Genomic DNA, 66,741 nt, shown 5'->3' on the forward strand with positions numbered 1-66,741 from the left:
ACCGATGGTAAGATGTCATTGTAACCCCATGCGCAGACCCGACAAAAGACGTGGGTAATTCGTGCCCTGTTCTTTATGATGATAAAGTATCATGGCCGTGCGCGAGTCCACCATTAAGCACATGGTCAGCGTGCGGGTCCACCCACCATCGAGCATCGTGTTTGCGGTTGTCAAAGGCGGTGGGATGCACGGTGACAGCCCTAATCTGTGTCAGGGAATTAAGGGAAAATTTTGGATATAATTATGTATGTCAGGTTGAGTTGAAGAAGAAGATAGATATGATTATTAAATGGAGAGATGGGTTGAAAAGAACACGCCTCGTGCGGCCTGTACAGTGGGTGGAGGTTGTTTATTGTTTGCTGCATCGGTTGCCCTTCGTAAAGACGTATACATTGTGTGTGGCTGCAGTTTTTACAGGTGGCTGTCTGAGTGCAGTGCCTGCTTTGATTTTTTCAGGAAGAAGATGAAAAGAGTAGGAATGAAGACAAATATAAGACCTAACTGTGAGATCCACACGACCCACTGTCCCGTTGCATCAAACGTTTTTGAATCAAACCTTGTGTTTTTATACAAGAGTCTACAGGCTCATGGAGGAGTTAAACAACAAAAGGCAGCCAGCTTACAAACCACCAAAGGGTATGGTGGTGGTTGTGGGTGTAGACATACAAAAGGAGGAATCACACAAAAAGCCAGGTGTGTCCTTGATCTGCCCCCACACCGCATCAGTATTTCACATGTTGATTGAACACATGAACATAGTCCATAACGGGCAATAACGAGAACTATACTGGGAAGAACGTATACCTCCACCAGGCTGAACAGTTGATATTTTGTATCCCACTGATAGGATGGATCTGGATCAGGACCTGAACCTGAACGAAATTACCATCGGCTTCTTCTTGTCATCTCACCAACTCATCAACCTCGTTTTGTCATAAGTCATCCACAACTTTTTGAAATATCGTGCCACATATTGTTTTTCATCCTATCTCTAAATGGTGAAGAATCACTTTAAAATTCTTGTATTTTTCAGCAAAATCTAACGATTTCGTCCTTGGTACACACCCAACTTCTCCACTAAATTTTGTCCGAATCCATCTTCAACTTTTTGAGATATCGTGGTCACAGACAACCAGACACACAGGCGTGAAAACATAACCTCCGTCGACCTTCAGTGGCAGGTAAGGAAAGGAAACCCAACTGCCCCAGACCACGTCAGGTCCAACTCATGCACGAGAGGCTCGCCCAGGTGTAAGGCACCACCAGGAAGCAGTCAGCACCCTGGGATCCCTCCAGGGCCCAGGCTCTCTTTCTCTCTTGGGAGAACTATTCACACAAGTACTTCAGCTTGCAGCATTGAGGCCAAGAGGACCCGAAGGTCTTCAACATAAGCTACTGAGCTACACTTTCTCCATCACACCATTTACGAACCTCTTGCACTGCACACTCCAACTGACTCGTTCTGTACATGTACCTTGATTGAAATACTGTTCCGAATCTGGAAACCATGCGCACTCAACATTCAGGTCCCAAAGTTAGTTATTTCGATAGTATGTCTTTATAGTTGGAATCCTTCCTTCTGTCTAATGGGAATTACATGTGTGCGCTTCAAGTTATTTTTTCGCTAGGTTTTTCCTTGTCAACTACTACGACATCCACTACAACAACGCCACCGTCCCGCACTCGACCGGTCGCCATTGCCCACGTGTTTTCGGCTGAAGGCTTGGGCGGAGCCTCAAACGCCTCAGATCGAGGATCCGTCCCAAGGAAGAGCATGGACCGTTTCCACAAATTATCGCTTGCATTGAAGTAACAACTGCTGTGATACTTACACACACAGAGTTAATTAAAATCATTTACCTCCCTGTCTTTGCTTGCCATGACATTCGCTGCCGTTGACCATTGCCACTCCTACGCCACGGTAACTAAGGCACCGATCCCCTAAGGTAACTAAGGCACCGATCGTAACCTGCACGGCACATGACGTCATTATCGGCCGGCCGCGCACTGGCCTACACAGCCACGCCTGCGCAGCAACGTGTCCTTTCATTGGTTGGTAAATTAATGGCCATAACTTGGGAAGCACTTATCCGATTAATATCAAACTTTGAAAAGGCACGTCAACAGGGCCCCAGCAACATACCTGGCACGTTTCAATTAGATCGGACCAGTGGTTGTTGAGAAACAGCGGTCTCACACACACACGCACACGCACACGCACACGCACACGCACACACACACACACACACACACACACACACACACACACACACACACACACACACACACACACATTGCTGGAATTATAGATAGATAAATAAACCCCTGTTAAATGTTCCAGTTCGTTGTTCGTGCTTTCGTTGGCCGAGCATGGTGCGGGTTTGAGAATTAGTAAGGCCGTTCGGGCCGGTAAGTTGCCACTTGGACCGACGGATCTTGGTAATCCCTGCTCAGTTTACACCCGGATCTGGCTTAGTAAACGGTCCGTTCCGCCCGAGGTCCGTCGAGGGTGTGGTTTTCCCCCGTCGTTAGACGACGTGGGTATTTAGGTATATTGAAATTAGGCAACTAACCCTACCCCACGCCGTCAAAATATTGGCGACCACGTTCCGCCAAGGGATCCATGAACTCTCGGACTTATCCGAGAGTCACGACCTAAATTCCGGGTGTTCGGTGAGAGACGACTCCACTGCTCCACCAAGTGGTCGTTTATCGCCACCGACCACCCCCCCCCCCCGGCCCGCAACAATACATCATTTCACCCCCACCTTGGCGTTTGTGTCTATTTGCAATGGGCATGATGTTACACAATCAAGCTTCATGAAGAAGTTGTTACAAGGTCAGGTCAGGAATGGGAGCATGTGCCAGAACAGCGCGTCGCTGCGTCCACTTTCCGCCGGTACTCCAGGGGCCTCCGTCTGGCCATCCCCCAGGCAGATGCCAGGCCCATCCCCATCTCCTTGAGATGGTGGTCAACCTGCTGCAACCATGAGGCACGTGGTCGGCCCACTGGCCTCCTCCACTCATGAGACTCCCTCGCTGAGAGAATCTGGTGAGCAGGATCAGCGTCAGGAAAACGAGCCACATGTCCATACAGCCGCAGCTGACGCTCACGGACTATGCAGGTAACAAATCTCATCCGAGTCTCTCTCAGCAACCGCTCGTTGGACACAAAATCCGACCAGCGATAGCCAAGGATTCTCCGAAGAGACCTGGTACCAAAGGAATTAAGTCTCCGTCTCAGATCCTTGGTCAAAGTCCAAGTCTCGCACCCATAGAGCAAGACTGGAAGTACCAAGGACCTGAAGACTCGGACTTTCGTCCTCCCGCACAGGTACCGGCAGCGCCACACCCCATGATCCAGTGAATCCATGACTCCCCAGGCCCGACCCAGACGTCTATTGACCTCCGGCTCACAACCTGCGGAGACATGAATATCACTGCCAAGGTAAGTGAATCTATCCACGACCTCAACATCCTCACCACAAACAGACACAGACAGGACAGCAGCATCCAAGATGTCACCGAAAGCCTGGATCTTAGTTTTGACCCAAGAAATCCGTAATCCCAACGGCTCCGACTCCTCATTCAGCACCTCGAGGGCCCCCAAGAGGATGTCTAAAGTCTCCGCAAAGATGACTGCATCATCTGCAAAATCAAGGTCCGAGATCTTGACATTGCCAAACGATGCACCGCAACTTGATCTCTCCGACATCCTCCCAAAAATCCAGTCCATACAAGTGCTGAAAAGTGTGGGGGCAAGTACACATCCCTGACGAACTCCAGTTCTGGACGAACAACTGGAAATAAGTCAGAGATGGTACCACCACACTTCACAGCACTCTCAGTACCAGAGTAGAGTTCAGACATCAGATCGATCAGTTTCGGTGGCACCCCAGGAAGACCAAGAATCCTCCAGAGGACATCCTGATTCACTGAATCGAAAGCTTTACAGAGATCAACATAGGCTGCAAGCAGCCCCTGCCGAAACTCTCGTCTGCGTTCGGTGAGGACACGAAGTGCAAGGATACGGTCAATCGTTGACCTCTTTGGTGTAAAGCCTGACTGCTCTGGACGCTGGTGCTCAAGCAGATGGTGGTGAACCCTATCAAGAATTATCCAAGCAAAGACCTTGCCCGGCACTGAGAGCAGCGTCACCCCTCGGTAGTTGTTGCAGTCTTGGCAATCACCCTTCCCTTTCCAGAGAGGGACAACAAGGCCCCTCTTCCAGTCAGTTGGGATGATGCCTGTGTTCCAGGCAGAGCACAAAACTGCATGCAACGACACGAGTGCAGCATTTCCACCAGCCTTGAGAAGTTCGGCATGGATGCCACAGATCCCTGGAGCTTTGCCCCGTTTCAACTGGTTCACCGCAGCCCGTGTTTCCACAAGCGATGGTGGACCACAATTGATTCGAGGGTCAGCAACAGGGATTGTAACACCCTTGACGTCCAACTCGACAGCTGGGGGATCAGCCTGGTACAACCGCTCAAAGTAACCGGCCCAGCGGGCCTTCACTTCAGACTCCTCTGTCAAGAGCCTACCACTCTCTGCTCGAACTGCAGTGCTCCGAGGGATGGGCTTGGATGAACGTAATGCGTGAATTCCCCTGTAAGCGGGACGAGAATCACCTGTCCACAGGCGATGCTCTACCCCCTCACAGATTCCTCGCCTCCTTGTCCACCCTCAGTGCACGTACAGTTTTAAGCCTCAGCTCCCTGAACAGCTCAGCTCTGCCATTCAACCTGGCCCTGCGACTCTGGTCAATGGTATCCAGTGTCCCTTGAGAGACAAAATTCTTCTTTGCCCTGCGGTGAACTCCAAGGCATCCATCGGCAACATCAAGGACGGTGGTCTTGAAGGTGCTCCACAACTCTTCAGGACCCCCCAAAGCACCCAGACCCCCCAAGTGTCCACTCAGCCTGTTCGCAAACTCCTCAGCTACTCTCTCATCCCTGAGCTTGGCAACATCCAGCCTAGGCTGGGATGGTACCATTCTCCAGGATTTAAGGTGCAGCTTTAGAGTTGCTACAACAAGCCTGTGGTCAGTATTGAGGAACTGAGCACTCCGGTAGACTCTGCAGTTCTGGATCATCCTCCAACGACCGTCAATGAGGACATGGTCAATCTCCTTTGCCACACCGCCAGCGTTGGAATACCAAGTCCAGCGATGAGCTTGCGGGCGCTGAAACCATGAACCAGCCACCCTAAGTCCATGACTTCTTGCAAAGTCAAGGAACTTAGTGCTATTCTGGTTCATAGTTCCTGACCCATGGGGACCAACACACACCTCATAACCATCCCTATCAGTTCCAGTCGATGCATTGAAATCCCCCAAGACTAGAAGTGTATCTCGTCTGGGGCACTGATCAACCACAGACTCGAGTGTGGCGTAGAATGTGTCCTTCACGGTGAGATCACTCGCCTCAGTCGGAGCATAAATAGAGACCAGGGAAATGACACCGAAGGAGTGGCGAATCCTTCATCTCATAATACGCTCGTTGACCGGTGTTACCTCAATTATCATTGGGGTCAGCTTATTGGACACAGCTACAGCAACTCCTTGGGTATGGTAACCATCAGAGCGACCAGACCAATAGTAGGTGTAACCACCCACCATTATCTCGCCGCAATCCGGTCTCCGAACCTCAGAGAGAGCTGCAATCCCGATGTCCAAACGCTTGAGCTCAGATGATATCAGAGACAGGTGATCATCCTCTCTTAGGGATAGGACATTCCAGGCACCCACCCGAAGGGACCGCCTCAGGTTAACCCAAGGAGACCGCCGTCTGGTGGACGACACCTCAGCACCACTCCGACACACTCTCCCGCAATCTGACCCAGGGAGGTTACCCCGTGGTTTCCCTCCTATCAAATATTGGGGGTCCCGAAGGCTTTGCCCCAATCCCGTCATCCGGTGAGCTTCCCTGCGAAGGGAAGCTGCACAGGAGGTACTCCCACGGAGTGGGTTTTCAGATTTTTTTGCGTTTTTGCGTTTTGCGGAATGAAGCGTTTTACGGTGGCCGGAGTGCAAATCCTGCCACCAACCTCCTAATAAGAAGTAACCCAACTGCAGGAGGACGTCCGCAGACACAGTTGGGCACTAGATATGGATGGCCGTTGGCTCACAAGGAGCTCCTCCGCCCTTTGACAGGTTTTGTTTTTAATCCTGCTGGGTGTCCATATCCAAACACCTTCCTCACCAGAAAACCTGGTGGGGGAGACGGTTTAGTCGCCGACAACCCGACCATGGAACAGGTTAGTACAGGTTTACATGGTACCTGTAGCAGGTCACAGATGGAACCTGACCTGACAGATCCACACGTTGGATTGCAAGGAATCCATCCAAAGACAGGGAGATCCACACGTTGGATTTTGTGTTGCAAGGAAGCACAAAAATTAAGAAAACTGTCTACAAATTGTGTGCACATCAACATTGAGGCAGAATGAAGACAAAAAGTGGATATCTTGATCTTGTTACCTGTATCATTTCCACAACCAGGAGAATGTCTTGGAACCCACCTTCAGGCGAAGCAGAACTTTGTCTCCCAAATGACACTTAATTCCATTGATGAGAGTCGCAGGCCAGACTTCATGGCAGAGCTGAGCTGTTCAGCAAGTTGAGGCTTAAAACTGTACGCGCTGCAATGAGGGCGGACAAGGAGTCGTGTGTGCGAGGAATCTGTGGTCAAGTGATTCTTGTCCTGCTTATAGAGGAATTAGTGCATTGCGTTCCTCCAAGCCTATCCATCGGTGCACTGCAGTTAGAGCGGAGTGTGGTGGGCTTTTGACAGAGGAGTCCGAAGTTAAGGCCCGCCGGGCTGGTTACTTTAAGCGGTTCTACCAGGCTGACCATCAGGCTGTTGAGTTGGATATCAGGGGTGAACTATCACTATTGCTGGCGCTCCAATCAACTGTGAACCACCATCATTTGTCGAAACGCAGGCAACAGTGAACCGGTTGAAATGAGGTAAAGCTCATGTGATTTGTAGCATCCATGCTGAACTTCTTAAGGCTGTTGAAAACGCTGCACTCGTGTCGTTGTATACATTACTATTCTATGTCTGGATCACAGGCATCATCCCAACTGACTGGAAGAGGGGCCTTGTTGTCCCTCTCTCAAAAAGGAAGGGTGATCGTCAGGACTGCAACATCCACTGAGGGGTGACATTGCTCTCAGTGCCAGGCAAGGTCTTTCCTCGGATAATTCTTGATGGAGCTCGCCACCATCTGCCTCAGCACCAGTACCCAGAGCAGTGAAACACCAAAGAGGTCAATGAATGACCGTTTTGTTGCTCTTTGGGTCCTCACGGAATGAAGATGAGAGTTTCAGCAGGGGATGCTCACAGCCTATGTTGAACACTGCAAAGGATTCGATTCCGTGAATCTGGATGCCCTCTTGAAGATTCTCAGTCTTCATGGATGCCACCAAACCTGATCAATCTGAATTCTGAACTATACTCTGGAACTAAGCGTGTTGTGAGGTGTGGTCGTTCCATCTCTGACATTTCCAGTTGTTACTGGAGTTCTTCAGAGGTGTGTCCTGGCCCCCACATTTTTCAGCACTTTTATGGACTGGATTCTGGGGAGGAAGTCGGAGAGATCAAGTTGCGGTGCATTGTTTAGGAATATCACGATCTCTGACCTTGATTAAACAGATGATTCAGTCATCTTTGCGCAGATGCTGGATATCCTTCTGGGGCTGCTCGACGCATTGAATGAGGAGTTGGAGCCATTGGGATTACCGGTTTCCTGCATAAAAACGAAGATCCAGGCTTTCAATGACATCTTGGATGCTGTTATCTTGTCTATACCTGTTTGTGGCAAGGATGTTGAACTCACACAGAGATTCACTTATCTTGGCAGTGATACTCATGCATCTGCATGTTGTGAACCAGAGGCCAATAGACGTCTGAGTCAGACCTGGGGAGTCATGGATTCACTTGATCATGGGATGTGGCGCTGTCGGTACCTATTTAGGAGGACCAAAGTCCGAGTCTTTAAGTCCTTGGTGCTTCCAGTCTTGCTCTACGGATGTGACACTTGGACTCTGACCAGAGATCTGAGATGAAGACTTAACTCTTTCAGTACCATGTCTCTGGAGAATTGTTGGCCATTGCTTGTCAGACTTTATGTACAATGAGCGGTTGCTGAGAGAGATTCAGATGAGATTTGTTTCCTGAAAAGTCCGTGAGCGTCACCTGCTGCTGGATGGACATGTGGCTCATTTTCCCGACACTGATCCTGCTCACCACTTTGGACTCGTGAGTAGAGGAGGCCAAAAGGCTGATCACGTGCCTCGTGGTTGCACCAGGTTGATAGGCATCTCAAGGAAATGGGGACGTGCCAGGCGTCTGCTGGGGGGGGGGGGGGGGTAGCCAGACGGAGCTGAAAGTGGACACTGACATGCTGCTCCGGCGCATGCTCCCATAACTGGCCTGACCTGACGTTAACTTTTGCAGAGAAATCTGTCAACACGGCTGGTGTATCAGTTTACCACATCAGAAATACCTTTTGGCTCACTGAGAATGTCCATCAATGTTTAAAACCTGTGAATGAATCAGGAGGCAGAAAACATTTCACAACTATTCTTCTCAACAAATGACAACAAAGAACATTCCATGAACTTCGTATTTATTAAAACAACACAATGGTCATATCAGCACAGAGTAAGAAGTGGAGAAAAGAGGAAATTCACACCAGAATAATTTTAATAAAGAAAGACAACTTTGTGAATCCGTTAACACGAAACCATTGACTTTTGGTCGTAACCACTCAAGAGAAATGTTTCACACAAAAAGATATAAAATAAAACAATGTACGAAAACACTTATCAAGGTAACACTGAATTGGGGGGAAAACAGACAAAACTGGAGAATTTTAAACACATGAACACATAGATCATCTCAACACCGATTAGAACTCAAGAACCAATCAAATAACGAGATGTCTCCGACTCAAGTTTCATCTCAACACACTGGAGTGTTCATAAATGTACAAAGATGAGTTTCATTCCTTCTTTCATTTCAATGTGAAACACAGAAGAAAAAACGAGGAGATGACATCTTCAGCATCACAAAGAGTAAGAGCGACAACTTCACACCTGCAGTACACCTGAATTACATTTTTTGAGGAGACACCATCTCCTTACTGGATGGTCATTGGTTCCTGAAGGAAGCTCATCCGCCCTTTGTCAGGTGCTGTTTTTAGTCTTGACAGGATGACACAGTCACCCTCCACACAAACAAGGCCAGCGAGGGGGGGTCGGTGTTGTCGCTGACATTCCGACCATGCTGCAGGTCGCACTGAGTTACATGTTCACATTGACGGTCCCAAAAGACAGACCTGACGTCGTGTTGCAATAACCAGAAGAGAATTTTCATTCCAGTCGAGTAGTCATGTCAAACATGTCAGGAGATTCACACAGGAGTGTTACAGCCTTGAAAATAAACATCTCTTGGCTTCAATCCTGGGATGGAGACATTGTGGTTCGGTCGAGTCTTCTCAGGGATCGCAGATCTATAAAAAAAATTTTTTTTATATAAATGTCATTTATCCTGAAAAGAACATTGTTTTCAGCGCATGGAGAAATGAATATCCTGCATGTGAAACACCAGGGTGACAGTTTATAGCCGTGTCGGGATTCAAACCCAGGTGATGTCATGATCTACCTGTGTATCACAGCAATGGTTGATGGGACGCTTAATATTTCAAAGCTGCGAACCAAGTGGTGCGTCATAAACAGGGTCCAGGGAGTTTGGGAATGAATAAAGGGGAGAACACAGCTCCAGAAGGGGAGAACACAGCTCCAGAAGGGGAGAACACAGCTTCAAAAGGGGCGAACACAGCTTCAGAAGGGGCGAACACAGCTTGAGAAGGGGCGAACACAGCTTGAGAAGGGGAGAACACAGCTTCAGAAGGGGAGAACACAGCCCCAGCAGGGGAGAACACAGCTCGAGAAGGGGAGAACACAGCTCCAGAAGGGAGAACACAGCTTCTATAAGGGGTGAGCAAGTGGAGCATTGTAAGAGAAGCGAGTGAAGCATTCCATGAGGAGTGAGTGGAGCATTCTTCGAGGAGTGAGTGGTGCGCCCCTTTGGTTCGTTCCAGCGAGGAATGTGCAAGGGCAAGGATATTACAAAACGTGCAAGAAGAGAAATATTTTACCAGGATGAACTCCATTCGTCTTTCAAATGTTGAACGGCAGACATCTTGTCTCTCCATCCAGATGGAATGAGATATAGAAGACACTGGACACAGCATATTCCACTGGATGGTGCAAGAACAAAGAATAAGTTCCAATAAAAAATGATTCAAGAAGCATTTACTCTTCTGACATGATCAGATATCCTGAAGGAAGAAAGATTCCAGACCAATCACAGTTCATCTTAGCTTTGCGTATCATAATACTAAAACCACAAGAATCTCATCTGTGAGAGTGATTTGAAATCGATGCTAATCGACATTTACGGATAAAAATCAAATCCTACCAAGGTAATTTATAAATAAATAATAATCCCACTGAGAAAAGTACATAAATAAATAAAGAAGAGCGACACACGGTCGGCCCTTTGCTGTTTCAAACCGTACCTGGGTTCCTCTGCAGGTGCCGATCCAGGTACGTTCAATCAGAACACAGCACAAGATGAAAAAGGAATGGACAACCCCAATTTACAGGAGAAGTCACATGGGTTTTCAGCACAAACACAGGACACGTGAATGAAGAAAAGGGAGCGAGATGACAATCCTGGTGTTTATACCATGTTTATAACATCCTCCTGCTGGAATCCCTGTACTCCTTCCTCCATGACGTGACCTTCCAGGCGGTTCACCTGCAACAATAGAATTACACAAACACACGAGGATATGACAAGAAGGGGTACAAAAGGTGACATCTTGTGAGATCATTTCACTTCTGAAAAAACTTTGAAAAACAGGATTGTCACAAACATTCCAAGGGGAACTGTACGATCACTTGGAAAACATGGCAAGGAAGGTTCAGATGAAGGGACTCGCACAAGGTTGTAACAATTAGTGAGTGTTTTACCAAATGAGTGTTACAATAGCTCACGATGAAAACCTCTCGTGGAGAAAGATAAACACCATGATGATCCCCAGCAATCTGCATCCATCACAGACTCTTGGAAAATACAAAACAGGAGACAAAGACAAAATGAAGAACCAATTCCAAGAACACAAAAATCTCGTTTGGTGGAATAGAGATGATAATGGAGGTGTCCTGGTGTTTATAACATGGTGGAATTTCAATGTGCAGTTACAGGTGAAAGGAGAACAGCGTTTGCTCAGGTGAAGAAAAGCTCGCAGGTAGACAGGCAGGTAGGCCTCTGATATTCGTGGACCAGAGTGAAAAGGTGTGAATGTGAACAACGATGGGATCATGAGGGTAGTGTGGGAGGGGGCAAGGTAGTGTGATTGAGCAAGATGTGGGGACGGAGGTGCAGGCTTGATTGGGGTGAGAGGCAAGAGGAAGCCCAACGGTGTTGAGAGGGAAATGTGGAGCAGTTTGTGTGTGTTTCGTACAAAACGATTTATGTTTGTAAACCGTGAGTGTTCTTGGAAAAGTGTTCACACCTGTCACGACTGGGGTGAAGAGCTGGGTTACTGAATGCTTCGAAGGAGGTCGTACTAAACCTTCATGGCAGAATAAGCTGAGAGGGCTTACGTATTGGCCAGGAAGGTAAAAGTGAAAAAGTGAGTGTGCCTGAAGGAAGATTAGTGTTTGAGACAGATGGAGAAGAAGAAGCGATGGACAACTCCGATTTACAGGAGAAGTCACCGGGGTTTTCAGCACAAACACAGGACACATGAATGAAGAAAAGGGAGCGAGATGACAACCTCCACGTGGTGCTCCTGTTAAATGATATTCAACCATTTTACACTCTGAAGTTATCAGGACTGATGTCATTAACTGACCAATACCACCGACGCACTCGGGACAAACCCCAGCAATGGGGCTCTAGATTACGTAGCACTAAATGAAGTCCTTTTCAAGGTCAAAAGCCATGGACCACAACAAGACCAGTAGGTCCCTCCTCCACATCCCCCAACTCATTGTTGAGGGGCTGACATTTCCTAATTGTGAGATCCTCGCCAACATCCTGAAGGACTACAACATTGACGCAGCCATACTCCGGGAAACTCATCACGAGGATGACAAAAAGTCTGCAAAGAGAAAGATTGCAGATTAGCTCTCCACCAACTCACACCTGAGGCAGCGACATGGCTGCAGAACCTGGACATGAAACTTTAGCGCAATCCATATTGGTCGTTCACAAGAAGAAAGATGTGAAGAAAAAAAACATTAAAATAATTGTTGATGGATGTGCAGGCTTAAACATTTCAAAAAACAATTGAAATTTAAAAAGTGACGTCATGTCCTGTGAACCAATCCATGAGGATACAGTCTTGGTGGAGGAGGCATTGATGGCTTTGTCGAGCATCTCCACTGTATCCCGACAGGAAAAAAGCTCTGTTATAAAACAGCCTCAATCTGCCACCACGCCAAGGTAGAAATGCCAGGTCAGGTGAGCTGCAATGAGGTGAGGCAACCACAGCCATCAATACAAGGCTCAAAACCATGTGATTATCTGTCAGAGCCCAGACTGATGGAATGATACCCGGAAAGGTATGATGGACAATGAGAACGAATACTGCTTGATCGAAGCTCGCTACGGAGGGAAATTTCATTCCGATCGGCTGAACTATCGTCGAGTTATGTAAAAAAATTACCACCATTAGGTCATGACCTTAAAAATTAGGTCAACATCAAAAGACATTATATCAACCCCACCGACTTTCCATTCACATTATTGATGTAAAATTTAATTGCGAAAGTTCCAGCGGGCTCCGATATCCAGCTCGGTAATTGATACGGTTCGGGAATTTCGAGTGTGAGGAGTGCAGGAAGAAAATAATGATCATAATAACTTTCTAAATGGGGGTTTACTACTCCGAGGGGTTGAAGAAACTTGTGGTTCCAATTAAAATAGGGGACGATAATTGCGGAAACAAACCCGACAACAGCAACAAGCCTTTTCCCAAGTAAGGGGGAGGCTCAACAAACGATATTTGATGAAGGAGCACACCTGGTGTTCGAGTTGTGCCGACAGGTGAAGGGGAACTCGGCACAACCTTCCATTCGTTCCTCGTTCTTCATCTTGACTGCATTCACCGGACCCATCGCCAGTGTGTGTGGTCCCTCTCAGTGTATTATTCTTCCTTTCTCTTTTCTTTGTACTCTTCTGCTCCCACAATTCCTCCTCGTCCTCATCCTCACACTCTCTCTTCCTTTTGCTGCCCTTCTCCCGCTGTGGCTCTTGGGGAGCGATTTCCAATGGAGACCTTGGTAGGAGGGAAACGGAATGTTGAAGGTCACTTCCATTTGTGATGAAATCATGACCCCCCTCGCCCCATGATGCCCCACATCTTAAAGTCCCAAGCGAGTCACACCTCGTCCAGCCATCTTCCCTCTACAAAGTCAAAATGTTCAGTGTCCCGGAGAGGAACGTGTCCGTCCTTAAGATGGTGTTGAAGTGTTGGGGAGGAGTAATAAAGTGAGTCATAAACAGCAGAGGTGGAGAGTAAGCGGAAACCGAATCTTCTGATCACCAGCAACCGCTGAAGAAGGTATTCATTAACCCCTTCGTTAGCATCAGTTGGTGGAGGTTAAAGATCCCACGGTGTCCACCACAAAGTGTCCGTGAGCTCTCACCGGTACACTGGACCATTGACAAGTTCCTGCTCGAACCAACAGCCATGCTTCGAGCAATGATGTAACCCAGCAGGCATGTACTGCATCCGAAACGAATGGACCCTTCATCAAGTTGTCATCCTTCCATGTTAATATGCAAATGTACATCCACAGATATATCAATATTTACGGGATTAACAAATACAAGGGAGTTCCTGCACTTCCTCCCATACATGCTCCGATATCATGATATTGCACAAAGTGATGGAGTTAGAAAGGGGACTCACAGCTCTTGGCAAGAAACGTCACCACGTCCCACATTGGCATCTCCACGACACAACCTCTTGGCCTCTCCTCCATCATGTGTCTCTTTTCTTTTCCTTTTGTTTTTACAAGTAGTGCTGGTGCCGTTCAGATCTTTCTGTACCCTTGGTATGGGGTTGGCATGGTGTTGGCACACACTTGGGAGTGTTGGTAAATGCTTTCTCCTGATCTTGATCTTGATGCGTGGAAGGGTCTTTGTTTGCTTGATACTGCTGAAAGACATATGAACCAAGGCAGGCTTACGGAAAAAGGAAACTGATACATGGAAACATCAGCTCACAGAGACGGGAATTAAAAACAAATAAAACTAGAACTGCCACTTTATAACTGCTGGCAGTGATGACCGGGTACCCAGTCCGTCCGCCTTTGACACAACTGATACAACATGAGACTTAAATCATAGTCGCAAAGTTTAGCATTTATCGGAGAAGCGGTGCCAAAGAAAACATTATTTAATGGTGATACAAACACAGGCCTGCTTCGAGACGGCGCGGAACAGACGAGTTACGAACCGGGCAGCACAAAGCGTTCAATTTCCTTATTACTGGCGAACAGATTCAAATAATTAAACAATTCTGGCTGCCAAACCGCGTGACCGATCAGGTTGAAATTTTAAACTTTTGTTTCGCATGTCGGCTAAATTACAAATGCGAAGTTTCGTATATATAGAAGCAGCGGTTCCAGAGTAAACATTAATTAATATTTATCCTTCAATCCAAGATGGCGGCCAAACCATGTGACTTGTGATGTCATAATTTTCACCACATGTGCAAATACGATCGAAGACGATAAGTGCAAATTTTCGCTTCGCTAGGTTAAGCAGTTCCAGAGAAAACATTATTTAATATTTTTCTTAAAACCAACATGGCTGCCAAACCCTGGACCCGATCCCGTTGAAATTTCAAACCCTCATTCCGCATGACTGTTCCACCATAAAGGTGATGTTTCACATTTATTGATGCAGTAGTTCCAGAGTAAACATTAATTAATATTTTTCCTTCAATCCACAATGGCTGCCAAACGTTGCATCGTACCTCAAAAGGGGGTGAGAACTTTTTATTCGTCATGGAGAGCCGGTCATAGTGGTGGAGTTTCGCCTGGATCTGTTTAGTGTTTTCAGAGAAAAAGACGTTTAAAGATATTATTTTTTAATCCAAGATGGCTGATGAACCATGTGACCTATGACATCAGAAATTTATATTCTGCTTCCAACTGGGTATTGGAACACGTTTGTGAAGTTTCGTGTTAATCGGTAAAGGTGCGTTTTTCTATCCAAGATGGCCACCAAACCATGTAACGTGTGATGTCATAATTTTTACCATGCGTGCATACACGATGGTAGATGATAATTACAAATTTTCGATTTGTTTGGTTCAGTGGTTCCATAGAAAACATTATTTAATATTTTTCTTAAATCCAAGATGGCGGCCAAACCGTTTAACGTATCAATTCGAAATTAACAAACTTATATCGCCTACGTGTCCCGAATATAGTTCTGAAATCTCCCCTTCATCCGACCAGCGCTTCTGGAGAAGAAGATGTTTGAAGGTTTTAGGGTTTTTTCAAGATGGCCGCCGAACCATGTGACCGATCAAGAACAAATTAACAAACTTGAGAAAGGACCTCATGGGGAATATATGTGTGAAGTTTCGTCTTCATCTGTCTTGCCCTTCTGGAGAAGAAGATTTTTAAAATTTATTCATTTTCAATCCAAGATGGCTGCCGAACCTTGTGACCTATGATATCATAAATTTAAATTCTGCTTTCCATCGTCGACCCGAACAAGTGTATCGATTTTCACGTAAATCGGATAAAGTCTATTTTTCTATCCAAGATGGCCGCCAAACCATGTGACTTCTGAGGTAAAAAATTTTTTACCGTGTATGCAGACTTAAGCGAGGAAGGCACTTGCAAATTTTCGCTTCGATGGCTTATGAAATACCAGAGAAAACATTATTTAATATTTTTCTTAAATCCAACATGGCGGCCAAACCATGTGACCTATCACTTCGAAATTAACAAACTTGCATCGCATACATGTCACGAATATAGTTCTGAAATCTCGCCTTCATTGGACCAGCGCTTCTGGAGAAGAAGATGTTTGAAGGTTTCAGGGTTTTTTCAAGATGGCCGCCAAACCATGTGACGTATCAACAACAAATTAACAAACTTGAAAGAGGACCTCAGGGGGAATGTAACTGTAAAGTTTCGCCTCAATCTGCACAGCCGTTCTGGAGAAGAAGATTTTTTTTAAAAAAACACTAAAAAACAAGATGGCGGCCGAAATACGTCATCGATGACGTCAAGAAAAACATTTTCGTCGGTGATTTTAGGCGTAGATGATGCTCAAAATTTTTCAGATTTTTCCTATACGGCGTTCTACTTGACGAATTTTCACCGGTATATCGCTTCACCTATGACGTCACGAAAAATCACACGTGTTCCACATAGCGAGCTTAGTAAAATGTATCAAACGAAAAAAATTTCCATTGCACGGTTTCCGAGATACAGATGTCCAAAGTTTATCGCTTTTTTCAAGATGGCGACCGTACCACGTGACCAATGACGTCATAATTATAACGTGATTGTGCTATCAAAAAAGATACATACTATGGTGAAAATTTCGTGTTGATCGGTCTTAGTGTCCCAGAGAAAATGATTTTTAAAGCGAAAAAGGGTGCAAAATGCCGGCGGAAAAATAATAATAATAATGCGTAATAATAATAAACAGAAGAAAAACAATAGGGTACCCTGTACTCACAGGGTACCCTAATAAATAAATTATTGTGAGAGATGATTTACACACTCACATACCTCGTTGGGAGCTTCACATCTTCTGAATTCTGCCCTTCTGTACCTGTATTCCCATCAAGACCGTCAGGTGACCGCACATAGAACAGGAGATAAGCCTGTTGGTGCATCACCTCGGTCACGTTCACCTTGTTCACGAAAGCATCATCCATTTTAAACCAGGTGCCGTGACTCACCTGTGGGGAAGTGCATCAAATATCATCCTTGCATTGTGACAAAAGCTCAACATATCGAAGAACAATTCACTCCTTTCATATTTGTAGTTTGTGGTGGTGGTGACAATGGCCTGGCAAAGATGATAAGTCTCAATGTCACTGCAGAGCAGAAACGTAAAGCTTATCTTTTACAAAGAGCAAGAGTGTGAGGCCTGTACCATTGTCAGGGATTTGGAACTTCATTACATTGGGCGAGTCATTGTGTCGATACTCAGTCTGAACTCCACATTTCCACACCGATTGGCAAGGGAAATTAAAACCACCCATTGTTTTACTTACACAAGAGATGATGTTTTGGCGGCACCTACCCTTCTGTGAAGGATCGTACGTAGGATGAGATCGCCTGGTTTCACGCCATTTTACGTCTATGATGGATAAAACCAAGAACGGACTGGACACTCAACAACTAATAATGTTCCTCATGACCTGATCAAATGTTGTCCATTGTTCACTCAATAGACTCATGAACTGAGGTTCCATCTGGATGGTCACAATGGATAATCAAAATGTGATTCAATCACGTAACCTGAAGAACATGTTCCCCTCGGCCTGGAGGGCTGCTGTACATCCTATTGGACACAACAAGGTCACGCAGCAGATAATGGTCTCACGTGGTTCACTCACCTTGACAAAACTGAAATAGTGACCTTTACAACTTCTTTTCCCATGATGGACGAGAACAGCATAAAGGAAGTAGTATATTGGAGGCCCGTCTGGTTGTGACATGTGGGGACGAAGATTCAGCTTTTCAACATATGGGAAGTTCTGTGGATAAATGATCACGTCATTGGAGGTCAAAAGTTCAAACACCAATTCAGTCCAAATCAGAAAGTCATTGCTGAATTCTAACCAGGTGTATCGAGCATTTTAGAGGTGAAATTGGTGACGTAGTGAGCACCTTGTGGAATGGTGCCTGATGAGGTCTTGGATCAGAAACAAAAATCACATCCGATCGTGTAAGTGTCCTGGTGCACAGGTGTTCCAGATAAGGACAAACGTACCTTTGAGATCTTTCCCCCAGTGACACAGGAAAACCTCTTCAGTGTGAAGGTGAGGACGTTTGGTGGGTCGTAAATTGTGGTAGCCATTGTGGCAGGTCTCTTTGAGTTGCACCTGGAAATCATCACCACAATCCCATCAAACGTGATCATGAGATATATAAACAACACTGGGGGTTCTGGTCACGTTGTATCAGTCACCAGAAAAGTTGTTTTTTAAGAGACAGATAACTTTGAGAAACGTTTCCATTGTTATAAAGATCTTTCCCTGCACAATGCAGATCAACATTTGGAACAACAGACGAAAGGTGCACCCACCGTTCACAGAAATAAGCATTGTCTCCAAACAGGTCGTCTCTCCTTGAAAAATGCTGAAGGGACTCCTCGATACCGGAAAAGTTCTGTGGAAGGACAGGGTAATAGGTCAAAGGTCATGGAATCAGCACACGATCATTATTGTGAAGTTCGAGCACACCCCCCACCACCAGATTTATTTAATTTATCACTTACATTTGTCTACCTGCACCAGGTCACGGCACGGCGAGTAAAACGAAACGGAAAAAATATTTTATAAAAAACTGAATCCCAACCTCAATATCGAGGAGAACGTCCCTCATCGGCTCGTTCCTGTTCGACTTGTGATGGCAAGTTAAACACTCAACTGATGGAGAAACGGACAATGGTTACCACAACACAGAGAATGTGATAACTGTTGTTTCACTCTTCCATGAGCCTACACTTGTGCATCAACACACTGGTTCGACCTCATAGTCAAGGAGTTTCAGTTTGTACCTTATGGGATTAAAAACCCATTTATCATTGTCAAAAGATACAAAATATATATTATAGGCATCAACTAGTCCTTAACTAACATGAGAACACACACACACACACGCACACGCACACACGCACACACACACACACACACACACACACACACACACACACACACACACACACACACACACACACACACACACACACACACGTGGAGTGGAATTCGAACCAAGAGATTGGCAGGTTCACTGAGAGTGATTCAAATGTGTTCAACGGATTAAAGCACAACCAAGATGGAGTTCATCAAAACTGAACAAATAAATAATGTGGCACACAATAAAACCTGTGTTATGTGATCCCCTTCCAATCAAATAAAAGCGGCCATACTGTACAGGTACCCAATGTGGTATTTACCATTACAGGGTGCTCATGTGTGCATCATCAGTTGGTCACAGAAGGCCGCACGACGTTTGATCCACTCATTGTGATGGACTCACCTTGTGTTTGGAGGTACCCTTCAAATGTCCGACTGATCACCTTGGACGAACAGCAATGCTGACAGAGGCTGTGAAGTACAAAAGATAAATGTACAAACAGTAAATCATGAACTCACTGAGTTTGGGGTCTGAGTGGAGCTGGTTACGTACTCACCAGTGAGTATTCGTGTTTATTGAGTTTTATCCCTGGGGATGGGGATGAAGTTAGCAATCAATCTCAAAAAGCAAACATTGTGCCACCACATCAGGATCCACCACGAGGTCAGGTCAGGTATGGGAGCATGTGCCAGAACAGCACGTCGCTGCGTCCACTTTCCGTCGGTACTCCAGGGGCCTCCGTCTGGCCAACCCCCAGGCAGATGCCAGGCCCATCCCCATCTCCTTGAGATGGTGGTCAACCTGCTGCAACCATGAGGCACGTGGTCGGCCCACTGGCCTCCTCCACTCATGAGACCCACTCGCTGAGAGAATCTGGTGAGCAGGATCAGCGTCAGAAAAACAAGCCAGATGTCCATACAGCCGCAACTGACGCTCACGGACTATGCAGGTAACAAATCTCATCCGAGTCTCTCTCAGCAACCGCTCGTTGGACACAAAATCCGACCAGCGATAGCCAAGGATTCTCCAAAGACACCTGGTACCAAAGGAATTAAGTCTCCGTCTCAGATCCTTGGTCAGAGTCCAAGTCTCGCACCCATAGAGCAAGACTGGAAGTACCAAGGACCTGAAGACTCGGACTTTCGTCCTCCCGCACAGGTACCGGCAGCGCCACACCCCATGATCCAGTGAATGCATGACTCCCCAGGCCCGACTCAGACGTCTATTGACCTCTGACTCGCAGCCAGCAGAGACATGAATGTCACTGCCAAGGTAAGTGAATCTCTCCACGACCTCAACATCCTCACCACAAACAGACACAGACAGGACAGCAGCATCCAAGATGTCACCGAAAGCCTGGATCTTAGTTTTGACTCAAGAAACCCGTAATCCCAGCGGCTCCGACTCTTCATTCAGCACCTCGAGGGCCCCCAAAAGGATGTCTAAAGTCTCCGCAAAGATGACTGCATCGTCTGCAAAATCAAGGTCCGAGATCTTGATATTCCCAAACGATGCAACGCAACTTGATCTCTCTGACATCCTCCCTAGAATCCAGTCCATACAAGTGCTGAAAAGTGTGGGGGCAAGTACACATCCCTGACGAACTCCAGTAACAACTGGAAATAAGTCAGAGGTGGTACCACCACACTTCACAGCACTCTCAGAACCAGAGTAGAGTTCAGACATCAGATCGATCAGTTTTGGTGGCACCCCACGAAGACCAAGAATCCTCCAGAGGACATCCCGATTCACTGAATCGAACACTTTACAGAGATCAACATAGGCTGCAAGCAGCCCCTGCCGAAACTCTCGTCTGCGTTCGTTGAGGACACGAAGGGCAAGGATACGGTCAATCGTTGACCTCTTTGGTGTAAAGCCTGACTGCTCTGGACGCTGGTGCTCAAGCAGATGGTGGCGAACCCTATCGAGAATTATCCGAGCAAAGACCTTGCCCGGCACTGAGAGCAGCGTCACCCCTCGGTAGTTGTTGCAGTCTTGGCGATCAGGTTCGATCAGGTTCGATCAGGTCAGGTTCGATCTGTGACCTGCTACAGGTACCATGTAAACCTGTACTAATCTGTTCCATGTTCGGGTTGTCGGCGACTAAACCGTCTCCCCCACCAGGTTTTCTGGTGAGGAGGGTGTTTGGATATGGACACCCAGCAGGATTCAAAACAAAACCTATCAAAGGGCGGAGGAGCTCCTTGTGAGCCCACGGCCATCCATATCTAGTGCCCAACTGTGTCTGCAGACGTCCTCCTGCAGTTGGGTTACTTCTTATTAGGAGGTTGGTGGCAGGATTTGCACTCCAGCCACCGTAAAACGCTTCATTCCGCAAAACGCAAAAACGCAAAAAAATCTGAAAACCCACTCCGTGGGAGTACCTCCTGTGCAGCTTCCCTTCGCAAGGCAGCTCACCGGATGACGGGATTGGGGCAAAGCCTTCGGGACCCCCAATCTTTGATAGGAGGGAAACCACGGGGTAACATCCCTGGGTCAGATTGCGGGAGAGTGTGTCGGAGTGGTGCTGAGGTGTCGTCCACCAGACGGCGGTCTCCTTGGGTTAACCTGAGGCGGTCCCTTCGGGTGGGTGCCTGGAATGTCCTATCCCTAAGAGAGGATGATCACCTGTCTCTGTTATCATCTGAGCTCAAGCGTTTGGACATCGGGATTGCAGCTCTCTCTGAGGTTCGGAGACCGGATTGCGGCGAGATAATGGTGGGTGGTTACACCTACTATTGGTCTGGTTGCTCTGATGGTTACCATACCCAAGGAGTTGCTGTAGCTGTGTCCAATAAGCTGACCCCAATGATAATTGAGGTAACACCGGTCAACGAGCGTATTTTGAAATTAAGGATTCGTCACTCCTTAGGTGTCATTTCCCTGGTCTCTGTTTATGCTCCGAGTAAGTGATCTCACCGTGAAGGATGCATTCTACGCCACGCTCGAGTCTGTGGTTGATCAGTGCCCCAGACGAGATACACTTCTAGTCTTGGGGGATTTCAATGCATCGACTGGAACTGATAGGGATGGTTATGAGGTGTGTGTTGGTCCCCATGGGTCAGGAACTATGAACCAGAATAACACTAAGTTCCTTGACTTTGCAAGAAGTCATGGACTTAGGGTGGTTGGTTCATGGTTTCAGCGCCCACAAGCTCATCGCTGGACTTGGTATTCCAACGCTGGCGGTGTGGCAAAGGAGATTGACCATGTCCTCATTGACGGTCGTTGGAGGATGATCCGGAACTGCAGGGTCTACCGGAGTGCTCAGTTCCTCAATACTGACCACAGGCTTGTTGTAGCAACTCTAAAGCTGCACCTTAAATCCTGGAGAATGGTACCATCCCAGCCTAGGCTGGATGTTGCCAAGCTCAGGGATGAGAGAGTAGCTGAGGAGTTTGCGAACAGGCTGAGTGGACAGTTGGGGGGTCTGGGTGCTTTGGGGGGTCCTGAAGAGTTGTGGAGCGCCTTTAAGACCACGGTCCTTGATGTTGCCGGTGGATGTCTTGGAACTCACCGCAGGGCAAAGAAGAATTTTGTCTCAAGGGACACTGGATACCATTGGCCAGAGTCGCAGGGCCAGGCTGAATGGCAGAGCTGAGCTGTTCAGGGAGCTGAGGCGTAAAACTGTACGTGCACTGAGGGTGGACAAGGAGGCCTATGTGCGAGGAATCTGTGAGGGGGTAGAGCATCACCTGTGGACAGGTGATTCTCGTAACGCTTACAGGGGAATTCGCGCATTACGTTCATCCAAGCCCATCCCTCAGAGCACTGCAGTTCGAGCAGAGAGTGGTAGGCTCTTGACAGAGGAGTCTGAAGTGAAGGCCCGCTGGGCCGGTTACTTTGAGCGGTTGTACCAGGCTGATCCCCCAGCTGTCGAGTTGGACGTCAAGGGTGTTACAATCCCTGTTGCTGACCCACGAATCAACTGTGGTCCACCTTCGCTTGTGGAAACACAGGCTGCGTGACCAGTTGAAACGGGGCAAAGCTCCAGCGATTTGTGGCATCCATGCCGAACTTCTCAAGGCTGGTGGAAATGCTGCACTCGTGTCGTTGCATGCAGTTTTGTGCTCTGCCGAGAACACAGGCATCATCACAACTGACTGGAAGAGGGGCCTTGTTGTCCCTCTCTGGAAAGGGAAGACCTGACAAAAAAATCCACCACGAGCTCAACCCTGACTGGTCACTCTGTCCTTCCCTCTCCACTCTCACATAGTCTATATCAGTATTAGTCTGTCTTTGTACTCCCTTCTCATTACTTATCATGTATGTGTGCACCCTGACCATCATATCCTCCCTCTCCACCCTCCAACCCACAACTACTCTAGTACTTTTAACATCTTAACTCCTCCACTATCGACAGTTCTCCGTCGATCATTCCCATATTGTCTTGTCTGATTCATTACTTGCAGGGCTACCCAGTATAGTTTTATGGGACCTAAAACACTTCCCAAAAAACAACAACAAACATTTCCTTCCCTTGATTGATTAAGGGTGGAAGATAAATATCTGGAGATAAAGAGCAAGTTACAAATTCAAGAAGAAATGGAGGTCTCGAATTGAACTAGAATGTGGTGAACAAATGAAACATGGATCGTGACACTCACGATCAAAAGGGAAGTGCTCCAGGAGCTGTTTCACACCTAAAGGTCCCAAAAAATGATCACACCCATGTTCATTAAGATTATATTAATTACTCACCATATTGGGAATTATCAATCATATCAATTCGTGGTAGTGTACCACAAGGCACTCTCATTATCCTACTAACTCGATGGCGGCTGTGGGGTTGTCAGGTGGCGTCGTTCACTGTCAGGATACGAAAGGTGTGTTATCACAGTGAAAATGGATTAAATCCAGGACAAAGTGGAATCAGCGAATCCTTTTGAGAAATTTGTGAGTTTTGCTTCATCAAGGTTCTGAAAGAGGTGTGATGATAAAACTATTGGTAGTCAAAGGATATGATGTATTTTACAAACATCTTTCACTCTCTGTTCGTTCAACCATGTCCTCAGACCTGTTTGGGGGTTCGTGTCATGAGGCACTTTCTACCCTAACCCCCACCCTTCCAAAAGGCAGGAGGGACAATTGACCCCACACTGCCCCCCCACCCCCACCCCTCCCACGTCCCCCATCTCTGGAAGTCACGAAAATATTTGTATCAAACTAAACATCGCTGTGCTGACTTTATTCATAAAGCAAAGGTGACAAAATGGTGGTGACCTCGCAGCGTGAATGATAAACACGAGATATGTCCATGAAAAGGAAGAGGAAAACACAATGGATCACATTGAGATCTCCCAGCTGTGGAATCATGAACCTGGCAAAGTTTAGGTTCATAGAAGTAGATAAAACATAAAACAGAATGGATAGAAAAGGAAGAGGATGTGAAGCTCTCACGTATCATCTCGCTGCATGGCATCCAAGAGAAACCCGAGGAACTCGTGCGCGTCTTCCTGATTACCTTGAACAAAATGTTGTGCAATACCTGCAACCATTCAAACAACAATCTCTCCAAACAACAATCGAAATTATCTTAAAATCCATTTATCATAAAATCAAAGTAATCTGTGAATTAAAACTGTGCAAGGAGAACACACACACACACACACACACACACACACACACACACACACACACACACACACACACACACACACACACACTTGTGACAACTCAATAAAAAAACCGCAAGCTCCCCCTGCCAACTCTGTCTCCTCTTCATTCACTGCCACCCCCCCCCCCCCCACCCCCCGATCCTCAACCTCCCCCTTCCAAAGCTGTTACATCTTTACTCTCACCCTCCTCTCATTCAGAAAAGCAAATGGGCATTCCCACGTCGAAACAGTGGAATGCGTAAGGCTCACTGTTGCCCAATCAAGTGATCACCGACTTCACAGAAACCCATCACAATTTTAAGAGAAACAAGGAGCTAATACTCTCGGTCCCCCATCTTTTGGGTGGTATGAGGAATCGATCATTATGGAATGAAAGCTAAATCTTGAACTGCTTTTGAAACATCACGTGCACAAGCCAAGTTACTGAGATGGTTTCCAGGGCAACAAAAATCAGCCAATCACAGCCATGATCTCATCACGTTGGGATAATGTCCTGAGGAACAGATATCTACAATATGGAAGTTCAACGGTTTTGTAAACATCACGGACACAAAACTTCATGGACGGATGATCGATGATGGATGATTGGTGGATAATTCTACAGGATTATAAAGTGTAACTTATAAAGGGTTCTAAAGTGTAAATTATAGAGGGTTCTGAAGTGTAAATTATAGAGGGTTCTAAAGTGTAAATTATAGAGGGTTCTAAAGTGTAAATTATAGAGGGTTCTAAAGTGTAAATTATAGAGGGTTCTCAAGTGTAAATTATAGAGGGTTCTAAAGTGTAAATTTTAAAGGGTTCTAAAGTGTAAATTATAGAGGGTTCTAAAGTGTAAATTATAGAGGGATCTAAAGTGTAAATTATAGAGGGTTCTAAAGTGTAAATTATAGATGGTTCTCAAGTGTAAATTATAAAGTGTAAATTATAGAGGGTTCTAAAGTGTAAATTATAGAGGGTTCTAAAGTGTAAATTATAAAGTGTAAATTCTTGTGGGTTCTAAAGTGTAAAATATAGAGGGTTCCAAAGTATAAATTATAGAGGGTTCGAAAGTGTAAATTTTAAAAGGGTTTTAAAGTGTAAATGATAGAGGGTTCTCAAGTGTAAATTCTTGAGGGTTCCAAAGTGTAAATTATAGAGGGTTCTAAAGTGTAAATTTTAGAGGGTTCTAAAGTGTAAATTTTAAAGGGTTCTAAAGTGTAAATTATAGAGGGTTCTCAAGTGTAAATTATTGAGGGTTCTAAAGTGTAAATTATAGAGGGTTCTAAAGTGTAAATTTTAAAGTGTTCTCAAGTGTAAATTATAGGGGGTTCTAAAGTGTAAAATATAGAATTTGTGGTCACAGTCAGCTGAACTGTCCCACCAACGGGTCGAACTCGCACACACACAGCACACACCGGACGCATGCATGGCTCCTTCAACATACGTTGAGATAGCATGATGTTTTCTCCAAAGTGTTATATTCCACAACCGAATATAAATGTGTATTTGTTTTTAAAATCACAGGTGTCAATGAAATAGTTTCTTTGAAAGAAAGTTTCTTCCATTCTCAGGACGATGTTCGGGTAACCATTGTACGGAGCTGCCTTGTGTGCACAGAGAGTTGTTGAAATGTACGACTCGCATGTTAATGGGAATATTACATAAATTAACATGTAATTGATCACTTTGCAATAACATTTATATCACTGTTTGTCCATTTGGCTGAAACAGGTTTAAAATTGAAAAATGAAAACCCTGAAATGCCACGATCGTGGAGGTCGAGTCCGAGAGCATCAAAGTCCTGTTCTCCAAGTGTGACGTCAATGATTCAGGAAAAGCTCCACCAGGAACGTTTAACCTTTAACCTTTCCCGGGGGGGGGGGGGTCTACAAGGCATTCATTTCGAAACAGAATCTTGGAGGGGGAAGTGGTGGCAACCAGAATTTGCAATAAAGAGGGGAGGGGGGCACAGCATAATTATGGAGGGGGAGGGGGCACAAGTATAATTTATATGGAGCGGGAAGGGGGGCACAAGTATAATTTTATGAAGGGGGAGGGGAGCACAAATATAATTTTATGGAGGGGGAAGGGGGACACAAGTATAATATTTATAATTAAGGAGGGGCTGTACACGAACATTGTGCGAGATCTTTCACGAACAACAGAATTCCCTCCGAGGGGAGTGGGTATTTACCAGTAAACTAAAAACATGGAGTGAAAAATATTCCAAACTTTACACCCACAAGGATTTGTGGGAAAAGGCGGGAAAAGGATCGGTTTCATTTTTTTCGTTCTCACACCCTCAGAATGATACATTTGTAAACCTGCAATCTAAAAACGGTCAAACAACTCCCAGGATGGAGGGGTCTTGGTGGTGAGTATAGGGGACTATGATGGAGTTGTTGTCGATCAGGATGTGTGGATCATTATTCATGCATCAATGAATCTCCCTGTGACGTTTCTTTCCGGTGCACACGAGCTTGTACTGCAGTATACGATGATAACTCCACCAAACACTGTTAATGATGGTGTTTCACTCTCGTCGGGCACATTGTACTCACTTTGGAGCCGTGAAATGAAGGGCCATGGAAGGAACGGTGCCCTTGTGTCTGACATCGCCTTGATGATGTGTTGGCGCATCGTACACAATGTGCATGATGAAGTGTGCTCACCTGCACGTGATAAAAACAAAAACTTAATGATCATGCCACTGAATGATTATAGTTGTAGGGTAGAGAAACTAAGTGAAGATATAGATGAACAGGGCGAGGTACACACCATCATCGCCATGACTCCCTGACAGCAGGTGGTTCACCAAGGGTGCTGTGTACGTCAGGCATTGGAGCGTGGCGTTCAAAAAACAAGTGTTACCACCGTTCTTCAAACCTGCCCCAATGCCTCGACTTCTTCGCCACTCCAAGGAGAGCTCACCTGTTGTGTGATGGTCAGGTGTGGGAACATGTCTCCCATTGTGATCGTCATCTGCAGGAAGCAAAACCCAAATATGGTGTCATATACATATATTTGGCATCAACTCCATGATATCACGGTACGAGTTCAACAACACACCGGTGTAGATCCAGAAAGCCAAAAGGAAAACCCACATTTGGTGGTGTTTGGTTCGCAATGGGGGGTCTTGTCACTGTTGAGAGACGCGTTCAGCACCCTCTCAACATTCACGTTCTGCCTCATCGCTGATTCTGAGGAATGGAAAACAGAGATAAAGGGTTACTGAGGTATAAATAAATAAATAAACAAACAAATAAATACACAAGCAAACAAACAAATAAATACACAAGAAAAACAAATAAATAAACAAACAAATAAATAAATACACAAGAAAACAAATAAATAAATAAATACACAAGAAAACAAATAAATAAATACACAAGAAAACAAATAAATAAACACAAGAAAACAAATAAATAAATAAACAAATAAATAAATGCACAAGAAAACAAACAAATAAATAATAAACAAACAAATAAATAACAAAGAAATAAATAATAAATATCTCAATTACGATCATAATCTTGATCCAGTAACAATCATGATCTTGATCCAGTAACAATTATGAACTTGATCCAGTAACGATCATGATCTTGATCCAGTAACAATCATGATCTTGATCCAGTAACAATCATGATCTTGATACAGTAGCAATCATAATCTTGATCCAGTAACGATCATGATCTTGATCCAGTAACAATCATAATCTTGATCCAGTAACGATCATGATCTTGATCCAGTAGCAATCATGATCTTGATCCAGTAGCAATCATAATCTTGATGCAGTAACAATCATGATCTTGATCCAGTAACGATCATGATATTGATCCAGGAGCAATCACGATCTTGATCCAGTAACAATCATGATCTTGATCCAGTAACAATCATGATCTTGATCCAGTAACAATCATGATCTTGATCCACATTCTTTCATGAAGATAACACTTCCCTGAAGATTTTTCCTCCTCTCAACATCATTCTCATCTCCTTGTTGAGAATTTCTCTCTTTCTTTGTGAATTTAAGAATAAAATAAATTCAAACAACGGTCTCCAACCTCCTGCCCTCCCTCACCTGTACTCCCTCACCTATACTCCAACCACCTGTACTCCCTCCACCTTTCCTCCCTCACCTGTACTCCACCCACCTGCCCTCCCTCACCTGTACTCCACCACCTGTACTCCAACCACCTGTACTCCACCCACCTGTACTCCACCCATCTGCCCTCCCTCACTTGTACTCCACCCATCTGCCCTCCCTCACCTGTACTCTATCCTCCTGCCCTCTCTCTTGTACTCCACCCACCTGCCCTCCCTCACCTGTACTCCACCCACCTGCCCTCCCTCACCTGTACAACAAGTCGAAGTGAACGAGGAACAGGGTCCAACACAAACGATAAAAGTCCAAACGGTTGAACCTCCAAAGAGCGTGACAGTTATCAACTCGGACCAAACACAACTGCAGAGTCACGTCACATTTTGTTGCTTAGCAACAGCACAAAAATAACCGACATCCAGGTCTCTTATTCCGACCAACGGAACGTTTTTTCCACAATCGATTTCATTTGTTTGATTTGATGATAAATTTACATTAAAAACTGAATAAACGTTTTTTAAACTAAGTTAACCAAACCCAGATAACCAAACTAAGTTAACCAGCACTTTTTGAGGTTCACGGGATGACAGGTCAGAGGTAGCGGACTTCACTCTCATCCACCTGGTGGGGGTTAAACTGCCAGTCTGACTCTAAACTGTCGTCCTGGTGATGTTCAGCGCAGGGTGATGCATCAATGAGCACACCTGATCCTTTGGAAACGACGTTAAGTCGGCTATCCAATCTGCTAGCATTCACCGAAGGACGTTAAATATCCCTTAAAGGACGTTATTGGGTTAAGTATGATTTATTAATTGGTTTCAATGACTGAAGAAAACTAAAATCGAATGTGCGAGAATGTTTTTATTTCATGACTCGTAAACTGTAATTGTTATATTCTCCTCTGACATTTATATCATTTCATCACTCACGTCGGGTTTTTTGTTTTTCCACAGGAAATTCCACATCCTCGTAATTAATACATGCTCCAGGCGGTGTATTGGTACGCTTTATTGTGTGTGATCGTTTGGCAAACATCTGCGCTGACTAATTAAATTAAATTTTTGACTAAATTTCGTTAGATTTTTTCGAATTATCCGTTGACATCATAACTGTGAATGTGAAGAAGATCCGATTTTAATATCGAAACGGATTGGAAGACACCACGTCAGTTTCACACAAAAAACCGTTAATCACGTGACTCGTTTTCCTTCTCTCTGAAACACGTCACGTGACTCCTTTTCTCTGAAAGACGTCAGGGTGATGACATGGGATTGATCACGTGGTACAGGCGGTAACTTCCGGTAAACATGAAGGATCGTCCACCTAAACCGCTGAAGGAGGTTGGTGCCTGCACGGCAAAGCCGATTCACTGTATTTATCATTTTTGTTTGTGTTTGTGGAATAATGGTGATTTATTTCGTCGTGGTTTGGTGTAACGATGCTTTTTAAAAGGGTTCGGGGTTCGAATTTCATCTGATACCTGCAGAGAGTGATCGACGACGGAGCGGTTTGAGGTGATGGTCAGAAGGAACTGAACACTGGAACACAATGGAGATCGTGTGTGTGTGTGTGTGTGTGTGTGTGTGTGTGTGTGTGTGTGTGTGTGTGTGTGTGTGTGTGTGTGTGTGTGTGTGTGTGTGTGTGTGTGTGTGTGTGTGTGTGTGTGTGTGTGTGTGCCGGTCATGTTACATCGGCTCTGATAACTCGTCATCATGATGAAGGGAATGAGATATTTACATTCCCAGATATTTAATTGTTTCGGGTATTTACCGGAAAGTTCACTCACTCGTCACAATGGTCCCATTGTTCACGCAAAGCAGCACGTCATCAATCATGCTCTGATCACGTGGATGGTTCTAGAACCATGACACAGCTGCATCACCTTTGAAAATCAGAACTAGAACACGGCTGCAAACCTCTCCACGTCTGGGAAATATTGTATCAAGATGAATTATAATTGCTCACCTTGTACATCGGATGTTTTTACCCCACACACGTGACCTGAGGTGCAGGGTTGAACAATTGGTTCACTTCTCTCCGTCTGTCCTTCTGTCTACAAACGTCGGTTGATTATTGAGGAACAACTTGATTTCCATTTAATGTTTTATTTTGAACATGAATCTGAAAACGAACCTGATGTTTAACACTACTTTGCTCTGAATTCGTCCCGAGCACACAGGTACACAGAGTGATCATTTTTTACTCTCTCCCTCTCTCTCTGTCTGTCTGGAAATCAAACAAGATTTAAAATCATTCCAAACAGGAAACTTCCTGTTATTCATGATGTCACAAAGGACACAAACAACCAGAACATTTTTAAGCAAATTTCACTGGATGACAAGGGTCAAGAGAACTGGTGATTTGGAAAAAAATGTATTTATTACAGGGTTACTGAGAACCGAGAATGATCAATGCAGAGACATACTTCAAGGGCTCTCGGTAGAGCGCATACCTCTGCTCCGCAATGCCTGATCCAGTGAAACATATCGAGACGAATAACTTTTTGAAATATCGTGCCATATATCGGTTTTTGCCCCATCTCTTAATGGTGAAGAATCACTTTAAAAATGAAATAATTATCACATCCGGATCTTCAGGAAAATTCTATCAATTCTTTCTGGTCACTCACCCAACATGCCCTCCAAGTTTTGTCCGAATCCATCCACAACTTGGGATATCATGCTAATTATCGATTTTGGCCCCATCTCTCCACTGGAGAAGAATCACTTTAATAATTCTACTTGCCGGATCCAGATCCGGTTCTTCACCAAAATCGAATCAGTTTGTCCTTATCACACATCCAACCTGTCCAAATTTCATCCAAATCTGTCCACAACATTTTGAGATATCCTGCACATAAACAGACAGAAAGGTGAAAACATACCCTCCTTACACCTTCGGTGGTGGGGGTAACAAACCCTTCTAAAAGGTTATCTCAAGACGAGAAAAATGAGTTTAAATAATCGAACATTTGTCATATTTGCCAAGATGAAATCACCGACGTCAAGGTGAGAGATCATTGTCGTATTTTAGGAAAATACGGAGGACCTGCTCATCAAAGTCGTAATCTCAATTACAAACTTCCTTTTTCATTCCTGTCTTTATTTACAATAATGCAAACTACAACAAACTCAATTTGTTCATACATGAACTCTCGACAGTTGGGAACATATCTCCGATTCCTAACACAGACCAGAACTACATCTCTTGCACCAAATCAATTTGAATGAAGCACAAAACTCTTATGAGATTTCTTGATTAGTACAAATGTATTGATCCAGTTCATCATCGAAATTAGCTTCAAGTTTCATATCATTTTCTAATATCCAGTCATTTCTCAAATCAGGATGAAATGGAACTCTTTTCATTAAGAGGTGTAGAGTCGGTATATCATTTTGACTACATGGACCACTTTGACAGATTTAATGAAACACAACTCCCTCCTCAAGAGTACTTTTTCACAAACTTAATAAAAGTCATATTGATGATAAAGAATATCAACGCACACAGAAAAATTTGTGGAATGAGGTCAATATCAAAAACCTACGTGAATACCACGACCTCTGTGTCAAGACTGATGTTCTGCTGTTGGCTGATGTGTTTGAAGCCTTTCGAGAGGTGTTTCAGAATAAGGATTCCTCAGGATTAGACCCAGCTCATTATTATACAGCACCCGGTCTCACTTGGAGTGCGATGTTAAAGATGGAATGGATATGGGGATGGTGGCAGAGCGACAAGGGGCTCACCCACCTCCAGACAGACCCAGCTCCTGCTCCTGAGGAGCTGCTGCGGGTCATCAGGTGCAACTACCAGACCGACTGCAGCAGCTTGAGGTGCACATGCAAGAAGCACGACGTTGAGTGTACTCCTGCTTGTGGAAACTGGAGAGGGTCAAGTTGAACAAACAACACAGCTGGCATTTGGCGAAAATGAAAATGATGAAATTGTTGGCATCTGAATGCATATTGTACATTGACACAGATTACCCATGGTGGGGAGATGCTGGCAAGATGGCAACTACTCATCTTCTGTGCAGATCGATGCTTCTCTTGCATAATATTGTTATGAATCTGGAACCCATCACACACAACAGCCAGAGTCCTTATAGATCAATTATATCGGTAAGTATGTGTTTCTAGGTAGGGTCCCGCCCTATGTTTAATGGGTGATTAATTGTATGTGCGTTGTGAATTATTTTATAGTTAGGATTTTTACACCACCAACAACGACAACAACGCCCATCTTTGCTTCTTCACCACCAACAACAACTACAGCTACTACCACTACTACTACTTCGACTACAACAACGCCACCCCGCACTCGACCGGTCACCATTACACACGTGTTTTTGGCTGAGGACGTGGGCGGAGCCTTCGTTGCCTCGGGTCGAAGCTCCGTTCCGAGGAGGGGCAGAGAGCGTTTCCTCCAGCCAATGAGCGGAGGTCGAGCACCACACACGTGCCCCAGTCAATCGGGAGGCCGCCATGAGTCGCCTGACAACCCACCGTCCAATCAGGAGGCGAGTAGCGGGGAGAGAAGCGCCTCCCTCCTCAAGAAAGCGGAGAGGACGGCAGTTCGGAGGATCGTGGCGATTGCGGCAGACGGTCGGATATTGGCTTGGTCTGGACTAGTTTTTCGGGAGACCGTGTGATTGTGGCGACTGCAGAGGGTTCTGCAGATGGTCGTAGTTGGAGCAGTCTGCGGTCCTTTGGAGGGCAGGTCTGGTAGTCGAGCAGCCAGGATCCTAAGCCGTGGACTTCGGGTCGTGGGTTCGAGTCCCACCAGTGGTTCGGAGTCGGTGTGGCCACACGAAGCGGACAGGTTCCCCGGCCCGGCTTGACCGAGATAGACCTACGGGTCCAGTTATTTTGGGTGTGTGTGTGTGTGTGTGTGTGTGTGTGTGTGTGTGTGTGTGTGTGTGTGTGTCCGTGGGCCACATCTGTTAAATAGAGCTGTTTAAGTGTTTTCTTTTCATATTACATTTCTTTTATTTGTGATAACTCTGCTCTGTGTCTCCCCTCCCCGAATATTGTTATAAATAAATCCCTTTTGTTAAATGTTCCAGCTCATTTCTGTGTTTCTTTCATTGGCTTGGCACGCTGTGTATTGACAGATAGCGAGGGTAAATTGTTCATTTGGTCCGGCGCGGCTCTGGTAACTCCGCTCGGTTACGCCGGATCCGAGTCGTTACCTGCGACTCGGATCGGACAGAGTCGACCGAGGGTGTGGTTCCACGGTAGTTAGACTGCGTGGGTATTGAGGTATATTGAAATTAGGCAAATAACCCTGGAGGAGGAACTTGGGTGGAGCCAAAAGCCAATGGGTGGAGAGAGGCAGAGCCAGCAAGCGAATTGGTAAAAAAGACTGAGCCGGCAGGCGAATGGGTAGGTTGTCGATCCCAAGTCAGACAGAACGAGCCAACAGGAATGAAGAAAGCAACGATGGGCAGGAACAACGCCGACTCTGGAACGACACACGAGGAACGACGACGACTGCGACCGTCCTTTTATAGATCCGGTGGGGCGGGGTCGATGACCCGAAGCGGTGTCGTCACCCAATTCGGGCGCTCTGGTTGGGCCCCGACCAGCACACGAGCTGCTCGCCATGACTGGAAGCGGCTCCACTTCACTTCTGGCCAGATGGTTCCAAGCTGAGGAATCGTCTCGCTCCGAGCACCATGACATGAATGGCCTTGCACCGAACTCCGTGATATGAATAGCTTTGCACCGAACCCCGTGCCGTGTCCCGGCGACCCGCGGTTGGCGCTGGTCCATGTGCCTGCTCCACGGTGCACCACGCGGCCCGAGCGATCCGGCCGCACAGCATGCCTCTGCCTGGTAGCAGCTGCATCGAGGGGTAGGTGTGGGAGGATGTTGGCCGTCTGCAGGAGACATTTGTTGCCGTCGTGGTGAGTGAAGACCGATGGTAAGATGTCATTGTAACCCCATGCGCAGACCCGACAAAAGACGTGGGTAATTCGTGCCCCGTTCTTCATGATGATAAAGTATCATGGCCGTGCGCGAGTCCACCATTAAGCACATGGTCAGCGTGCGGGTCCACCCACCATCGAGCATCGTGTTTGCGGTTATCAAAGGCGGTGGGATGCACGGTGCCAGCCCTAATCTGTGTCAGGGAATTAAGGGAAAAGTTTGGATATAATTATGTATGTCGGGTTGAGTTGAAGAAGAAGATAGATATGATTATTAAATGGAGAGATGGGTTGAAAAGAACACGCCTCGTGCGGCCTGTACAGTGGGTGGAGGTTGTTTATTGTTTGCTGCATCGGTTGCCCTTCGTAAAGACGTATACATTGTGTGTGGCTGCAGTTTTTACAGTTGGCTGTCTGAGTGCAGTGCCTGCTTTGATTTTTTCAGGAAGAAGATGAAAAGAGTAGGAATGAAGACAAATATAAGACCTAACTGTGAGATCCACACGACCCACTGTCCCGTTGCCCTGCTAGACAAAAGGGAAGGGACTATCTGAACGTATATTAATGGAATAACTGTCGAGAGACCGCTGTATGGTGGTTGCTATTGCTTTGGAGGGAGGTGGTTCCCAAAACCGCAACAATATCATCGACATTTAAAAATGGTAATGTCCTGGAATTATATCGTGCCAGTGTGGATTCAACTCCAAGGATGGGGGTCTGGGTCTCGGATGAGGGACCAGCAGGAGAACCTTGTAGGTGTCGAGATGATGATGGCCCACTCTGCTCCTGGTTTTGCCAAATTTTTAAGGCCTCACATAGACTATCCTGAGGTGCTTTTTGTGTTGTTAATAATGTTAAGAGGACAATGTGCATCAAACGTTTTTGAATCAAACCTTGTGTTTTTATACAAGAGTCTACAGGCTCATGGAGGAGTTAAACAACAAAGGGCAGCCAGCTTACAAACCACCAAAGGGTATGGTGGTGGTTGTGGGTGTAGACATACAAAAGGAGGAATCACACAAAAAGCCAGGTGTGTCCTTGATCTGCCCCCACACTGCATCAGTATTTCACATGTTGATTGAACACATGAACATAGTCCATAACGGGCAATAACGAGGACTATACTGGGAAGAACGTATACCTCCACCAGGCTGAACAGTTGATATTTTGTATCCCACTGATAGGATGGATCTGGATCAGGACCTGAACCTGAACGAAATTACCATCGGCTTGTTCTTGTCATCTCACCAACTCATCAACCTCGTTTTGTCATAAGTCATCCACAACTTTTTGAAATATCGTGCCACATATTGTTTTTCATCCTATCTCTAAATGGTGAAGAATCACTTTAAAATTTTTGTATTTTTCACCAAAATCTAACGATTTCGTCCTTGGCACACACCCAACTTCTCCACTAAATTTTGTCCGAATCCATCTTCAACTTTTTGAGATATCCTGGTCACAGACAACCAGACACACAGGCGTGAAAACATAACCTCCGTCGACCTTCAGTGGGAGGGAAGGAAAGGAAACCCAACTGCCCCAGACCCCGTCAGGTCCAACTCATGCACGAGAGGCTCGCCCAGGTGTAAGGCACCACCAGGAAGCAGTCAGCACCCTGGGATCCCTCCAGGGCCCAGGCTCTCTTTCTCTCTTTGGAGAACTATTCACACAAGTACTTCAGCTTGCAGCATTGAGGCCAAGAGGACCCGAAGGTCTTCAACATAAGCTACTGAGCTACACTTTCTCCATCACACCATTTACGAACCTCTTGCACTGCACACTCCAACTGAGTAGTTCTGTACATGTACCTTGATTGAAATATTGTTCCGAATCTGGAAACCATGCGCACTCAACATTCAGGTCCCAAAGTTAGTTATTTCGATAGTATGTCTTTATAGTTAGAATCCTTCCTTCTGTCTAATGGGAATTACATGTGTGCGCTTCGAGTTATTTTTTCGCTAGGTTTTTCCTTGTCAACTACTACGACATCCACTACAACAACGCCACTGTCCCGCACTCGACCGGTCGCCATTGCCCACGTGTTTTCGGCTGAAGGCTTGGGCGGAGCCTCAAACCCCTCAGATCGAGGCTCCGTCCCAAGGAAGAGCATGGACTGTTTCCTCCAGCCAATGAGCAAAGGGCGAGTATGACGCACGCCCCAGCCAGTCGGGAGGTGACCACGAGTCATCCGACAACCCCTCGTCCAATCAGGAGGCGAGTGGGAGGAGAAGAGGCCCCTCCCACCTAAGGAGGAGTAGAGTGGTTGTCTGGACCAGTGCTGGAGGGACAAGGGTGCGTTCTGCAGGATCGTTGCGATTGCGGTCTGTGGTCTTGGTGGCGAGTGTGGCTTGATCCCGTTCGTGGGCCGTGGACTTCGGGTCGTGGGTTCGAGTCGCTGAAACCGGACGAGGCGGGGAGGTACCCGGCTCTGCCGAAAATAGAACCACGAGGTCCATTTATTTTGTGTGTGTGTGTGTGTGTGTGTGTGTGTGTGTGTGTGTGTGTGTGTGTGTGTGTGTGTGTGTGTGTGTGTGTGTGTGTGTGTGTGTGTGTGTGTGGGTGTGTGGGGGGCGCCGCCCTGTAAGTAGAATTGTTAAGTGCTTTTTCTTTGCTCATTATACATTGCCTGCCTTTTATTCGTGATAACTCTGCTCTTTCCCCCCCCCTCCCCGATTATTGTTCCGAGTACGTGTGTGGCCGTACGTGCAAAAAAAAAAACACATTTCAAACCGACCCAGAAACAACAACCACACAGGTTGTTCCTTCGCTCTCGCGTGCCCGTACGTGCAACCCCCCCCCTCCAAAAAAAACTTTCAAACAACGACATAGGCCATTCCTTCGCTCGTAAATGACGACTGGATTGGGGCATTGTGTTTATCTATAAATGCGCATAAGAAATCGAGAAATTATTAGAACACACTAAGTCATCACTATCCGGAAGTGGTGCGTGCCCGTACGGAATGTTCACCTGCATTCCACAAATTATCGCTTGCACTGAAGTAACAACTGCTGTGATACTTACACACACAGAGTTAATTAAAATCATTTACCTCCCTGTCTTTGCTTGCCATGACATTCGCTGCCATTGACCATTTCCACTCCTACGCCACGGTAACTAAGGCACCGATCCCCATCGTAACCGGCACGGCACGTGACGTCATTATCGGCCGGCCGCGCACTGGCCTACACAGCCATGCCTGCGCAGCAACGTGTCCTTTCATTGGTTGGTAAATTAATGGCCATAACTTGAGAAGCACTTATCCGATTAATATCAAACTTTGAAAAGGCACGTCAACAGGGCCCCAGCAATATACCTGGCACGTTTCAATTAGATCGGACCAGTGGTTGTTGAGAAACAGCGGTCTCACACACACACACACACACACACACACACACACACACACACACACACACACACACACACACACACACACACACACACACACACACACACACACACACACACACACACACATTGCTGGAATTATAGATAGATAAATAAACCCCTGTTAAATGTTCCAGTTCGTTGTTTGTGCTTTCGTTGGCCGAGCATGGTGCGGGTTTGAGAATTAGTAAGGCCGTTCGGGCCGGTAAGTTGCCACTTGGACCGACGGATCTTGGTAATCCCTGCTCGGTTTACACCCGGATCTGGCTTGGTAAACGGTCCGTTCCGCCCGAGGTCCGTCGAGGGTGTGGTTTTCCCTGGTCGTTGGACGACGTGAGTATTTAGGTATATTGAAATTAGGAAACTAACCCTACCCCACGCCGTCAAAATATTGGCGACCACGGTCCGCCAAGGGATCCATGAACTCTCGGACTTATCCGAGAGTCACGACCTAAATTCCGGGTGTTCGGTGGGAGACGACTCCACTGCTCCACCAAGTGGTCGTTTATCGCCACCGACCACCCCCCCCCCCCCCGGCCGGCAACAATACATCATTTCACCCCCACCTTGGCGTTTGTGTCTATTTGCAATGGGCATGATGTTACACAATCAAGCTTCATGAATAAGTTGTTGCAAGGAAGCACAAAAATTAAGAAAACTGTCTACAACTTGTGTGCACATCAATGTTGAGGCAGAATGAAGACAACAAGTGGATATCTTGGTCTTGTTACCTGTATAATTTCCACAACCTGGATTCCACAACCAGGAGAATGTCTTGGAACCCACCTTCAGGCGAAGCAGAACTTTGTCTCCCAAATGACACTTAATTCCATTGATGAGAGTCACAGGCCAGACTTAATGGCAGAGCTGAGCTGTTCAGCAAGTTGAGGCTTAAAACTGTACGCGCTGCAATGAGGGCGACAAGGAGTCGTGTGTGCGAGGAATCTGTGGTCAATTGATTCTTGTCCTGCTTATAGAGGAATTGGTGCATTGCGTTCCTCCAAGCCTATCCATCGGTGCACTGCAGTTTGAGCGGAGTGTGGTTGGCTTTTGACAGAGGAGTCCGAAGTTAAGGCCCGCCGGGCTGGTTACTTTAAGCGGTTCTACCAGGCTGACCATCAGGCTGTTGAGTTGGATATCAGGGGTGTAACTATCACTATTGCTGGCGCTCCAATCAACTGTGAACCACCATCATTTGTCGAAACGCAGGCTACGGTGAACCGGTTGAAATGAGGTAAAGCTCATGGGATTTGTAGCATCCATGCTGAACTTCTTAAGGCTGTTGAAAACGCTGCACTCGTGTCGTTGTATACATTACTATTCTATGTCTGGATCACAGGCATCATCCCAACTGACTGGAAGAGGGGCCTTGTTGGCCCTCTCTCTAAAAGGAAGGGTGATCATCAGGACTGCAACATCCACTGAGGGGTGACATTGCTCTCAGTGCCAGGCAAGGTCTTTCCTCGGATAATTCTTGATGGAGCTCGCCACCATCTGCCTCAGCACCAGTACCCAGAGCAGTGAAACACCAAAGAGGTCAATGAATGACCGTTTTGTTGCTCTTTGGGTCCTCACGGAATGTAGATGAGAGTTTCAGCAGGGGATGCTCACAGCCTATGTTGAACACTGCAAAGCATTCGATTCCGTGAATCTGGATGCCCTCTTGAAGATTCTCAGTCTTCATGAATACCACCAAACCTGATCAATATGAATTCTGAACTATACTCTGGAACTGAGCGTGTTCTGAGATGTGGTCGTTCCATCTCTGACATTTCCAGTTGTTACTGGAGTTCTTCAGAGGTGTGTACTGGCCCCCACATTTTTCAGCACTTTTATGGACTGGATTCTGAGGAGGAAGTCTGAGAGATCAAGTTGCGGTGCTTTGTTGAGGAATATCACGATCTCTGACCTTGATTAAACAGATGATTCAGTCATCTCTGCGCAGATGCAGGATATCCTTCTGGGGCTGCTCGACGCATTGAATGAGGAGTCGGAGCCATTGGGATTACCGGTTTCCTGCATAAAAACGAAGATCGAGGCTTTCAATGACATCTTGGATGCTGTTATCTTGTCTATACCTGTTTGTGGCAAGGATGTTGAACTCACACAGAGATTCACTTATCTTGGCAGTGATAACTCATGTATCTGCATGTTGTGAACCAGAGGCCAATAGACGTCTGAGTCAGACCTGGGGAGTCATGGATTCACTTGATCATGGGATGTGGCGCTGTCGGCACCTATTTAGGAGGACCAAAGTCCGAGTCTTTAAGTCCTTGGTGCTTCCAGTTTTGCTCTACGGATGTGACACTTGGACTCTGACCAGAGATCTGAGATGAAGACTTAACTCTTTCAGTACCATGTCTCTTTGGAGAATTGTTGGCCATTGCTGGTCAGACTTTATGTACAACGAGCGGTTGCTGAGAGAGATTCAGATGAGATTTGCTTTCTGTATATTCCGTGAGCGTCACCTGCTGCTGGATGGACATGTGGCTCATTTTCCCGACACTGATCCTGCTCACCACTTTGGACTCGTGAGTAGAGGAGGCCAAAAGGCTGATCACGTGCCTCGTGGTTGCACCAGGTTGATAGGCATCTCAAGGAAATGGGGATGTGCCAGGCATCTGCTGGGGGGGGGGGGGGTTGCCAGACGGAGCTGAAAGTGGACACTGACATGCTGCTCCGGCGCATGCTCCCATAACTGGCCTGACCTGACGTTAACTTTTGCAGAGAAATCTGTCAACACGGCTGGTGTATCAGTTTACCACATTAGAAATACCTTTTAGCTCACTGAGAATGTCCATCAATGTTTAAAACCTGTGAATGAATCAGGAGGCAGAAAACATTTCACAACTATTCTTCTCAACAAATGACAACAAAGAACATTCCATGAACTTCGTATTTATTAAAACAGCACAATGGCCATTTCAGCACAGAGTAAGAAGTGGAGAAAAGAGGAAATTCACACCAGAATAATTTTAATAAAGAAAGACAACTTTGTGAATCCGTTAACACGAAACCATTGACTTTTGGTCGCAACCACTCAAGAGAAATGTTTCACACAAAAAGATATAAAATAAAACAATGTACGAAAACACTTATCAAGGTAACACTGAATTGGGGGGAAAACAGACAAAACTGGAGAATTTTAAACACATGAACACAAAGATCATCTCAACACCGATTACAACTCAAGAACCAATCAAATAACGAGATGTCTCCGACTCAAGTTTCATCTCAACACACTGGAGTGTTAATAAATGTACAAAGATGAGTTTCATTCCTTCTTTCATTTCAATGTGAAACACAAGAAAAAACGAGGAGATGACATCTTCAGCATCACAAAGAGTGAGAGCGACTACTTCATACCTGCAGTACACCTGAATTACATTTTTTGAGGAGACACCATCTCCTTACTGGATGGTCATTGGTTCCTGAAGGAAGCTCATTCGCCCTTTGTCAGGTGCTGTTTTTAGTCTTGACAGGATGACACAGTCACCCTCCACACAAACAAGGCCAGCGAGGGGGGGGTCGGTGTTGGCGCTGACATTCCGACCATGCTGCAGGTCGCACTGAGTTACATGTTCACATTGACGGTCCCAAAAGACAGACCTGACGTCGTGTTGCAATAACCAGAAGAGAATTTTCATTCCAGTCGAGTAGTCATGTTGAACATGTCAGGAGATTCACACAGGAGTGTTACAGCCTTGAAAATAAACATCTCTTGGCTTCAATCCTGGGATGGAGACATTGTGGTTCGGTCGAGTCTTCTCAGGGATCACGAATCTATAAAAAATATATATATTTTATATAAATGTCATTTATCCTGAAAAAAACATTGTTTTCAGCGCACGGAGAAATGAATATCCTGCATGTGAAACACCAGGGTGACAGTTTATAGCCGTGTCGGGATTCAAACCCAGGTGATGTCATGATCTACCTGTGTATCACAGCAATGGTTTATGTGACGCTTAATATTTCAAAGCTGCGAACCAAGTGTTGCGTCATAAACAGGGTCCAGGGAGTTTGGGAATGAATAAAGGGGAGAACACAGCTCCAGAAGGGGAGAACACAGCTTCAGAAGGGGCGAACACAGCTTCAGAAGGGGCGAACAAAGCTTGAGAAGGGGAGAACACAGCTTGAGAAGGGGAGAACACAGCTTCAGAAGGGGAGAACACAGCTTCAGAAGGGGAGAACAGCTTCAGAAGGGGAGAACACAACTTCAGAAGGGCAGAACACAGCTTTAGAAGGGGAAAACACAGCTTCAGAAGGGGAGAACACAGCTTCAGAAGGGGAGAACACAGCTTCAGAAGGGGAGAACACAGCCCCAGAAGGGGAGAACACAGCCCCAGAAGGGGAGAACACAGCCCGAGAAGGGGAGAACACAGCTCCAGAAGGGAGAACACAGCTTCGATGAGGGGTGGGCAAGTGGAGCATTGTAAGAGAAGCGAGTGAAGCATTCCATGAGGAGTGAGTGGAGCATTCTTCGAGGAGTGAGTGGTGCGCCCCTTTGGTTCGTTCCAGCGAGGAATGTGCAAGGGCAAGGATATTACAAAACGTGCAAGAAGATAAATATTTTACCAGGATGAACTCCATTCGTCTTTCAAATGTTGAACGTCAGACATCTTGTCTCTCCATCCAGATGGAATGAGATATAGAAGACACTGGACACAGTATATTCCACTGGATGGTGCAAGAACAAAGAATAACTTCCAATAAAAAATGATTCAAGAAGCATTTACTCTCCTGACATGATCAGATATCCTGAATGAAGAAAGATTCCAGACCAATCACAGTTCATCTTCGCTTTGTGTATCATAATACTAAAACCACAAGAATCTCATCTGTGAGAGTGATTTGAAATCGATGCTTATCGACATTTACGGATAAAAATCAAATCCTGCCAAGGTAAATTATATATAAATAACACTGGTCAACAACAAATTTGTTGTCTGCATTTTTTAAGCTGATTTAGGACGAATCTGATGCGCTGAATCCAAAACTCACATTAGTTTTGTTCAATCAGGTCAAGTTTTTGAGATATGGCCACATGTCGTTTTTTACATTTTTGTTCACATGTACGCATGTGTGGAGCATTTTAGAAGAAGTTGGTGGGGGTAAAATGTCATGTCAAATAATTGTTTTGATTGGAAATAATTATTTTAATGACAAGAAGTATTCAGGTACGATAGTTCTGGGTGATTATGTCGAAAAGGGATCAGTTTGAAGTCATAAAACCTCAAAATCTTCCAAAAATTGGTGAGGCAAAGCATAAAGTTCGTGGATCAAAACTAAAGTTAATGGGGCAGATTTTGTAATAATGTGATACAAAAAAGTTGTATTTCTTTAAATTTCCTCCGTTTTTTCTCTGAAGAGAAGGACTTGGTGTACTGTGCTGATATTGCGCAGCTTCTGCTCAAGCTTGGAGTGCCACAGTACGAACCCAAAGATTGGAGACTGTTCATTGACAGCAGCAAGCGATCACTGAAATGTGTTCTGCTACACAACGGCAACCAGTTTGCCTCTGTACCCATCGCTCACTCGACTACACTGAAGGAGAAGTATGAAGCGGTGAAGTACGTGCTGGAGAAAATTGGTTATGATCAGCATAAGTGGTTTATTTGTGTTGACCTGAAGATGGTGAACCTTTTGTTGGGACAACAGTCTGGCTTCACCAAGTACCCATGTTTTCTGTGCATGTGGGATAGTAGGGACCGTGCTCAGCATGACACGAAGAAGGACTGGCCTGTGCGGGAGGAATTGGTGCCATGCAAAGAAAGGAACGTCATCAACGACCCTCTGGTGGACAGAGACAGAATACTCTTCCCACCGCTGCACATCAAGCTCGGCTTAATCAAGCAGTTCACCAAGGCTCTGGACAAAGATGGTGACTGCTTCACTTACTTGTGCCAGGCTTTTCCAGGATTGACCATGGAGAAGTTGAAAGCTGGCATCTTTGATGGTTCTCAGATCCGTCAGCTCATCAGAGATCCAGAGTTCAAAAACTCAATGAACGAAGTGGAACTGGAAGCGTGGAAGACATTTGTTTTGGTAGTGAAGAACTTTCTTGGCAACAATAAGGCCAGAAACTACGCAGAACTTGTCAACAACATGCTGACTGCTTTCAGAAACCTGGGCTGCAACATGAGCATCAAGATGCACTACCTATTTTCACATATGAACCGGTTTCCTGAGAACCTGGGTTCAATGAGTGACGAGCAGGGGGAGAGATTCCATCAGGACATGAAGGAGATGGAGACCAGGTATCAGGGTCGCTGGGACGCAGTCATGATGGCTGACTACTGTTGGAATCTGAAGAGAGACCTCCCTGCCGCTGAACATTCCAGGAGTTCGAAGAAACGGAAGTTCAAGCCCTGAAGTTTGAACAGTGGTGACGCAACATGCAATTTACTTGTACTTACCTTTATCAATGCCCACCATTCAGATGACAGTAATCGATGTTTCTATCATGTAATCAATAAATGTTGTTGGCAAAACATTTTTTTTCTTAAAAACATGTTTAGGATGATATGTGTTGACAAAAATCAGCTGATAATGCCACAAAAATGTAATTGATTTTGTCACAAGATCTGATTTTTTCAAATCAACTTAGCACAAAAACCTGACCTGATGGAGAGAAACGGATGCCATTTCCTGATTCAGCAGTGCCAGAATACCCTGATTCACTTGTAGAAATCTAGACAACATTCAGAAAGTAAAAAATTGTTGACCAGTGTAATAATCCCACTGAGAAAAGTACATAAATAAATAAAGAAGAGCGACACACGGTCGGCCCTTTGCTGTTTCAAACCGTACCTGGGTTCCTCTGCAGGTGCCGATCCAGGTACGTTCAATCAGAACACAGCACAAGATGAAGAAGCAATGGACAACCCCAATTTACAGGAGAAGTCACATGGGTTTTCAGCACAAACACAGGACACGTGAATGAAGAAAAGGGAGCGAGATGACAATCCTGGTGTTTATACCATGTTTATAACATCCTCCTGCTGGAATCCCTGTACTCCTTCCTCCATGACGTGACCTTCCAGGCGGTTCACCTGCAACAATAGAATAACACAAACACACGAGGATATGACAAGAAGGGGTACAAAAGGTGACATCTTGTGAGATAATTTCACTTCTGAAAAACTTTGAAAAACAGGATTGTCACAAACATTCCAAGGGGAACTGTACGATCACTTGGAAAACATGGCAAGGAAGGTTCAGATGAAGGGACTCGCACAATGTTGTAACAATTAGTGAGTGTTTTACCAAATGAGTGTTACAATAACTCACGATGAAAACCTCTCGTGGAGAAAGATAAACACCATGATGATCCCCAGCAATCTGCATCCATCACAGACTCTTGGAAAATACAAAACAGGAGACAAAGACAAAATGAAGAACCAATTCCAAGAACACAAAAATCTCGTTTGGTGGAACAGAGATGATAATGGAGGTGTCCTGGTGTTTATAACATGGTGAAATTTCAATGTGCAGTTACAGGTGAAAGGAGGACAGCATTTGCTCATGTGAAGAAAAGCTCGCAGGTAGACAGGCAGGTAGGCCTCTGATATTCGTGGACCAGAGTGAAAAGGTGTGAATGTGAACAACGATGGGATCATGAGGGTAGTGGGGGAGGGGGGCAAGGTAGTGTGATTGAGCAAGATGTGGGGATGGAGGTGCAGGCTCGATCGGGGTGAGAGGCAAGAGGAAGCCCAACGGTGTTGAGAGGGAAATGTGGAGCAGTTTGTGTGTGTTTCGTACAAAACGATTTATGTTTGTAAACCGTGAGTGTTCTTGGAAAAGTGTTCACACCTGTCACGACTGGGGTGAAGAGCTGGGTTACTGAATGCTTCGAAGGAGGTCGTACTAAACCTTCGTGGCAGAATAAGCTGAGAGGGCTTACGTATTGGCCAGGAAGGTAAAAGTGAAAAAGTGAGTGTGCCTGAAGGAAGATTAGTGTTTGAGACAGATGGAGAAGAAGAAGCGATGGACAACTCCGATTTACAGGAGAAGTCACCTGGGTTTTCAGCACAAACACAGGACACATGAATGAAGAAAAGTGAGCGAGATGACAACCTCCACGTGGTGCTCCTGTTAAATGATATTCAACCATTTTACACTCTGAAGTTATCAGGACTGATGTCATTAACTGACCAATACCACCGACGCACTCGGGACAAACCCCAGCAATGGGGATCGAGATTGCGTAGCACTAAATAAAGTCCTTTTCAAGGTCAAAAGCCATGGACCACAACTAGACCAGTAGGTCCCTCCTCCACATCCCCCAACTCATTGTTGAGGGGCTGACATTTCCTAATTGTGAGATCCTCGCCAACATCCTGAAGGACTACAACATTGACGTAGCCATACTCCAGGAAACTCATCACGAGGATGACAAAAAGGCTGCAAAGAGAAAGATTGGAGATTAGCTCTCCACCAACTCACACCTGAGGCAGCGACATGGCTGCAGAACCTCGACATGAAACTTTAGCGCAATCCATATTGGTCGTTCACAAGAAGAAAGATGTGAAGAAAAAAAACATTAAAATAATTCTTGATGGATGTGCAGGCTTAAACATTTCAAAAACAATTGAAATTTAAAAAGTGACGTCATGTCCTGTAAACCAATCCATGAGGATACAGTCTTGGTGGAGGAGGCATTGATGGCTTTGTCGAGCATCTCCACTGTATCCCGACAGGAAAGAAGCTCTGTTGTAAAACAGCCTCAATCTGCCACCACGCCAAGGTAGAAATGCCAGGTCAGGTGAGCTGCAATGAGGTGAGGCAACCACAACCATCAATACAAGGCTCAAAACCATGTGATTATCTGTCAGAGCCCAGACTGATGGAATGATACCCGGAAAGGTATGATTGACAATAGAGAACGAATACACCTTGATCGAAGCTCGCTACGGAGGGAAATTTCATTCCGATCGGCTGAACTATCGTCGAGTTATGTAAAAAAATATTAAAATTACTACCATTAGGTCATGACCTTAAAATTAGGTCAACATCAAAAGACATGACATCAACCCCACCGACTTCACATTCACATTATTGATGTAAAATTTCATTCCAAAAGTTCCAGCGGGCCCCGATATCCAGCTCGGTAATTGATACGGTCCGGGAATTTCGAGTGTGAGGAGTGCAGGAAGAAAATAATGATCATAATAACTTTCTAAATGGGGGTTTACTACTCCGAGGGGTTGAAGAAACTTGTGGTTCCAATTAAAAATAGGGGACGATAATTGCGGAAACAAACCCGACAACAGCAACTAGCCTTCCCCAAGCAAGGGGGAGGCTCAACAAACGATATTTGATGAAGTAGCACACCTGGTGTTCGAGTTGTGCCGACAGGTGAAGGGGAACTCGGCACAACCTTCCATTCGTTCCTCGTTCTTCATCTTGACTGCATTCACCGGACCCATCGCCAGTGTGTGTGGTCCCTCTCAGTGTATTATTCTTCCTTTCTCTTTTCTTTGTACTCTTCTGCTCCCACAATTCCTCCTCGTCCTCATCCTCACACTCTCTCTTCCTTTTGCTGCCCTTCTCCCGCTGTGGCTCTTGGGGAGCGATTTCCAATGGAGACCTTGGTAGGAGGGAAACGGAATGTTGAAGGTCACTTCCATTTGTGATGAAATCATGACCCCCCTCGCCCCATGATGCCCCACATCTTAAAGTCCCAAGCGAGTCACACCTCGTCCAGCCATCTTCCCTCTACAAAGTCAAAATGTTCAGTGTCCCCGAGAGGAACGTGTCCGTCTTTAAGATGGTGTTGAAGTGTTGGGTAGGAGTAATAAAGTGAGTCATAAACAGCAGAGGTGGAGAGTAAGCGGAAACCGAATCTTCTGATCACCAGCAACCGCTGACGAAGGTATTCATTAACCCCTTTGTTAGCATCAGTTGGTGGAGGTTAAAGATCCCATGGTGTCCACCACAAAGTGTCCGTGAGCTCTCACCGGTACACTGGACCATTGACAAGTTCCTGCTCGAACCAACAGCCATGCTTCGAGCAATGATGTAACCCAGCAGGCATGTACTGCATCCGAAACGAATGAACCCTTCATCAAGTTGTCATCCTTCCATGTTAATATGCAAATGTACATCCACAGATATATCAATATTTACAGGATTAACAAATACAAGGGAGTTCCTGCACTTCCTCCCGTACATGCTCCGATATCATGATATTGCACAAAATGATGGAGTTAGAAAGGGGACTCACAGCTCTTGGCAAGAAACGTCACCACGTCCCACATTGGCATCTCCACGACACAACCTCTTGGCCTCTCCTCCATCATGTGTCTCTTTTCTTTTCCTTTTGTTTTTACAAGTAGTGCTGGTGCCGTTCAGATCTTTCTGTACCCTTGGTATGGGGTTGGCATGGTGTTGGCACACACTTGGGAGTGTTGGTAAATGCTTTCTCCTGATCTTGATCTTGATGCGTGGAAGGGTCTTTGTTTGCTTGATACTGCTGAAAGACATATGGACCAAGGCAGGCTTACGGAAAAAGGAAACTGATACATGGAAACATCAGCTCACAGAGACGGGAATTAAAAACAAATAAAATAAATAAATTATTGTGAGAGATGATTTACACACTCACATACCTCGTTGGGAGCTTCACATCTTCTGAATTCTGCCCTTCTGTACCTGTATTCCAATCAAGACCATCAGGTGACCGCACATAGAACAGGAGATAAGCCTGTTGGTGCATCACCTCGGTCACGTTCACCTTGTTCACGAAAGCATCATTCATTTTAAACCAGGTGCCGTGACTCACCTGTGGGGAAGTGCATCAAATATCATCCTTGCATTGTGACAAAAGCTCAACATATCGAAGAACAATTCACTCCTTTCATATTTGTAGTTTGTGGTGGTGGTGACAATGGCCTGGCAAAGTTGATAAGTCTCAATGTCACTGCAGAGCAGAAACGTAAAGCTTATATTTTACAAAGAGCAAGAGTGTGAGGCCTGTACCATTGTCAGGGATTTGGAACTTCATTACATTGGGCGAGTCATTGTGTCGATACTCAGTCTGAACTCCACATTTCCACACCGATTGGCAAGGGAAATTAAAACCACCCATTGTTTTACTTACACAAGAGATGATGTTTTGGCGGCACCTCCCCTTCTGTGAAGGATCGTACGTAGGATGAGATCGCCTGGTTTCACGCCATTTTACATCTATGATGGATAAAACCAAGAACGGACTGGACACTCAACAACTAATAATGTTCCTCATGACCTGATCAAATGTTGTCCATTGTTCACTCAATAGACTCATGAACTGAGGTTCCATCTGGATGGTCACAATGGATAATCAAAATGTGATTCAATCACGTAACCTGAAGAACATGTTCCCCTCGGCCTGGAGGGCTGCTGTACATCCTATTGGACACAACAAGGTCACGCAGCAGATAATGGTCTCACGTGGATCACTCACCTTGACAAAACTGAAATAGTGACCTTTACAACTTCTTTTCCCATGATGGACGAGAACAGCATAAAGGAAGTAGTATATTGGAGGCCCGTCTGGTTGTGACATGTGGGGACGAAGATTCAGCTTTTCAACATATGGGAAGTTCTGTGGATAAATGATCACGTCATTGGAGGTCAAAAGTTCAAACACCAATTCAGTCCAAATCAGAAAGTCATTGCCGAATTCTAACCAGGTGTATCGAGCATTTTAGAGGTGAAATTGGTGACGTAGTGAGCACCTTGTGGAATGGTGCCTGATGAGGTCTTGGATCAGAAACAAAAATCACATTCGATCGTGAAAGTGTCCTGGTGTACAGGTGTTCCAGATAAGGACAAACGTACCTTTGAGATCTTTCCCCCAGTGACACAGGAAAACCTCTTCAGTGTGAAGGTGAGGACGTTTGGTGGGTCGTAAATTGTGGTAGCCATTGTGGCAGGTCTCTTTGAGTTGCACCTGGAAATCATCACCACAATCCCATCAAACGTGATCATGAGATATATAAACAACACTGGGGGTTCTGGTCACGTGGTGATCAGTCACCAGAAAAGTTGTTTTTTAAGAGACAGATAACTTTGAGAAACGTTTCCATTGTTTTAAAGATCTTTCCCTGCACAATGCAGATCAACATTTGGAACAACAGACGAAAGGTGCACCCACCGTTCACAGAAATAAGCATTGTCTCCAAACAGGTCGTCTCTCCTTGAAAAATGCTGAAGGGACTCCTCGATACCGGAAAAATTCTGTGGAAGGACAGGGTCATAGGTCAAAGGTCATGGAATCCGCACACGATCATTATTGTGAAGTTCGAGCACACCCCCCACCACCAGATTTATTTAGTTTATCACTTACATTTGTCTACCTGCACCAGGTCACGGCACGGCGAGTAAAACGAAACGGAAAAAATATTTTATAAAAAACTGAATCCCAACCTCAATATCGAGGAGAACGTCCCTCATCGGCTCGTTCCTGTTCGACTTGTGATGGCAAGTTAAACACTCAACTGATGGAGAAACGGACAATGGTTACCACAACACAGAGAATGTGATAACTGTTGTTTCACTCTTCCATGAGCCTACACTTGTGCATCAACACACTGGTTCGACCTCATAGTCAAGGAATTTCAGTTTGTACCTTATGGGATTAAAAACCCATTTATCATTGTCAAAAGATACAAAATATATATTATAGGCATCAACTAGTCCTTCACAAACATGAGAACACACACACACACACACACACACACACACACACACACACACACACACACACACACACACACACACACACACACACACACACACACACACACGTGGAGTGGAATTCTAACCATGAGATTGGCAGGTTCACTGAGAGTGATTCAAATGTGTTCAACGGATTAAAGCACAACCAAGATGGAGTTCATCAAAACTGAACAAATAAATAATGTGGCACACAATAAAACCTGTGTTATGTGATCCCCTTCCAATCAAATAAAAGCGGCCATACTGTACAGGTACCCAATGTGGTATTTACCATTACAGGGTGCTCATGTGTGCATGATCAGTTGGTCACAGAAGGCCGCAAGACGTTTGATCCACTCATTGTGATGGACTCACCTTGTGTTTGTAGGTACCCTTCAAATGTCCGACTGATCACCTTGGACGAACAGCAATGCTGACAGAGGCTGTGAAGTACAAAAGATAAATGTACAAACAGTAAATCATGAACTCACTGAGTTTGGGGTCTGAGTGTAGCTGGTTACGTACTCACCAGTAAGTATTCGTGTTTATTGAGTTTTATCCCTGGGGATGGGGATGAAGTTAGCAATAAATCCCAAAAAGCAAACATTATGCCACCACATCAGGATCCACCACAAACCAACCCTGACTGGTCACTCTGTCCATCCCTCTCCACTCTCACATACTCTATGTCAGTATTAGTCTGTCTTTGTACTCCCTTCTCATTACTTATCATGTATGTGTGCACCCTGACCATCATATCCTCCATCTCCACCCTCCAACCCACAACTACTCTAGAACTTTTAACATCTTAACTCCTCCACTATCGACAGTTCTCCGTCGATCATTCCCATATTGTCTTGTCTGATTCATTACTTGCAGGGCTACCCAGTATAGTTTTATGGGACGTAAAACACTTCCCCAAAAAAACAACAAACATTTCCTTCCCTTGATTGATTAAGGGTGGAAGATAAATATCTGGAGATAAATAGCAAGTTACAAATTCAAGAAGAAATGGAGGTGTCGAATTCAACTGGAATGTGGTGAACAAATGAAACATGGATCGTGACACTCACGATCAAAAGGGAAGTGCTCCAGGAGCTGTTTCACACCTAAAGGTCCCAAAAAATGATCACACCCATGTTCATTAACATTATATTAATTACTCACCATATTGAGAATTATCAATCATATCAATTAGTGGTAGTGTACCACAAGGCACTCTCATTATCCTACCAACTCGATGGCGGCTGTGGGGTTGTCAGGTGGCGTCGTTCACTGTCAGGATACGAAAGGTGTGTTATCACAGTGAAAATGGATTAAATCCAGGACAAAGTGGAATCAGCGAATCCTTTTGAGAAATTTGTGAGTTTTGCTTCATCAAGGTTCTGAAAGAGGTGTGATGATAAAACTATTGGTAGTCAAAGGATATGATGTATTTTACAAACATCTTACACTCTCTGTTCGTTCAACCATGTCCTCAGACCTGTTTGGGGGTTCGTGTCATGAGGCACTTTCTACCCTAACCCCCACCCTTCCAAAAGGCAGGAGGGACAATTGACCCCACACTGCCCCCCCACCCCCACCCCTCCTATGTCCCCCATCTCTGGAAGTCACGAAAATATTTGTATCAAACTAAACATCGCTGTGCTGACTTTATTAATAAAGCAAAGGTGACAAAATGGTGGTGACCTCGCAGCGTGAATGATAAACACGAGATATGTCCATGAAAAGGGAGAGGAAAACACAATGGATCACATTGAGATCTCCCAGCTGTGGAATCATGAACCTGGAAAAGTTTAGGTTCATAGAAGTAGATAAAACATAAAACAGAATGGATAGAAAAGGAAGAGGATGTGAAGCTCTCACGTATCATCTCGCTGCATGGCATCCAAGAGAAACCCGAGGAACTCGTGCGCGTCTTCCTGATTACCTTGAACAAAATGTTGTGCAATACCTGCAACCATTCAAACAACAATCTCTCCAAACAACAATCGATATGATCTTAAAATCCATTTATCATAAAATCAAAGCAATCTGTGAATTAAAACTGTGCAAGGAGAACAAAACACACACACACACACACACACACACACACACACACACACACACACACACACACACACACACACACACACACACACACACACACACACACGCACGCACGCGCACACACACACACACACACACACACACACACGCACGAACGCACGCACGCACGCACACACGCACACACGCACACACACACACGCACACACGCACGCAATTGTGACAACTCAATAAAAAAACCTCATCCTCCCCCTGCCAACTCTGTCTCCTCTTCATTCACTGCCACCCCCTCCCCCGCCCACTCAGCCCCAGATCCTCAACCTCCCCCTTCCAAAGCTGTTACATCTTTACTCTCAACCTCCTCCCATTCAGAAAAGCCAATGGGCATTCCCACGTCGAAACAGTGGAATACGTAAGGCTCACTGTTGCCCAATCAAGTGATCACCGACTTCACAGAAACCCATCACAATTTTAAGAGAAACAAGGAGCTGATACTCTCGGTCCCCCATCTTTTGGGTGGTATGAGGAATCGATCATTATCGAATGAAAGCTAAATCTTGAACTGCTTTTGAAACATCACGTGCACAAGCCAAGTTACTGAGATGGTTTCCAGGGCAACAAAAATCAGCCAATCACAGCCATGATCTCATCACGTTGGGATAATGTCCTGAGGAACAGATATCTACAATATGGAAGTTCAACGGTTTTGTAAACATCACGGACACAAAAGTACATGGACGGATGATCGATGATGGATGATTGGTGGATAATTCTACAGGGTTATAAAGTGTAACTTATTAAGGGTTCGAAAGTGTAAATTATAGAGGATTCTGAAGTGTAAATTATAGAGGGTTCTAAAGTGTAAATTATAAAGGGTTCTAAAGTGTAAAGTATAGAGGGTTGTGAAGTGTAAATTATAGAGGGTTTAAAGTGTAAATTCTAAAGGGTTCTAAAGTGTAAATTCGAAATGGTTCTAAAGTGTAAATTCTAAAGGGTTCTAAAGTGTAATTTATCAAGGGTTCTAAAGTGTAAATTCCAAATGATTCCAAAGTATAAATTCCAAATGCTTCCAAAGTGTAAATTCTAATGTGTTCTAAAGTGTAAATTCTCAATGGTTCTGAAGTGTAAATTCCAAATGGTTCCAAAGTGTAAATTCTAATGTGTTCTAAAGTGTACATTCGAAATGGTTCCAAAGTGTAAATTCTAATGTGTTCTGCAGTGTAAATTCTAAATGGTTCTAAAGTGGAAATTCTAAAGGGTTCTAAAGTGTAATTTAGCAAGGGTTCTAAAGTATAAATTCCAAATGGTTCCAAAGTGTAAATTATAATGTGTTCTAAAGTGTAAATTTTAAATGGTTCTAAAGTGTAAATTCCAAATGGTTCCAAAGTGTAAATTCTAATGTGTTCTAAAGTGTAAATTCCAAGTGGTTCCAAAGTGTAAATTATAATGTGTTCTAAAGTGTAAATTCTAAATGGTTCTAAAGTGTAAATTCTAATGTGTTCTAAAGTGTAAATTCGAAATGGTTCTAAAGTGTAAATTCTAAAGGGTTTTAAAGTGTAATTTATCAAGGGTTCTAAAGTATAAATTCAAAATGGTTCCAAAGTGTAAATTCTAATGTGTTCTTAAGTGTAAATTATAATGTGTTCTAAAGTGTAAATTCTAAATGGTTCTAAAGTGTAAATTCTAAATGGTTCTAAAGTGTAAATTCTAAAGGGTTCTAAACTGTAATTTATCAAGGGTTCTAAAGTGTAAATTCCAAATGATTCCAAAGTGTAAATTCTAATGTGTTCTGAAGTGTAAATTCCAAATGGTTCCAAAGTGTAAATTCTAATGTGTTCCAAAGTGTAAATTCCAAATGGTTCTAAAGTGTAAATTCTAAATGGTTCCAAAGTGTAACTTCTAATGTGTTCTAAAGTGTAAATTCTAAATGGTTCCAAAGTGTAACTTCTAATGTGTTCTAAAGTGTAAATTCTAAATGGTTCTAAAGTGTAAATTCTAAAGGGTTCTAAAGTGTAATTTATCAAGGGTTCTAAAGTATAAATTCCAAATGGTTCCAAAGTGTAAATTCTAATGTGTTCTACAGTGTAAATTCTAAATGGTTCTAAAGTGTAAATTCCAAATGGTTCCAAAGTGTAAATTATAATGTGTTCTAAAGTATAAATTCCAAATGGGTCCAAAGTGTAAATTCAAATGTGTTCTAAAGTGTAAATTCTAAAGGGTTCTAAAGTGTAATTTATCAAGGGTTCTAAAGTGTAAATTCCAAATGGTTCCAAAGTGTAAATTCTAATGTGTTCTAAAGTGTAAATTCCAAATGGTTCTAAAGTGTAAATTCCAAATGTTTCCAAAGTGTAAAATCTAATGTGTTCTAAAATGTAAATTCCAAATGGTTCCAAAGTGTAAATTCTAATGTGTTCTAAAGTGTAAATTCGAAATGGTTCTAAAGTGTAAATTCTAAAGGGTTCTAAAGTGTAATTTATCAAGGGTTCTAAAGTATAAATTCCAAATGGTTCCAAAGTGTAAATTATAATGTGTTCTACAGTGTAAATTCTAAATGGTTCTAAAGTGTAAATTCCAAATGGTTCCAAAGTGTAAATTATAATGTGTTCTAAAGTGTAAATTCCAAGTGGGTCCAAAGTGTAAATTCTAATGTGTTCTAAGGTGTAAATTCGAAATGGTTCTAAAGTGTAAATTCTAAAGGGTTCTAAAGTGTAAATTCCAAATGGTTCGAAAGTGTAAATTCTAATGTGTTCTAAAGTGTAAATTCCAAATGGTTCCAAAGTGTAAATTCTAATGTGTTATAAAGTGTAAATTCCAAATGGTTCTAAAGTGTAAATTCCAAATGTTTCCCAAGTGTAAAATCTAATGTGTTCTAAAATGTAAATTCCAAATGGTTCCAAAGTGTAAATTCTAATGTGTTCTAAGGTGTAAATTCGAAATGGTTCTAAAGTGTAAATTCTAAAGGGTTCTAAAGTGTAATTTATCAAGGGTTCTAAAGTATAAATTCCAAATGGTTCTAAAGTGTAAATTCTAATGTGTTCTTAAGTGTAAATTATAATGTGTTCTAAAGTGTAAATTCTAAATGGTTCTAAAGTGTAAATTCTAAATGGTTCTAAAGTGTAAATTCTAAAGGGTTCTAAACTGTAATTTATCAAGGGTTCTAAAGTGTAAATTCCAAATGATTCCAAAGTGTAAATTCTAATGTGTTCTGAAGTGTAAATTCCAAATGGTTCCAAAGTGTAAATTCTAATGTGTTCTAAAGTGTAAATTCCAAATGGTTCTAAAGTGTAAATTCTAAATGGTTCCAAAGTGTAACTTCTAATGTGTTCTAAAGTGTAAATTCTAAATGGTTCTAAAGTGTAAATTCTAAAGGGTTCTAAAGTGTAATTTATCAAGGGTTCTAAAGTATAAATTCCAAATGGTTCCAAAGTGTAAATTCTAATGTGTTCTACAGTGTAAATTCTAAATGGTTCTAAAGTGTAAATTCCAAATGGTTCCAAAGTGTAAATTATAATGTGTTCTAAAGTGTAAATTCCAAATGGGTCCAAAGTGTAAATTCAAATGTGTTCTAAAGTGTAAATTCTAAAGGGTTCTAAAGTGTAATTTATCAAGGGTTCTAAAGTATAAATTCCAAATGGTTCCAAAGTGTAAATTCTAATGTGTTCTACAGTGTAAATTCTAAATGGTTCTAAAGTGTAAATTCCAAATGGTTCCAAAGTGTAAATTATAATTTGTTCTAAAGTGTAAATTCCAAATGGGTCCAAAGTGTAAATTCAAATGTGTTCTAAAGTGTAAATTCTAAAGGGTTCTAAAGTGTAATTTATCAAGGGTTCTAAAGTGTAAATTCCAAATGGTTCCAAAGTGTAAATTCTAATGTGTTCTAAAGTGTAAATTCGAAATGGTTCTAAAGTGTAAATTCCAAATGTTTCCAAAGTGTAAAATCCAATGTGTTCTAAAATGTAAATTCCAAATGGTTCCAAAGTGTAAATTCTAATGTGTTCTAAAGTGTAAATTCGAAATGGTTCTAAAGTGTAAATTCTAAAGGGTTCTAAAGTGTAATTTATCAAGGGTTCTAAAGTATAAATTCTAAATGGTTCCAAAGTGTAAATTTTAATGTGTTCTACAGTGTAAATTCTAAATGGTTCTAAAGTGTAAATTCCAAATGGTTCAAAGTGTAAATTATAATGTGTTCTAAAGTGTAAATTCCAAATGGTTCCAAAGTGTAAATTCTAATGTGTTCTAAGATGTAAATTCGAAATGGTTCTAAAGTGTAAATTCTAAAGGGTTCTAAAGTGTAATTTATCAAGGGTTCTAAAGTATAAATTCCAAATGGTTCTAAAGTGTAAATTCTAATGTGTTCTAACGTGTAAATTATAATGTGTTCTCAAGTGTAAATTCTAAATGGTTCCAAAGTGTAAATTATAATGTGTTCTAAAGTGTAAATTCCAAATGGGTCCAAAGTGTAAATTCAAATGTGTTCTAAAGTGTAAATTCTAAAGGGTTCTAAAGTGTAATTTATCAAGGGTTCTAAAGTGTAAATTCCAAATGGTTCTAAAGTGTAAATTCTAATGTGTTCTAAAGTGTAAATTCCAAATGGTTCCAAAGTGTAAATTCTAATGTGTTCTAAAGTGTAAATTCGAAATGGTTCTAAAGTGTAAATTCTAAAGGGTTCTAAAGTGTAATTTATCAAGAGTTCCAAAGTGTAAATTCCAAATGATTCCAAAGTGTAAATTCTAATGTGTTCTAAAGTGTAAATTCTAATGTGTTCTAAAGTGTAAATTCGAAATGGTTCTAAAGTGTATATTCTAAAGGGTTCTAAAGTGTAATTTATCAAGGGTTCTAAAGTGTAAATTCCAAATGATTCCAAAGTGTAAATTCTAATGTGTTCTAAAGTGTAAATTCTAATGTGTTCTTAAGTGTAAATTCTAAATGGTTCTAAAGTGTAAATTCCAAATGGGTCCAAAGTGTAAATTCAAATGTGTTCTAAAGTGTAAATTCTAAAGGGTTCTAAAGTGTAATTTATCAAGGGTTCTAAAGTGTAAATTCCAAATGGTTCCAAAGTGTAAATTCTAATGTGTTCTAAAGTGTAAATTCCAAATGGTTCCAAAGTGTAAATTCTAATGTGTTCTAAAGTGTAAATTTTAAATGGTTCTAAAGTGTAAATTCCAAATGGTTCCAAAGTGTAAATTCTAATGTGTTCTAAAGTGTAAATTCCAAGTGGTTCCAAAGTGTAAATTATAATGTGTTCTAAAGTGTAAATTCGAAATGGTTCTAAAGTGTAAATTCTAAAGGGTTTTAAAGTGTAATTTATCAAGGGTTCTAAAGTATAAATTCAAAATGGTTCCAAAGTGTAAATTCTAATGTGTTCTTAAGTGTAAATTATAATGTGTTCTAAAGTGTAAATTCTAAATGGTTCTAAATTGTAAATTCTAAATGGTTCTAAAGTGTAAATTCTAAAGGGTTCTAAACTGTAATTTATCAAGGGTTCTAAAGTGTAAATTCCAAATGATTCCAAAGTGTAAATTCTAATGTGTTCTGAAGTGTAAATTCCAAATGGTTCCAAAGTGTAAATTCTAATGTGTTCCAAAGTGTAAATTCCAAATGGTTCTAAAGTGTAAATTCTAAATGGTTCCAAAGTGTAACTTCTAATGTGTTCTAAAGTGTAAATACTAAATGGTTCCAAAGTGTAACTTCTAATGTGTTCTAAAGTGTAAATTCTAAATGGTTCTAAAGTGTAAATTCTAAAGGGTTCTAAAGTGTAATTTATCAAGGGTTCTAAAGTATAAATTCCAAATGGTTCCAAAGTGTAAATTCTAATGTGTTCTACAGTGTAAATTCTAAATGGTTCTAAAGTGTAAATTCCAAATGGTTCCAAAGTGTAAATTATAATTTGTTCTAAAGTGTAAATTCCAAATGGGTCCAAAGTGTAAATTCAAATGTGTTCTAAAGTGTAAATTCTAAAGGGTTCTAAAGTGTAATTTATCAAGGGTTCTAAAGTGTAAATTCCAAATGGTTCCAAAGTGTAAATTCTAATGTGTTCTAAAGTGTAAATTCCAAATGGTTCTAAAGTGTAAATTCCAAATGTTTCCAAAGTGTAAAATCCAATGTGTTCTAAAATGTAAATTCCAAATGGTTCCAAAGTGTAAATTCTAATGTGTTCTAAAGTGTAAATTCGAAATGGTTCTAAAGTGTAAATTCTAAAGGGTTCTAAAGTGTAATTTATCAAGGGTTCTAAAGTATAAATTCTAAATGGTTCCAAAGTGTAAATTTTAATGTGTTCTACAGTGTAAATTCTAAATGGTTCTAAAGTGTAAATTCCAAATGGTCCAAAGTGTAAATTATAATGTGTTCTAAAGTGTAAATTCCAAATGGTTCCAAAGTGTAAATTCTAATGTGTTCTAAGATGTAAATTCGAAATGGTTCTAAAGTGTAAATTCTAAAGGGTTCTAAAGTGTAATTTATCAAGGGTTCTAAAGTATAAATTCCAAATGGTTCTAAAGTGTAAATTCTAATGTGTTCTAACGTGTAAATTATAATGTGTTCTCAAGTGTAAATTCTAAATGGTTCCAAAGTGTAAATTATAATGTGTTCTAAAGTGTAAATTCCAAATGGGTCCAAAGTGTAAATTCAAATGTGTTCTAAAGTGTAAATTCTAAAGGGTTCTAAAGTGTAATTTATCAAGGGTTCTAAAGTATAAATTCCAAATGGTTCCAAAGTGTAAATTCTAATGTGTTCTACAGTGTAAATTCTAAATGGTTCTAAAGTGTAAATTCCAAATGGTTCCAAAGTGTAAATTATAATTTGTTCTAAAGTGTAAATTCCAAATGGGTCCAAAGTGTAAATTCAAATGTGTTCTAAAGTGTAAATTCTAAAGGGTTCTAAAGTGTAATTTATCAAGGGTTCTAAAGTGTAAATTCCAAATGGTTCCAAAGTGTAAATTCTAATGTGTTCTAAAGTGTAAATTCCAAATGGTTCTAAAGTGTAAATTCCAAATGTTTCCAAAGTGTAAAATCCAATGTGTTCTAAAATGTAAATTCCAAATGGTTCCAAAGTGTAAATTCTAATGTGTTCTAAAGTGTAAATTCGAAATGGTTCTAAAGTGTAAATTCTAAAGGGTTCTAAAGTGTAATTTATCAAGGGTTCTAAAGTATAAATTCTAAATGGTTCCAAAGTGTAAATTTTAATGTGTTCTACAGTGTAAATTCTAAATGGTTCTAAAGTGTAAATTCCAAATGGTTCAAAGTGTAAATTATAATGTGTTCTAAAGTGTAAATTCCAAATGGTTCCAAAGTGTAAATTCTAATGTGTTCTAAGATGTAAATTCGAAATGGTTCTAAAGTGTAAATTCTAAAGGGTTCTAAAGTGTAATTTATCAAGGGTTCTAAAGTATAAATTCCAAATGGTTCTAAAGTGTAAATTCTAATGTGTTCTAACGTGTAAATTATAATGTGTTCTCAAGTGTAAATTCTAAATGGTTCCAAAGTGTAAATTATAATGTGTTCTAAAGTGTAAATTCCAAATGGGTCCAAAGTGTAAATTCAAATGTGTTCTAAAGTGTAAATTCTAAAGGGTTCTAAAGTGTAATTTATCAAGGGTTCTAAAGTGTAAATTCCAAATGGTTCTAAAGTGTAAATTCTAATGTGTTCTAAAGTGTAAATTCCAAATGGTTCCAAAGTGTCAATTCTAATGTGTTCTAAAGTGTAAATTCGAAATGGTTCTAAAGTGTAAATTCTAAAGGGTTCTAAAGTGTAATTTATCAAGAGTTCCAAAGTGTAAATTCCAAATGATTCCAAAGTGTAAATTCTAATGTGTTCTAAAGTGTAAATTCTAATGTGTTCTAAAGTGTAAATTCGAAATGGTTCTAAAGTGTATATTCTAAAGGGTTCTAAAGTGTAATTTATCAAGGGTTCTAAAGTGTAAATTCCAAATGATTCCAAAGTGTAAATTCTAATGTGTTCTAAAGTGTAAATTCTAATGTGTTCTTAAGTGTAAATTCTAAATGGTTCTAAAGTGTAAATTCCAAATGGGTCCAAAGTGTAAATTCAAATGTGTTCTAAAGTGTAAATTCTAAAGGGTTCTAAAGTGTAATTTATCAAGGGTTCTAAAGTGTAAATTCCAAATGGTTCCAAAGTGTAAATTCTAATGTGTTCTAAAGTGTAAATTCCAAATGGTTCCAAAGTGTAAATTCTAATGTGTTCTAAAGTGTAAATTTTAAATGGTTCTAAAGTGTAAATTCCAAATGGTTCCAAAGTGTAAATTCTAATGTGTTCTAAAGTGTAAATTCCAAGTGGTTCCAAAGTGTAAATTATAATGTGTTCTAAAGTGTAAATTCTAAATGGTTCTAAAGTGTAAATTCTAAAGGGTTTTAAAGTGTAATTTATCAAGGGTTCTAAAGTATAAATTCAAAATGGTTCCAAAGTGTAAATTCTAATGTGTTCTTAAGTGTAAATTATAATGTGTTCTAAAGTGTAAATTCTAAATGGTTCTAAATTGTAAATTCTAAATGGTTCTAAAGTGTAAATTCTAAAGGGTTCTAAACTGTAATTTATCAAGGGTTCTAAAGTGTAAATTCCAAATGATTCCAAAGTGTAAATTCTAATGTGTTCTGAAGTGTAAATTCCAAATGGTTCCAAAGTGTAAATTCTAATGTGTTCCAAAGTGTAAATTCCAAATGGTTCTAAAGTGTAAATTCTAAATGGTTCCAAAGTGTAACTTCTAATGTGTTCTAAAGTGTAAATACTAAATGGTTCCAAAGTGTAACTTCTAATGTGTTCTAAAGTGTAAATTCTAAATGGTTCTAAAGTGTAAATTCTAAAGGGTTCTAAAGTGTAATTTATCAAGGGTTCTAAAGTATAAATTCCAAATGGTTCCAAAGTGTAAATTCTAATGTGTTCTACAGTGTAAATTCTAAATGGTTCTAAAGTGTAAATTCCAAATGGTTCCAAAGTGTAAATTATAATTTGTTCTAAAGTGTAAATTCCAAATGGGTCCAAAGTGTAAATTCAAATGTGTTCTAAAGTGTAAATTCTAAAGGGTTCTAAAGTGTAATTTATCAAGGGTTCTAAAGTGTAAATTCCAAATGGTTCCAAAGTGTAAATTCTAATGTGTTCTAAAGTGTAAATTCGAAATGGTTCTAAAGTGTAAATTCCAAATGTTTCCAAAGTGTAAAATCCAATGTGTTCTAAAATGTAAATTCCAAATGGTTCCAAAGTGTAAATTCTAATGTGTTCTAAAGTGTAAATTCGAAATGGTTCTAAAGTGTAAATTCTAAAGGGTTCTAAAGTGTAATTTATCAAGGGTTCTAAAGTATAAATTCTAAATGGTTCCAAAGTGTAAATTTTAATGTGTTCTACAGTGTAAATTCTAAATGGTTCTAAAGTGTAAATTCCAAATGGTTCAAAGTGTAAATTATAATGTGTTCTAAAGTGTAAATTCCAAATGGTTCCAAAGTGTAAATTCTAATGTGTTCTAAGATGTAAATTCGAAATGGTTCTAAAGTGTAAATTCTAAAGGGTTCTAAAGTGTAATTTATCAAGGGTTCTAAAGTATAAATTCCAAATGGTTCTAAAGTGTAAATTCTAATGTGTTCTAACGTGTAAATTATAATGTGTTCTCAAGTGTAAATTCTAAATGGTTCCAAAGTGTAAATTATAATGTGTTCTAAAGTGTAAATTCCAAATGGGTCCAAAGTGTAAATTCAAATGTGTTCTAAAGTGTAAATTCTAAAGGGTTCTAAAGTGTAATTTATCAAGGGTTCTAAAGTGTAAATTCCAAATGGTTCTAAAGTGTAAATTCTAATGTGTTCTAAAGTGTAAATTCCAAATGGTTCCAAAGTGTAAATTCTAATGTGTTCTAAAGTGTAAATTCAGAAATGGTTCTAAAGTGTAAATTCTAAAGGGTTCTATAGTGTAATTTATCAAGAGTTCTAAAGTGTAAATTCCAAATGGTTCCAAAGTGTAAATTCTAATGTGTTCTAAAGTGTAAATTCCAAATGGTTCCAAAGTGTAAATTCTAATGTGTTCTAAAGTGTAAATTTTAAATGGTTCTAAAGTGTAAATTCCAAATGGTTCCAAAGTGTAAATTCTAATGTGTTCTAAAGTGTAAATTCCAAGTGGTTCCAAAGTGTAAATTATAATGTGTTCTAAAGTGTAAATTCGAAATGGTTCTAAAGTGTAAATTCTAAAGGGTTTTAAAGTGTAATTTATCAAGGGTTCTAAAGTATAAATTCAAAATGGTTCCAAAGTGTAAATTCTAATGTGTTCTTAAGTGTAAATTATAATGTGTTCTAAAGTGTAAATTCTAAATGGTTCTAAATTGTAAATTCTAAATGGTTCTAAAGTGTAAATTCTAAAGGGTTCTAAACTGTAATTTATCAAGGGTTCTAAAGTGTAAATTCCAAATGATTCCAAAGTGTAAATTCTAATGTGTTCTGAAGTGTAAATTCCAAATGGTTCCAAAGTGTAAATTCTAATGTGTTCCAAAGTGTAAATTCCAAATGGTTCTAAAGTGTAAATTCTAAATGGTTCCAAAGTGTAACTTCTAATGTGTTCTAAAGTGTAAATACTAAATGGTTCCAAAGTGTAACTTCTAATGTGTTCTAAAGTGTAAATTCTAAATAGTTCTAAAGTGTAAATTCTAAAGGGTTCTAAAGTGTAATTTATCAAGGGTTCTAAAGTATAAATTCCAAATGGTTCCAAAGTGTAAATTCTAATGTGTTCTACAGTGTAAATTCTAAATGGTTCTAAAGTGTAAATTCCAAATGGTTCCAAAGTGTAAATTATAATGTGTTCTAAAGTATAAATTCCAAATGGGTCCAAAGTGTAAATTCAAATGTGTTCTAAAGTGTAAATTCTAAAGGGTTCTAAAGTGTAATTTATCAAGGGTTCTAAAGTGTAAATTCCAAATGGTTCCAAAGTGTAAATTCTAATGTGTTCTAAAGTGTAAATTCCAAATGGTTCTAAAGTGTAAATTCCAAATGTTTCCAAAGTGTAAAATCTAATGTGTTCTAAAATGTAAATTCTAAATGGTTCCAAAGTGTAAATTCTAATGTGTTCTAAAGTGTAAATTCAGAAATGGTTCTAAAGTGTAAATTCTAAAGGGTTCTAAAGTGTAATTTATCAAGGGTTCTAAAGTATAAATTCCAAATGGTTCCAAAGTGTAAATTCTAATGTGTTCTACAGTGTAAATTCTAAATGGTTCTAAAGTGTAAATTCCAAATGGTTCCAAAGTGTAAATTATAATGTGTTCTAAAGTGTAAATTCCAAGTGGGTCCAAAGTGTAAATTCTAATGTGTTCTAAGGTGTAAATTCGAAATGGTTCTAAAGTGTAAATTCTAAAGGGTTCTAAAGTGTAAATTCCAAATGGTTCGAAAGTGTAAATTCTAATGTGTTCTAAAGTGTAAATTCCAAATGGTTCCAAAGTGTAAATTCTAATGTGTTCTAAAGTGTAAATTCCAAATGGTTCTAAAGTGTAAATTCCAAATGTTTCCCAAGTGTAAAATCTAATGTGTTCTAAAATGTAAATTCCAAATGGTTCCAAAGTGTAAATTCTAATGTGTTCTAAGGTGTAAATTCGAAATGGTTCTAAAGTGTAAATTCTAAAGGGTTCTAAAGTGTAATTTATCAAGGGTTCTAAAGTATAAATTCCAAATGGTTCTAAAGTGTAAATTCTAATGTGTTCTTAAGTGTAAATTATAATGTGTTCTAAAGTGTAAATTCTAAATGGTTCTAAAGTGTAAATTCTAAATGGTTCTAAAGTGTAAATTCTAAAGGGTTCTAAACTGTAATTTATCAAGGGTTCTAAAGTGTAAATTCCAAATGATTCCAAAGTGTAAATTCTAATGTGTTCTGAAGTGTAAATTCCAAATGGTTCCAAAGTGTAAATTCTAATGTGTTCTAAAGTGTAAATTCCAAATGGTTCTAAAGTGTAAATTCTAAATGGTTCCAAAGTGTAACTTCTAATGTGTTCTAAAGTGTAAATTCTAAATGGTTCTAAAGTGTAAATTCTAAAGGGTTCTAAAGTGTAATTTATCAAGGGTTCTAAAGTATAAATTCCAATTGGTTCCAAAGTGTAAATTCTAATGTGTTCTACAGTGTAAATTCTAAATGGTTCTAAAGTGTAAATTCCAAATGGTTCCAAAGTGTAAATTATAATGTGTTCTAAAGTGTAAATTCCAAATGGGTCCAAAGTGTAAATTCAAATGTGTTCTAAAGTGTAAATTCTAAAGGGTTCTAAAGTGTAATTTATCAAGGGTTCTAAAGTATAAATTCCAAATGGTTCCAAAGTGTAAATTCTAATGTGTTCTACAGTGTAAATTCTAAATGGTTCTAAAGTGTAAATTCCAAATGGTTCCAAAGTGTAAATTATAATTTGTTCTAAAGTGTAAATTCCAAATGGGTCCAAAGTGTAAATTCAAATGTGTTCTAAAGTGTAAATTCTAAAGGGTTCTAAAGTGTAATTTATCAAGGGTTCTAAAGTGTAAATTCCAAATGGTTCCAAAGTGTAAATTCTAATGTGTTCTAAAGTGTAAATTCGAAATGGTTCTAAAGTGTAAATTCCAAATGTTTCCAAAGTGTAAAATCCAATGTGTTCTAAAATGTAAATTCCAAATGGTTCCAAAGTGTAAATTCTAATGTGTTCTAAAGTGTAAATTCGAAATGGTTCTAAAGTGTAAATTCTAAAGGGTTCTAAAGTGTAATTTATCAAGGGTTCTAAAGTATAAATTCTAAATGGTTCCAAAGTGTAAATTTTAATGTGTTCTACAGTGTAAATTCTAAATGGTTCTAAAGTGTAAATTCCAAATGGTTCAAAGTGTAAATTATAATGTGTTCTAAAGTGTAAATTCCAAATGGTTCCAAAGTGTAAATTCTAATGTGTTCTAAGATGTAAATTCGAAATGGTTCTAAAGTGTAAATTCTAAAGGGTTCTAAAGTGTAATTTATCAAGGGTTCTAAAGTATAAATTCCAAATGGTTCTAAAGTGTAAATTCTAATGTGTTCTAACGTGTAAATTATAATGTGTTCTCAAGTGTAAATTCTAAATGGTTCCAAAGTGTAAATTATGTGTTCTAAAGTGTAAATTCCAAATGGGTCCAAAGTGTAAATTCAAATGTGTTCTAAAGTGTAAATTCTAAAGGGTTCTAAAGTGTAATTTATCAAGGGTTCTAAAGTGTAAATTCCAAATAGTTCTAAAGTGTAAATTCTAATGTGTTCTAAAGTGTAAATTCCAAATGGTTCCAAAGTGTAAATTCTAATGTGTTCTAAAGTGTAAATTCGAAATGGTTCTAAAGTGTAAATTCTAAAGGGTTCTAAAGTGTAATTTATCAAGAGTTCCAAAGTGTAAATTCCAAAGTGTAAATTCTAATGTGTTCTAAAGTGTAAATTCTAATGTGTTCTAAAGTGTAAATTCGAAATGGTTCTAAAGTGTATATTCTAAAGGGTTCTAAAGTGTAATTTATCAAGGGTTCTAAAGTGTAAATTCCAAATGGTTCTAAAGTGTAAATTCTAATGTGTTCTAACGTGTAAATTATAATGTGTTCTCAAGTGTAAATTCTAAATGGTTCCAAAGTGTAAATTATAATGTGTTCTAAAGTGTAAATTCCAAATGGGTCCAAAGTGTAAATTCAAATGTGTTCTAAAGTGTAAATTCTAAAGGGTTCTAAAGTGTAATTTATCAAGGGTTCTAAAGTGTAAATTCCAAATAGTTCTAAAGTGTAAATTCTAATGTGTTCTAAAGTGTAAATTCCAAATGGTTCCAAAGTGTAAATTCTAATGTGTTCTAAAGTGTAAATTCGAAATGGTTCTAAAGTGTAAATTCTAAAGGGTTCTAAAGTGTAATTTATCAAGAGTTCCAAAGTGTAAATTCCAAATGATTCCAAAGTGTAAATTCTAATGTGTTCTAAAGTGTAAATTCTAATGTGTTCTTAAGTGTAAATTCTAAATGGTTCTAAAGTGTAAATTCCAAATGGGTCCAAAGTGTAAATTCAAATGTGTTCTAAAGTGTAAATTCTAAAGGGTTCTAAAGTGTAATTTATCAAGGGTTCTAAAG

At 42.1% G+C, this 66,741-nt stretch overlaps 2 protein-coding genes across 6 annotated transcripts; both read right to left on the reverse strand.

The window, feature by feature from the left end:
• Window positions 1-16,833: 16,833 nt before the first annotated feature.
• LOC147020782 (ubiquitin carboxyl-terminal hydrolase 17-like protein 5) lies at window positions 16,834-27,720 on the reverse strand. Its single transcript, XM_085893810.1, has 9 exons — window positions 27,633-27,720; window positions 27,307-27,510; window positions 27,005-27,200; window positions 19,334-19,401; window positions 18,650-18,720; window positions 18,378-18,460; window positions 18,063-18,174; window positions 17,686-17,826; window positions 16,834-17,022 (listed from the first exon to the last, which is right to left on the reverse strand). The coding sequence occupies exons 1-9, from the start codon at window positions 27,718-27,720 to the stop codon at window positions 16,834-16,836; spliced, it is 1,152 nt and encodes a 383-aa protein (XP_085749936.1).
• Window positions 27,721-40,854: 13,134 nt separating this feature from the next.
• LOC147020783 (uncharacterized) lies at window positions 40,855-48,939 on the reverse strand. 5 transcript variants are annotated; one of them, XR_015061961.1, is made up of 8 exons: window positions 48,561-48,939; window positions 48,176-48,421; window positions 47,284-47,539; window positions 45,241-46,719; window positions 44,761-45,002; window positions 44,572-44,641; window positions 42,526-42,627; window positions 40,855-41,730 (listed from the first exon to the last, which is right to left on the reverse strand). XR_015061961.1 is itself a non-coding variant. In XM_085896419.1 (4 exons), the coding sequence occupies exons 1-4, from the start codon at window positions 48,707-48,709 to the stop codon at window positions 46,711-46,713; spliced, it is 663 nt and encodes a 220-aa protein (XP_085752545.1). In that variant the 5' UTR covers window positions 48,710-48,939; the 3' UTR covers window positions 45,021-46,710. The 5 variants fall into 5 exon arrangements, 1 of the variants encoding a protein (XP_085752545.1); XR_015061959.1 differs by having other exon boundaries at window positions 48,176-48,424; XR_015061962.1 differs by having other exon boundaries at window positions 47,284-47,989; window positions 48,176-48,424; window positions 48,561-48,938.
• Between the last annotated feature and the right edge of the window lie 17,802 nt (window positions 48,940-66,741).

The sequence above is a fragment of the Eptatretus burgeri genome, chromosome 9 (assembly GCF_056783735.1).
Source record: "Eptatretus burgeri isolate ZD-2024b chromosome 9, Ebu_testis_v1, whole genome shotgun sequence".
Taxonomy (NCBI): domain Eukaryota; kingdom Metazoa; phylum Chordata; class Myxini; order Myxiniformes; family Myxinidae; genus Eptatretus; species Eptatretus burgeri.

Coding starts and splice junctions, on each gene's coding strand:
- LOC147020783 (XM_085896419.1), bottom strand. CDS start 48,709: ATGAATGATGCTTTCGTGAACAAGGTGAACGTGACCGAGGTGATGCAC. Junction 48,425..48,560: donor GATGTGAAGCTCCCAACGAG/GTATGTGAGTGT, acceptor TATGTCTTTCAG/CAGTATCAAGCAAACAAAGA. Junction 47,540..48,175: donor GACGTTTCTTGCCAAGAGCT/GTGAGTCCCCTT, acceptor CCTCCTACCAAG/GTCTCCATTGGAAATCGCTC.
- LOC147020782 (XM_085893810.1), bottom strand. CDS start 27,720: ATGAGGCAGAACGTGAATGTTGAGAGGGTGCTGAACGCGTCTCTCAAC. Junction 27,511..27,632: donor CGAACCAAACACCACCAAAT/GTGGGTTTTCCT, acceptor TGCTTCCTGCAG/ATGACGATCACAATGGGAGA. Junction 17,827..18,062: donor CTGGGGGAAAGATCTCAAAG/GTACGTTTGTCC, acceptor ATTTATCCACAG/AACTTCCCATATGTTGAAAA.